Raw genomic sequence first — 60,948 nt, 5'->3', positions numbered from 1 at the left:
GGCAGATGTGATCTCAGAACCGCTGGCAGTCATCTTCGAGAATTCCTGGAGAACAGGCGAAGTCCCGGCAGACTGGAGGAGGGCAAATGTTGTCCCTATTTTCAAAAAGGGGGAAAGAGAGGACCCAAATAATTACCGCCCAGTCAGTCTGACATCAATACCAGGGAAGATTCTGGAGCAGATCATAAAATAAGTCATGTCAGACTAACCTGATCTTATTTTTTGACAGAATTACAAGCCTGGTAGATGAAGGGAACGCAGTGGATGTAGCCTACCTTGATTTCAGCAAGGCATTTGACAAGGTGCCCCATGATATTCTTATAAAGAAGCTGGTAAAATGCAGTCTTGACTTTGCTACCACTCAGTGGATTTGTAACTGGCTGACTGACCGAACCCAAAGGGTGCTCATCAATGGTTCCTCTTCATCCTGGAGAAGAGAGACTAGTGGGGTGCCACAGGGTTCTGTCTTGGGCCCGGTCTTATTCAACATCTTTATCAACGACTTGGATGATGGACTCAAGGGCATCCTGATCAAATTTGCAGATGACACCAAACTGGGAGGGGTGGCTAACACCCCAGAGGACAGGATCACACTTCAAAACGACCTTGACAGATTAGAGAACTGGGCCAAAACAAACAAGATGAATTTTAACAGGGAGAAATGTAAAGTATTGCACTTGGGCAAAAAAATGAGAGGCACAAATACAAGATGGGTGACACCTGGCTTGAGAGCAGTACATTTTATTAGTTTTGACTCAGGTAAGATCCTCTTGAACCTGGTTCTATCTTAGCTAGGTATTAGCTACCCCTCCTAGTTTAGTGTCATCTTCAAATCTGATGAGCATCCCCTTAATTCCTTCACTCAAGTCATATCCAAAGATACTGAGCAACACTGGGCCTCTGGCACCCCATTTGTCCTTTTTTCCTCTTCATCCTTTATTCTACTATCACCAAGTTGGGCACTGTTTTCCTTTAGGAAAAAGACAGAGGCAGGTACTGGCTGAACAGTTCTGCCTTCTCCCTGTCATCCAACAGCATTTCTCTGTCTTCTCCATGCAGAGGGGCTGCCACTTGCTTGCTCTTCCTCTTGCTTCAAACATAGTCGAAGAAACCTTTTTATTATCTGGAACCTCCTTGCAAGCTTGAGCTTGTTCTGAGTTTTAGCCCACCTGACCTTCACCCTGCAAGTGTTGGCTACCTTGACAGATTAGAGAACTGGGCCAAAACAAACAAGATGAATTTTAACAGGGAGAAATGTAAAGTATTGCACTTGGGCAAAAAAAATGAGAGGCACAAATACAAGATGGGTGACACCTGGCTTGAGAGCAGTACATGTGAAAAGGATCTAGGAGTCTTGGTTGACCACAAACTTGACATGAGCCAACAGTGTGACGCGGCAGCTAAAAAAGCCAATGCAATTCTGGGCTGCATCAATAGGAGTATAGCATCTAGATCAAGGGAAGTAATAGTGCCACTGTATTCTGCTCTGGTCAGACCTCACCTGGAGTACTGTGTCCCGTTCTGGGCACCACAGTTCAAGAAGGACACTGACAAACTGGAACGTGTCCAGAGGAGGGCAACCAAAATGGTCAAAGGCCTGGAAACGATGCCTTATGAGGAACGGCTAAGGGAGCTGGGCATGTTTAGCCTGGAGAAGAGGAGGTTAAGGGGTGATATGATAGCCATGTTCAAATATATAAAAGGATGTCACATAGAGGAGGGAGAAAGGTTGTTTTCTGCTGCTCCAGAGAAGCAGACACGAAGCAATGGTTCCAAACTACAAGAAAGAAGATTCCACCTAAACATTAGGAAGAACTTCCTGACAGTAAGAGCTGTTTGACAGTGGAATTTGCTGCCAAGGAGTGTGGTGGAGTCTCCTTCTTTGGAGGTCTTTAAGCAGAGGCTTGACAACCATATGTCAGGAGTGCTCTGATGGTGTTTCCTGCTTGGCAGGGGGTTGGACTCGATGGCCCTTGTGGTCTCTTCCAACTCTATGATTCTATGATTCTATCCATTATATTCTTCCTTCATGATTTGCCCCTTCTTCCATTCCTTACACATGCCTCTTTTAAATCTCAGCTCATCTGCAAGCTCCTTATGCAGTCACACTGTTGTTTTTTAGATGTCTCCCACTTTTCTTTCTTGTAAGAAATGTTTGCAATTGTGCCTTCAGTATCTTACCTTTAAGAAACTCCATCCATCACCGACTCCCTTCTCTTTGAGTTTTCAGATCATGGGATTTCACCCAGTAATTCCTTAATCATTTTGAAATCAGCTTTCAAAATGAAGATTCCACCTAAACATTAGGAAGATTCCACCTAAACATTGTTTTCTGCTGCTCCAGAGAAGCAGACACGAAGCAATGGTTCCAAACTACAAGAAAGAAGATTCCACCTAAACATTAGGAAGAACTTCCTGACAGTAAGAGCTGTTTGACAGTGGAATTTGCTGCCAAGGAATGTGGTGGAGTCTCCTTCTTTGGAGGTCTTTAAGCAGAGGCTTGACAACCATATGTCAGGAGTGCTCTGATGGTGTTTCCTGCTTGGCAGGGGGTTGGACTCGATGGCCCTTGTGGTCTCTTCCAACTCTATGATTCTAGGATTCTATGAATAGAGTGGGACTATGACTTCTCTTGACTGGGACACTAGAGGCTTCTGTTGATGCAGCTTAGAATAGCATTAGCTTTTTTTGCTGCTGCATCACACTGTTTACTCATGTTCAGCTTGTGGTCCATCAAGACCCTAGATCCTTTTCACAGGTACTGCTAGTAAGCCAGGTGTCCCCCATCCTATATTTGGGCATCTGGTTCTTCCTGCCCAAGTGCAGAACCTGACATTTGTCCCTATTGAAATTCGTTCTGTTAGCTTGCACCCAGTTCTCCAATCTGTTAAAGTAATTTTGAATTCTGATTTTGTTTGCTGCAGCATTAGCTACCCCTCCCTTCTTTTTAAGCTCCCCCCCCCCTTGTTGTTGCCATTTCTGTGTAATTCTATCCTTTGGAAGGTGTATGCAAATATGAGGCACAGTGGCGTTTTGTGCCTGCTTGGCAAGGCCAGGCCCCCATTTGCATGGCCCCTGGCTGGGCTGAGTGGAGCTCCACTTCTTCCACAATGGTAAGATTGTCGTTTGCTTTCTGCCCAGGTATTTTAGGGTTGGTGTTCGGGAGAGCTTTCTGCTGGGAATCTGGGTCAGCTAAAAGTGAGTCCAAACGTGTGGCTTGTGGTGACTTATTTTTTAAAATGGCAAACTGATAGAGAAATGTGGTAAACAGAAGATTTTGAAAAATGAGAAAATGAAATCGACACTCCTAGGTGTTTGTTACCAAAGCCTAATAAAAATTGTGGTAACCATCTTTACGCTTCTTGTTTCAGAGAAGCTGTCTTCTTTGGGAATAAAATGTACAATGCAGTTGGGGGTCCTCCTCTGCCCCTCAGTTGTCAGGGGACTGGAACTGGGACTGATTTCATGTCACATCTGTTAAACACTGAGGTCTGGCAGCTGCCACTATAATGGGTGGCGAGTGTGTGGAAGAAGGACGTGCACATTGCAAGGTCTGCCCAGGCTGGGCAGAAATTAAGGCACCTCTTATCATGTGAACTCTTTGTAGAGATGCATTACAGACTGTGGGATTCATATGACTGGGTCAGGCCAATCCACAGTTGCTTCTGTATTGCTTTTTGATGTAGGATTGTTATCCTTTGTTCACTCACATTTTACAGAGCATCCGCACAACGTTGTCATCACGTCATTGCATTCCAGTGTTGTCCTGGGCTTTTTGAGACTTGGTTATTTGGGTTGTCTGTGTGCTTAAAAATGCAGCTCTGACATAAGTGTGTACTGGAACTATTTTGGGAGGGGGGTGTTAAATTCCTGGTTTCTTTCCAATATTTTTTCTTTTTTCCCATTAAAGCAAAACTGGTTTCCTGGTTTCTTTCCAATATTTTCTCTTTTTTCCCATTAAAGCAAAACTGTACGATTTTAGTAGGTGGCATAGAAGGGACAATTAAACACTTGAGTTGCTTAAACTCAAGGCATGCAAAATACTGTAGTCTCTATTGGGCCACCTTCACCCTGCACCAAAAAAAGCACCCTCAATATTCTGTAGCTTTTTAATGTGAGTCCTTATATGCAGCAATCACTACTTAGTTTTTGCATAACTCTATTTTGTTTCCAAACAGTTTGGCTCCATACTACCCAAGGGGATTCTTGATTAACAAATATAAGAGGAAGATTTTAATTTTGTTTTCTCTCTATAATTTCCTTTCCTTCTTTTTGCAGAACATATTTGGGAAGAATAAGACTCCGTGAGCAACCTTTTATTGACTTGTGGCTTATACTCAACTGCAAGCAGAAAAGTGGGCTTAGAATCATAGAGCCATAAAATCGTAGAATGGCAGAGTTGGAGGCATAGGTGTAGCCAGGAATTGTGTTGGGGGCAGAACTGAGCTATCTGCCACATGATTGGTCACTTAGTGACGTATTTTTATTTATTTACTTGATGGCAGGGGGGAGCTCTTACCATCAGAAACTTTTCCCTCACATTTAGTCAGAATCTCCTTTCATGTAATTTGAATCCATTTGTTTGGGTCCCACTCTGGAGCAGCAAAAAGCCCAAGCTTAGTCTATTCAGTATGGCAGTCCTTCAGATATTTGAATAAGGTTATTATATCACTTCTCTTATCCATGCTAAGGAAACCCAGCTCCCTCAACCATTTCCCACAAGGCTTGGTTTCCAGACCCTTGATCATCTTAGTTACCCTCCTCTGCACACCTTACAGCTTGTCAATATCCTTCTTAAACTGTAGTGTTCAGAACTGGGCACAATATTCCAGGTGTGGTCTGACCAAGGAAGAATAGAGTGGGACTATGGTTTTCCTTGCTTTGGACATTATACTTCTATTGTTGCAGCCCAGAATTGCATTAGCATTTTTTGCTGCTGCAATCACACTGATGACTCATGTTAAACCTGTGGTCCACAAAAACCCCTAGATTCTTTTCACATGTACTATAGGCAATCCAGGTGTCCCCCATCTTACATTTGTGCATCTGGTTCTTCCTGCCTAAGTGACATTTGTCCCTATTGAAATTCATTTTATTAGTTTTGACTCAGGTAAGATCCTCTTGAACCTGGTTCTATCTTAGCTAGGTATTAGCTACCCCTCCTAGTTTAGTGTCATCTTCAAATCTGATGAGCATCCCCTTAATTCCTTCACTCAAGTCATATCCAAAGATACTGAGCAACACTGGGCCTCTGGCACCCCATTTGTCCTTTTTTCCTCTTCATCCTTTATTCTACTATCACCAAGTTGGGCACTGTTTTCCTTTAGGAAAAAGACAGAGGCAGGTACTGGCTGAGCAGTTCTGCCTTCTCTCTGTCATCCAACAGCATTTCTCTGTCTTCTCCATGCAGAGGGGCTGCCACTTGCTTGCTCTTCCTCTTGCTTCAAACATAGTCGAAGAAACCTTTTTATTATCTGGAACCTCCTTGCAAGCTTGAGCTTGTTCTGAGTTTTAGCCCACCTGACCTTCACCCTGCAAGTGTTGGCTACCTTGACAGATTAGAGAACTGGGCCAAAACAAACAAGATGAATTTTAACAGGGAGAAATGTAAAGTATTGCACTTGGGCAAAAAAAATGAGAGGCACAAATACAAGATGGGTGACACCTGGCTTGAGAGCAGTACATGTGAAAAGGATCTAGGAGTCTTGGTTGACCACAAACTTGACATGAGCCAACAGTGTGACGCGGCAGCTAAAAAAGCCAATGCAATTCTGGGCTGCATCAATAGGAGTATAGCATCTAGATCAAGGGAAGTAATAGTGCCACTGTATTCTGCTCTGGTCAGACCTCACCTGGAGTACTGTGTCCCGTTCTGGGCACCACAGTTCAAGAAGGACACTGACAAACTGGAACGTGTCCAGAGGAGGGCAACCAAAATGGTCAAAGGCCTGGAAACGATGCCTTATGAGGAACGGCTAAGGGAGCTGGGCATGTTTAGCCTGGAGAAGAGGAGGTTAAGGGGTGATATGATAGCCATGTTCAAATATATAAAAGGATGTCACATAGAGGAGGGAGAAAGGTTGTTTTCTGCTGCTCCAGAGAAGCAGACACGAAGCAATGGTTCCAAACTACAAGAAAGAAGATTCCACCTAAACATTAGGAAGAACTTCCTGACAGTAAGAGCTGTTTGACAGTGGAATTTGCTGCCAAGGAGTGTGGTGGAGTCTCCTTCTTTGGAGGTCTTTAAGCAGAGGCTTGACAACCATATGTCAGGAGTGCTCTGATGGTGTTTCCTGCTTGGCAGGGGGTTGGACTCGATGGCCCTTGTGGTCTCTTCCAACTCTATGATTCTATGATTCTATCCATTATATTCTTCCTTCATGATTTGCCCCTTCTTCCATTCCTTACACATGCCTCTTTTAAATCTCAGCTCATCTGCAAGCTCCTTATGCAGTCACACTGTTGTTTTTTAGATGTCTCCCACTTTTCTTTCTTGTAAGAAATGTTTGCAATTGTGCCTTCAGTATCTTACCTTTAAGAAACTCCATCCATCACCGACTCCCTTCTCTTTGAGTTTTCAGATCATGGGATTTCACCCAGTAATTCCTTAATCATTTTGAAATCAGCTTTCTTAAAGTGCAGTGTATGTGTGTCCAGCTACACTCAGCTTTTCCTTTCCTCTGTCCAGTGGTACCTCCGGTTACATACGCTTCAGGTTACATACGCTTCAGGTTACAGACTCCGCTAACCCAGAAATAGTGCTTCAGGTTAAGAACTTTGCTTCAGGATGTGAACAGAAATCATGCTCCGGCGGCGCGGCAGCAGCAGGAGGCCCCATTAGCTAAGGTGGTGCTTCAGGTGAAGAACAGTTTCAGGTTAAGTACAGACCTCCGGAACGAATTAAGTACTTAACCTGAGGTACCACTGTATAATGAATCCCAAGAGAACCTTTCTCCCAAGGTTCCCACTACTTCCACCTCATTGATCAGTTCTTAGCTGTTAATAAGGTCCAAAATAGTTGACCCCCTTGCTGCTTTTTCCACCTTCTGGGAAATGAAATAGTGACTGGAGGCTTCACTCTTCAGTGTGTGGAATAAGGGTTAAGGTATAATTGTGATAAAGAGATTGGTATTCTTGTCCTCTTTTCCCCCTTCTTCTTTTCTTTTTCTTTTCTCTCTTTTTTCTTCTCTTCTTTTGTTTCTTTGCTATCTTTCTCTCTTAGATCAGCCTGGCTTTTGTTGTATTTTATCTTAAAAACTTTAAATAGAAATTGATTCTTAAGAAAAACACATTGCCCATCCCCAGAGGATTATACAAGGCACAGAGGTTCTTCCATAGACAGTTTGCTGGGAAAAGGAGGAGGGTCCTGAGGGAAGACTAGGTCTAATGCACTGCTACAGAGCGTCTCTAGCAGATACTTGTTCAGTCCTTTTGGGACGCAACTACCCAGGGCCAAGTGGAAGAGGAACAGGGAGACTGCCATCTTAGCTCATGAAGCTTCTGAATGTCTAATTTTGTTCCTGCCCTTCTTAAAAGGTCCAGAGTCCCACCTGTGCCTCCCAAGCGACCAGGTAAGCAGTGGAGTACATTACACAGGGATGCCTGTGTTGCGTTCATCACAAAGAAGTGGGGTGTGTGTGTCCCCTTTTAACTCTCAGCCCCTTAACAAGCTTCAGCTCCCAGAAATCTTTGGGGAAGCCATGGCTGTGTAAAGGGGTATCATAATGCTTTAAACATTTGGTGCAAATGTGACCTTAGAATATAAGGAAGCCTCCAAAACTCCTTTATTGCGGTGTCCTTAAGTCCCTGGGCACAAAGGCCATCAGCCCCTTTGAGCTGAGCTGCCCAGTTATGCTTTCAGTGGTGTTTTCCAAAGCCTTGAGAGACTGAATCTGTTTATTAATATGAAAGTTTTAAATGGTATCTTATGATGCTTGTTGATTTTGTTGCTGATGTCTGTTTTTTTGGGAAACACTTTGCGGGAAGTTTTGATAAAAACATGGCTGAGCCAAAGCCCTTTGTGTGTTTCAGAGAAACAGCTGCAGGGGGTAAGTATTCTGCACAACCAGCCAGCTCCCAGCCCTATCCCTGCCATCTTGACCCCAGAGCCCTCTTGACGTCTGCTCCCTAATGCCAACGTCACCCCTAGATAGTTTCTCTACTTGCTTCCCCCTTTTCCTGGGGGGGGGGGGCGGTTGTGTGTGTGTACTTGCCACCCAGTCATAGCAATGGCAAAGCCCTGTGTTTTTCTACCGCTTTCTACGGATAGCTCTCAATTCTGCCTTGGGAGAGATTGAGAAAAATCTATGGAAACCAGCCCAATGGTTGTATTTCCACTCCCCCTGAATCCTGGGAACTATTGTTTGTTAACGATGCCAGGATTGTAGCTCTATTAGTGTTAAACTACAGTTCCCAAGATTCTCTGAGGGAAAGAAGGCACTTTCAATGCATGCTGCGCACTCTCAGGTGGATGTCCTCTGGACCTGGCTATTTGCTGGCTTCGATTTTGTTCTTAAGGCCCAGAGCGGTTTCTTTTGTGGCTGCTCCCTAGCCTTCCATGACTGCAACACAGCCTGGACATATTCGAGAATGTGAGGGCCTCACCCAGCTTCCTCCTTCTGTTCTTGTAGGTTCCCAGTGATACTCAAGAGGAGGAGGAAGACGATCTGTATACATATGAAATCCCCCCAAGTAAAGGGCAGAGCAAGGAAATGGTTCCAGCGCTTGCAGAGAACATATATCTTGGTAAGTTGGGAAGGGTGGGTAAGACTCTGGAAACAGGACTCTCCAGAGTATGGGGGGGGGGAATGTGATTTAGTTTACATTGATAGGCAAGCCTGCCTATTTTGAACTTTCTGAAATAATATGTGAACCAAAGCACAGCCCTCCTTTGAAGGCGGCACTCTTCTGAATTTTGCAATGCAGTTCTCCAGCCAAGTAATGTGCATAAAAAATGCATATACTGGGGCAAAGTGTCCACAAAATTGCATATACTGGTGGAAATAGCATACAAAAGGGCATATAAGGGGAAATGGCTTTGCAAAAAATGTGTTTATCAGGCAGAATTGCAAACAAAGATGGGGTGGACTAGATGATCCTCGGGTCTACAATTCTATATTAGGAGCAATTAAAAATGAAACATTGCTGGATTTTTATGAGGCCTTTTTTAAAAATTGCAAACTGATGTGGGAATGTGGAGAAATAAACTTAAGAGTGGAAAAATGAGGAAACAGAATTAATTGAGAGATTCCCCCATCCATACTCTGGAGCCATCATCACAACCAGCAAAGTTCCCTGTGCCATTTTGATTAACAAACTGGTTAATTGCAGGTTAAATGACAGCACTGCCAGGTAGGCTTATTCCAAGTTGGAAAACTGTACGCAGAGAGTGCTCATCAGTGAATCCCCATTGAACATGGTCTTAACAGTGTGTCCGTAGGTGACTGTGGAGGCCAATTCTGGATCCACACATCCATTCACAGTGGGGACATAGGTTTTCAGGCGGGAGTTGATCATGGTGAGGGTTTGCCAAGCATGCCTTCCTCTTCACACACCTCTTCCCCTTTCTTCCTGAGTTTGAGCATCTTCAAAGTCCATGACACCTTTGGTAAAGGTTGTTCTCCAACTGGAGCGCTTGCAGGCCAGTGTTTCCCAGTTGTCAGTGTTTATACTATTTTTTTTAAGATTTGCCTTGAGAAAGTCTTTAAACCTCTTTTGTTGACCTTCAGCATTACACTTTCCATTTTTAAGTTCAGAATAGAGTAGTTGCTTTGGAAGATGATAATCAGGCATCCGCGCAACGTGACCAGTCCAACGAAGTTGATGTTGAAGAATCACTGCTTTGACACTGGTGGTCTTTGCTTTCTCCAGTACACTGGCATTAGGATTCTTAACAAATGTGCAAATGACGCACAACTGCTTTGCAGATGGTTGGGGACATGGAGGGGAAGGGCTGAAGGAACTGGATATGGACAGCCTAGAGAAGAGAGAGCTAAGAGGGCACAATGATGTTACAAGTATCTGCCTGTCACACAGAAGAGAGCAAGGACTTCTTCTCTTCTGCCACCCAGAGGGCAGAACTAGATGGGTTTGAGCTGCAGGTGGATTTTGGCTGAACATTAGAAGAACTTTCTTGACAATAAGGATAGGGGACAGTTCAGTTCAGTTCATATCTATAAAGAAGCCTACCTAATTTGAACTTTCCTAAACACTAGGCAGACAGAAACACAGCCATTCGAAATTGCAGTTGTCCAGCCAAGTAACATGTACACAAATACATACACTGGGATTAAGTTTCCATAAAAATGCATATATTTGTGAAAATGATGCAGAAAAATGTATTATATTAGGGGAAATTGCATTGCAAAATGTGCATATTAGGCAAGGGTACATAAAAACATGTGTTTATGAGGAGAAATTTGTACTAAATAGCTAATGAATTTTCATGAGGATCCAAAATAGCAATAATTGCAAACTGATGTGGAAATGTAGAGAACTGAATAGAAGAGTAGAAAACTGAGAAACTGAAAGAAACTGAAATTGGCAGATTTGCCCATCGCTACTTGATAAGAAGATCTGTTTGTCAATGGGATCAGTTACCTAAATGGGTCGAGGTCTCCCTCATTGGAGGTCTTTAAGCAGAAGCTGCACAGGTGTCTGCTGGAGAAGCTCTGTCTCTGGAATACCTGCCTTGAGCAAGGTGACTGCATCACCTGCAAGCCCCCCCCCCCCCCGGGATTCTAGTGGGAAGAGGGTGGGTGGGTGGAGTGAGCCATGTTGACCAGGAAGAGGAAGGGGAGAAGTGAAAGGTGCTTGTGGGGGCGCAAGAGTTATAGCTGGGACTTGTGACCTCCAGTTTCCTCTCAGGTTGTCTCTCTGTCCTTAGATCGCCCGGCCTTGAGGCGCTTCTCCGAGCCACACAACCTCCTCCAGCCCAAGTCCCTTCCGGTGAGTGATGTGTTGCTTGCACAGGCAGGACAGCTGTGCTCTCCAGACAGCCGAGTATCATCTCTCTGGCTAACTTGCAGGGCATTAAAACTGCAGGGAGAAATTGTAGGTTCAGCATTTTTAATCATTTTCCTACTTTTTATAAGTTTTAAGTTAAGAAATGAAATCTTTTGGATTTGGGATGTGTCCTTTTTTTGAAAAGCAAAATTTCTTTTGCACAAGGGCTCAAGACACACAAGGACCTTCTCCAGATTGGTGTTTTTCTGCAGCACCATTGGCCCCCAAAAATAGTGTATTAGTGGTGGATTTATACTGAACCGTCCACACTCCCTTCTGTTTTCTTAGTTGTTCTGTGTTGCTTCCCTGGTAGTACTGCATGGGTGTCCCTCCAGATGGCAATAGAGCCCTATAAATATCAGGATAATACCCCACCGTAAATGCATGGCATGTAAATGCACACAGGGCATGTACTGAGGGGATGCAAAACTGTATGTCTGTCCACTCCAAAACTTTCACAAGCACAAGCAGTGTTGAAAGCGGGATCTTGTCTAGCCCTACCAATCCCACCAGGAGCAGAAATCATCATGAATACAGAATAAAAAGAATGTCTGGAGTGGTCCCCGTTTCAGGGTGAAGCGCAATTCAGTTCTCTTTCATGCCTTGCAGTTCCTGTCCAAGCCTGGAACAGATGCTGACGACTCCAGTGACGGGACATTCAACTTCCTGGCCATAGAAAGAGGTCAGAGGAAGGGGCTGGGCTGAGAAGGGGAGCAGGTGGAAGGGGGGATGATGCCTTCCTGGGGACTGAGGATGTCTGAAGAACCTGCGGGATCAGGCCCATGGCCCATCTAGGCAGAGGGCCTTCTCGGTAGTGGCGCCCACCCTGTGGAACGCCCTCCCATCAGATGTCAAAGAAATAAACAACTATCTGACGTTTAGAAGACATCTGAAGGCAGTTCTGCTTAGGGAAGTTTTTAATGACTGATGTTTTAATGTATTTTTAATCTTTTGTTGGAAGCTGCCCAGAGTGGTTGGGGAAACCCAGCCAGATTAATAAATTATTATTATTATTATTATTATTATTATTATTATTATTATTATGCCATTCCGTTCTCACAATGGTCAGCCAGATGCCCCAAAGGGAAAGCAGCAAGCAGGATCCGAGCACAAGAACACTCTCCTCCCAGGCAGCTGGTATTCAGAAGCATTGCTGTGGAGGCAGGCCAGAGCCACCAGGACTCGTAGTCCATGAATCCACCCAGTCCTCTTTGAAAGCCACCCAAGTTGGCGGCCACCACTGTGTCCTGTGGCAGGCAGTTCCATAGTTTACCTGTGCGTTGTTCATTTTTCTGTCCTGAATCTTCCAACGTTCAGCTTCATTGGATGTTCCTGAGCTCTAGCACCGTGAGAGAGGGATATAAACTCTCTCCACTTTCTTCATGACATGCATAATTTTGTGTACTCCTTTCATGTCACCTCTTGCTCACCTTTTCTCTGAACTTAAAAGTCCAAATTCTGCAACCTGCCCTCAAAGAGAAGTCACTTCATCCCTTGAACATTTTCATTGCCGTTTTCTGAACCTTTTGAACTCTAAATCTCCTTTTTGAGAAGAGGCGACCAGAACTGCGCACTGGACTCCAAGTGTGCTCTGGGGTTGTATAATGACATCAAGCAATTTTATTTTCAATTCCTTTTCTCATGGTCCTTGGCATGGAAATTGCCTTTTTCACAGCTGCTGCACACTGGGTCAACTTCTTCGCTGAGCTATCCAGTACAGCCCTAAGGTCTAGTGATTATTATGGGGTGATTGTCATGTTTGGAAGCTGGCAAGGCAAAGAGTCTCGCTGTATTTTCACCTGACCCTGGAAAAGTCAGGCTGGGCCAGTGGGGGTTGGGGAAAGCTGTGGCACCTTGAGAGACAGACAGGCTCAGAACGTAAAGCACGAAGCAGGTCTGTGCCACTTTCCAGATTAAATATCTGAGTCCAAGGCTCTTCAACAAAGAGGAGGGAGCGCTTAATTTGTTTTATAGTTGTGCATGGACAATGGCAGCATTGTTAGCATCCGTCTGTCTCGAGAGACAATGGAGTGTGCCGGGGGCGGGGGGTGAAATCAAACTGCTTCATTAGCGGCACCAAAATGGCCTGGCTGATGTGGTCCAAAGTAAAGCAGAGCAAGACGTTTGGCACCATCTTAGCTGCAGGAGTTGCTGGAAGGAGGCGTACAAGACGCCATGCAACCCTTTTAGGGACTCCTTCCAGATTTGTGTAGGGTTTAGTCTTTAGCCTTTACTTCTCCAAAAATATCCCACAAGGCAGTGGAGGTTCAGGATCAGAGATTTTCTTCTCCTAGTTGGGTTTCCTTCCCAGGCGGATGAGCCCCACCTGCCCCTCACTTCCCTCTCCAGCACAGGCAGAAACTGCCTTCTTGACTGGTGGACTCCCTGTTGTTCTCATCTGCTCAATCTGCTGGAGCCTCTCTTTGCATGCAGGGGATAGGCAGTCCCTAACTAGCCAAGGGTTTCAGACCCATCAGCTCCCCTCACCTGGTTTAGCCAGCCAGTGGAAGCCATTCCCTGGGGTGTGGCTGCTGTCGCCTGCTGACAGCTTTTAAAAGCCACAGGTGAGATCTGAGTACACGGTAAGGGACCAAAGGCTCACAAACCACCCCAGAAGGAGCATGACGTGCCCCCACCAGAGGCACTGCCCCCGCAAGCACCCCATACACCCCATACATTTAAAACACTTAACATCCCCAAAGAATCCTGGGAACTGTAGTTTGTTAAAGGTGCTGGGAATTGTAGTGCTGGAGGGGTAGGCCACAGTTCCCAGGATTTTTGAGGGGTGAAGTGCTTCAAATGTATGGTGTATATGCAGCCTAAGTCTCCATTGAATTCAATTGGGCTTACTTCTGAGTTAAGCTTCATGGTTAAGCTCGTGCTGTCAGCTTCCTCCAGGGCATTCTCTGGTTAAATGTCACAATGAAGTCACAAGGTAGCCTAGTTTGATTCAGTCTCAACCCAGAATCTGTAATATGGCTTTGACAGCATGGCTCTACTTTACAGGGTTGTTGAACAGAAGCGAACAGTTTACTCCAAAGTGCTATGAAATAAATATTCTTCTCAACCTGAGAGGCGGTGGTCCTCAAATCCTACATGTTGGTTTGCAATTACTGGGTGGTGTGTGGAAAGCACTTTGCTCATGCTCAGAAGTAATGCAGATCCTTTCTTTGCAGCTCTACAAAAAGGGATGATGAAGCAGTCTGTGCCGCCGCCTCTTCCTCTCTCAGCCCGACGGGGGTCTCTGCCAGTCCTGGGTCCCTCTGGTCCCCAAGCGAAAGCTCTCACCAGCAGAGGTAGGTGGAATTGCTAGCCAGCTGTGGCCTCACTGGAATCTGTGACTGAAGGTTGCTTGAGTAAATTCTTACTTCAGTTGACTGGAGACAGGCAGCTAAGGGTCTTTCAGAGTATTAAGTAAAATTCATTCCCAAGTTATACCTGAAGATCCTCTGCCTGCTTGTCTCCTTGTCTCCTAGATTAGACTACCAACCTTCACCCACCTGGTGCTCTCCAGATATTTTAGACTACAACTCCCGTCAGCCTGTCAGTGGTCTTTGGGATGGGAAGGGAAGAAGGCAGGGAGACCTACAGCATACCTTCCAGGTGCCCCAATTTAACTGGGACAACCATGCTTTCCTTCAAGGCGCCCTGGGCTCAACCTTCGTCTCGGAATGCCCTGATTTTGCACCGACTGCGGTGGGGCTGGCGGAAGCGGCTCCTGCAACAGCAGTGGCATTGTGAAGGAGCACTTCCCGGCCTTTGGGAAGAAGGCGTGAGACTCTGGCAGGCTCCTGGAGCCCGCCTGCCTCTTCTCCTAAGTCGCCAAGCGCTTGCCTGGCTTTGGGAAGAGTCAGAGCACGGTGCCTTCTTCCCTAGGCAGTGCTGGCAGCGCTTTGGGAAAGAGGTGCGAGGCCCGTGTCCCAGTTTTTATCAGCAGAATGTTGGATCATTTGCAACAGTAGGTGGAGCCAGAGCCCATGGCAGGCTGAGCCCACTCCTTGTAGCTTGGTCCTCTCATGGGCCTGGGAGACTCTCCACCCCAGGGCTGCCTCTGTGAGTCTAAGAATGGCGCCAGTTGGGTTCACTTTGCATAGGGGCTGCTTGAGGTCCGGTGGGAAAAGTAGGCTAAGGAATGAGATGTTAGTGTGTTGATGCGCACATCCCACTTGCTGAGTAGTGTGGGAACATATGTATTTCACACCACCCCAATTTCTGAGTGTCAAGAGACTCCAGGGGCGCCAGCACTTGCCCAGGGTTCGGCTTCCTTGGAATGAAGGTCACTGGAGACTGAGGTGTCTTTAGGATATATGGCTTCATTTACACATATCTACAACCTGAGACTAAGGAGGAGGGGACTGGGATAGCTCAGTTGGTAGAGCATGAGACTCCTAATCTCAGGGTCATGGGTTCAAGCCCCACGTTGGGGCAAAAGATTCCTGCAGGGGCTGGACTAGATGACCCCCAGGGGTCCCGTCCATCTCTATGATTTTAACCTTATAAAATTCTAAGCTGACAGACGGTGCCACCTCCTGGCAGGCAGGTGGAAGCTGACTGAGGTGGGGGGGGCAGAGCCCAGTGGAGGAGCCTCTGCCAAAGTGACAGCCAAATAGCCCCCCCCCCAGGGCTAAATGGGGTAACATGCTAAGAATGCCTCTGGTGTGGGGAGGGGGAGAGCCGTGGCCCCAGGTGATAGGCGGGGGGAGAGGGATCCCAGGTGTGAGGCAAGTTGCCAGAAAGTGTGTTGGGTTTTTGGCAATTCCAGTGGGAAAACAGGGCACTGCCCCCCCCCACTCAGCCCCAACTGCCTGCCTTCTGACATACAAGGAGGGAGAAGATGGGGACCAAACTAGCATTCCTTGTCTCTGCCTGTCATTGGCTCTGGCGCCACCAGCTGTGGGGCTCCCTGCTTTCTGCCCTACCAATATCAGGGGTACAACACTGAACAATTCCCATTACTGGTCTGGTTGTTAGTGGTGCCTTTGCAGAGTTAGATCTTAATATATATGCAGATATTTTGGTTTGAACTGTGCTTTTTTAAAAAATGAATGAATGAATGGACATGTTTGAAATGTTATTACATGTTTGAAATGTACTGCGGCTGGTATTACTGAACTGCTTAATGGTTATTTTTATGTAATGCTGTTCTTGCTGTTCAATACCTTGCATATTGTAAGCTGTCTTGGTCACAATTTCCTTTGTGGAAGGGCAGCAAATAAAATTGGAGTCCAATTCAGCCAACCTGGTGCCCTCCAGATGTTTTGGAATGCAGGGGCTCATGCTCATTGCTGTTTTTCTAGAAAAAGAGGTGCCAGAGCTCACCATGAACTTTTCCCTTGTTCTCTTAGAATGGCAATGGCGCCCACCTGAGAGGGGCTGGAACTGAGCTCTGCTGAGCTCCTGCTGCCTTTGGGAGGGGGTGAAGAGAATGGGGGCTGGGGGCTTGGGGAAAGAGGCAGAAGAGGAATTGCTGTTGGCTGCTAATTCTTGTCTTCCTTTGCACCACTTTGCAGATCCTTTACCAGCCCTGAAAGATGATGAGGTAACTAAGAACCCACCTGCCATTTAGAACATATGCTGCTTCAGATTACTGTCCCTGGTTAGCACATTTGCAGCAAGGGTAACTTGCAAGTTTCCCTGTGGGCAGCCGGAGACACGACCAAGACCATAGGAAGGACAAGATGGGCCCTCCCTCACCATTCCATGGGCAGAAGCTGACCTGTCTGGCTGCTGAATCTCCAGCACTGAAGAGAAAATAGTTCTCCCAAGGAACCTGAAGGAAGCAGCCTAGATTTAGGGGACCAAGGCAGGCCATGTTGCATACATAGCTCTGTCTTCCAATGGCGGGAGGAGCTGAGGAGGAACTGCCAGGGGGCTGTTGCCACTTCCTTCTCCAGCATCTGCTGCCTGAGGCTGTGGTCTCATTTGGCCTAATGATAAGGCCGGCCCTGGCTGGAGAAGAAGAAATCAGAGGGAAGCAAGTGATCAGCATGTGAGTGATGTTCTCTCTCTCTCTCTCTCTCTCTCTCTCTCCCCACCCCCAGGAGGAGACCCAAGAGGAATCGATCTACGTGGAATGTGAGCCCAGAACAGGTGAAGCCCCTTTCCCCACCAGAAGCCACCACTGTGATGCTTCTAGGAAAGGATTGTAGCTCAGTTCCGGATAGCAGACTTAGCAAGCAGAAGGTCCCGGGTTCATCAACGCCTGCCATCTCTGACTTATGATGGGAAAGACCTTTTGTCCAGGACCTTTGGGGCCTTCTTAAGGGCTGTTCCCAGACTCATCTTGTCCCCCCCCCCCCCCGCCACTGATGGCCTCCTGACAGCAAAACAATCCTCTGTGTTTTAAACCATATTAAGGTAAAAAGGTAAAGGACCCCTGGACAGTTAGGTCCAGTCAAAGGTGACTATGGGGTGTGGTGCTCATCTTGCTTTCAGGCCGAGGGAGCCGGAATTGTCCACAGATAGCTTTCCAGGTCATGTGGCCAGGAGGACCAAACCGCTTCTGGCACAACAGGACACCGTGATGGAAACCAGAGCACACGGAAACTCTGTTTGCCATATTATCTTCCTTTCATTATGTCCTTTAAGCAGCTGCCATTTTAACATTGTCTTTGATCTTCATTGTGATTTTGCTTATTTGTTGCATATTGGACTTTATTGTTGACCCACTAGGGCTTTTTTATTTTGTTAAGGGTGATCATCATCTGAGTGATCCAAACATGTGACAAACGATGGGTGGTCTGCTGTATCTGGAATACGGCAGCTTCACATTGTCCCCAGGGGTGCTAGGTGCCTGTATACAGCAGACGCCAGCTGGGAGCAAAGCCGCCCAAAGAGGGGTGCTGAGCTCCAGCCTGCCACCTTCCTGGTGGCCTGATCCTCTTTTCCCCCTTCCAGCCTCCGTGCCCCGCAAAGTGCTTCCTTGTCCAACCCCAGTGCCTCCTGTCCAGCCTCTGAAGCAAGCCAGGTGAGTGTGTCCTCCTTCCAGAAGAGAAAATCCCAGTATCTGTACATGGGGGTAGCCCACATGGTGCCCTCCAGATATTCAAAGAGTCATAGAATCATAGAGTTGGAAGGGACCCCAAGGGTCATCCAGCCCAGCCCCCTGCAATGCAGGAGTCTCAGCTAAAGCGTCCATGACAGACGGTCATCCAACCTCTGCTCCAGCCCTCATCAGCCACTGCACCATGGCCATTAGTCAGGAAGGATGAGAGTGAAAACATCCATGAACACTGAGATAGGATATTAGTCTCTCTGTCCCTTACTATCTCTTCAGAGGGGCAGCGGTTTTCCAGGGTCCTTGGCAGGTATCCCTCACTTTAGCCCTGCATTCTGGGACTCACTGCACTGAAGAGTCTGAGAGCTGAATGAAGTGGTCTTTCTTTGAGCCAGGGGTCAATTGCTTCAGTACTTGCACCGCACCCCCATTCTCAGTGGTGATGCTCAGCATAAGGGAGGGGCCCCCTGCACTGCCTCCCTGACCACTCCTAGCCCTGCCCTGAACAAGTGCTCAGCAATCCGCATAGTGGGCTGGCCTGTTCTAGACTGGAGGAACCAGTACCTAGGCTGGCTGTGCTCCTGGATCCAGCCTTGTTGCTTGAGACCCAGGTCTTGTGCCAAGGAGCTGCAGCTGGTTCAGCAGCTATGGTCATCCCTAGTCCAAGGTGGTCTGAGAACAGTGTTGCATGCTCTAGAAATTTCCTGTTCCGATTCAGAAGCTGCACAATGTAGCTGCGCTAACTACCCAATGGGTCACTGTTTCTTATTGAGAGGGTGAGAGGCAGAGGGGTCAGTGCAGTGCAAGGACAGCAGTGTAGCCAATCCAGAACTGCCCCCAGCACATTTGCAGGGCATGGACTCCCCAACCCTTCTCCCCTCTCCCCCCGCCCCCCCGTGACAGCGACTCACCTGCCCAGAAGCTCTTGCCTCGCCCTGTGAGCTGCTCCTGCTCAGATTTCTGAAGGCTTCTCTTTACTGTTGCTGCTATTTAAACTGTTAATGGTTTTAACCAGTGTTTTTTTCTGGGAGGACGCAGGGGGATGCATACCGCTAAACATTTTGTGAATCTAAGTTTGGCCTCATTGAGGGGCAGTATTTCAATATGAGTAGGAAAATGAGAATACCCCTAAACATTTTTTTTAGGGGGGGAAAAGCACTGGTTTTAACTACATATTATGATTTGGAATGACATTGTATTTCACTTTGAGGTCACAATGGGATCAAAAACAGCATGTAAGTGCATGAAATAAAGACATAGTTGTTGTTGTTAAGAAGCAGTGCTGTCTTGAACAGAGATTAACTGCTCTCTGAAATTCACCAAGGACCTGGGCACGTTCACAGTTCTTTCCCTTTTCATAATCAAATGCTCAGTCTGAGACCTGGGTTTGCAAATCTAGGGATCAAGGGGTTCTAGATCCTAAAAGTCACAGGGCTAATGTCACACCACAATCCTATTCTCCCCCCCCTCTCTCTCTGATGTTAGGCCAGCAACCACTCCATCAGGACCCCAGAAGGTAGGTGCGGGGGCTGGCAAGGGAGCACTAGAGAGCTTGAGATGAGGGTGATGGCCAGGGGAGGTCTCTGGAACTTTGCATTCATGGGCTTAACTGTTGTTTTGTTTTGCTATGCTAAGGCAGGCCACCACAAACTCAGGATGCAGCAAACCAAACTGCTTAACCTACCCTACAGGGCTGTTGTACTGAGAAAATGGAGGGAGGGAAGAGAGGAACTTGTTCATGAGAAGAAAGGGCAGGATAACTAAAGGGACCTATGGGACCACTTTGTCTCAGATTTTCCTGCTTGGCAATTGCACTCCTCAGAGGAGGCATCACTAAGCGAACCGAGTGTCCTAGAGTTGCACTTAATAAGCACTTGAGGGCTGGCTTTTAGTGTTGCAGCTCCAGCCCTCTGGAGTAAACCATGAACTGAAATTAGACAGGTGCCTAGCGCCTTGATAACATTTTTGTTTAAGGAGGCTTGCCCTGAAGTGCGTGACCCAGACATTTTAGGGAATGAAACCTGTGAATTTTTATAAATGCATTTATTGCTTTTAGTTTAGTGAGTTTGTAATTTTTTTGTATGGTGGTTTATAAATCAGGCCTGTGAGGAGGAAGAGGATGTCCGGGAGCAGGGGTGCATGGAGTTAGCCCTATGCAGTTGCTGGGCAACAGGTAGAGATACCTAGGTTATGGGAACAGGAAGTGAAAACTCTGTGCGCTCGTTTTCTTTCCAGGCCTTTGCGGGAAACCTGTGCAAAGGTAAGTGCCACACCCTGAAGCCTCTGCATCAGCCTTTGCCAACCTGGCCCCTCCAGATGTTGGATTACAGCTCCCACCAGCATAGCCTCCAACATGTGGAGTCCCCAAACTCGGGTGCACGAGATCATGGAGCCCAAAGGATGTGCTTTTTTCAGGACTGTGCTTTTTTCAGGACCGTGCTGCACAAGATTGTAGCCCTGAAAAGAAGTGTGTTTCTGGGGCAAGATCTCGGTGCAAAATTGTGTGAGATCATGGTGACCTGGGGGATGGGATGTCCTGGTTTTTCTGGGACACTTGCGGGGTGAATGCACCAGCCCCAGCCATGTGATGCTGAGGATTGGGGGCTTATTCTAGTGGCTATCTTTGGGATCCCCTCCTAGTCTGTGGTTTCATATCTGTAAGATAAAATTCTGTAAAAACAGAGATTGCTAAAATGATCAAAGAAGTCTCTTTTTGAGTTAATGACTTTAGCCAAGTGTGTTGAGTATCTCTTTGCACGGCTGCCATGGAATTTTGAAGGGATCTGGCCCCGCCTTGAATTTTTTTTTGCAGGGGGGCTTGGTGCCCCTGCTCAGCTGTACATGAAGATTGGACCAGGGATCATCTTCATGCAGAGCAGATTCCCGATCCCCAAGCGACAGCTGTGCCCTGATCTTGATTGCTCATGCGATGTGTGTGTCATTCATGCACTGATGTGGCACAGGGAATATTTGCCTATGTAATACATACCTCAGAAACCCTGAAATGTTCTATCTATTTCAGGTGTGTGTCTGAAGAGTGGATCTGTGACAGAGGTGAGCAAGGAGATCTTGCCTGAGGATTCTTTGGCTGCCCTGTCCTCTTGCTTATAGAGCAGCAGTTAAAGTTTAACCTCCCTAATCCCATGGGGCTAAGCATAACAACTGGGGGGGGGGGGCACTGCTGTAGCTAACACAGGATTGTTACCAACAGCAAAGAGTCCTGCAGTATCTTAAGGATAATGCATTTACTATGACATAAGGGTTTGTGTTCTAGAAGAGTGATGCCGCCTCTTTTGCCTCCCATGCCTCATTATCAGGGCACATATGAATTTATTTAGTATTGCCGTGGGTGTGGGGTTTTGAGTTTACTTTATTGCTGCAATGTGCCCAAGAGTGGTATTATGGGTGGGCAAATCTGTCCATTCATTCCACCGTGGGTTTTTTCAGTTTGTGATTATTATTTTTAAGTCCACATTAAAAATTGTCGTCATTTTAGTGCCCTTTCCTCCTAATACACACATTTAAAAGCAGTTCCCCCCAATATAAACTTTGTATGTTGTTTTCAAAAACTTATGCATTAATATGCACAATTGACCCTGCGGATGCATTTTTGTACACATTGTTTGATTGAGAAATGCACTGCAAAATTTTGAGAAGTGCAAATTTAGATAGTTTCTGATTAAAATGCAAGCAAAACCACATTTCTCCCCACCCTCCCACTGAACCCCTCTGTGGTACGTGTGTGTGTGTGTGTGTGTGTGTGTGTGTGTGATCTCAACCAGTGCTCATAAAACTTTACTGTTTGTTGAGTTTTGCTTTGCTCCTTTTTTTTGCAGTTGGACTTTAAAAACACACGGGAGGGAGCCTTTCACCTTTGCTTGACATGCCATTTGTTTAATTTGCCCTTGTTCTCTGCTCCTCTGACTAGAACAAAGAGCACTTTTAACATATGGTTTCCAGGTGTTCTCCCATCCAGGTACCTGACAGGGCACGTTTTCTGTAGCTGCAGCAGTAATCTTGCCACCTCCCCAGAGAAATCTGAAATGGTACCTGTGGGCAGAGGTCTTCAGTGATGGTGGAAAGACATGGGTCCGAATGGAACTGCCACTTTCGTCTGTGCCCCTACCATTCCCTGTGACTGTGCTTGCCTTATCATCTGTTACATTCCCTTAGGATTTTTGCATGCAAAACAAGGCCTGGTATGCAGGGAGCTGTGACCGACATACGGCTGAGGCTGCCCTCCTCCGGTTTAATAAGGTAAAGGTGAAGTTGCTTTCCTGAAGTTGCCCTGCAGCACCATCATAATGCAGCTGCTGTTCAAGGAAGAGGCTCTTCCAATCCCTTTGCCTTCTGGAGCCACGAAGTCTCCATGGTGCTCACCAGCTGAATTAGCTGCAGCTAAGTAACTCGGAGGTCCAGCAGCTGCGGCTGAATGGGATTTCTGAGTGTCATGAGACCAGAAGAGAGAGAGACCCTGCAGGGAGCCAGTTTGGGAGGCAGGTTTGGGGGCTCCATTTTAAAGGCGTCAGTGTAGCACGATGGACAGATCATCTGATACTGGGCACAATCAACCAATACATTTTCTTGCTTAACCCCACTGGCTGGCAGGAGCTGGGCAAAGATAGGACATCCCTTGGGCACGCACCGCCTCTGGGCATTCTGCTCCCTGGAGCAGCTGCCTCAGCCTACCTCATGGGTGGACTGGCCTTGGGTCAGAGCACACCTGAAGTAGTGTGTCCAGTTCTGGGCACCATGTTTCAAGAAGGGCCCCTTTTGGGGGGCACAGCACAAGCCTTGTATCCCAAAGGCCCCAGGGTCACCCCCCACTGGCATCTTCAGGGAGAGCTGGAATCCTGTGGAGACACTGCCAGTCAGTGTTGGCAGTACAAGGTTGGCTGCATCAGCGCTCTGCATGAGGAAGCTTCCTATGCTCCAGAGGACATTGACCAGCTGGAGCGTCCGGGGGGGGGGGGGGGCAGCCAGGATGGTGAGAGTTGGGAAACCAGGCCTATAAGGAATGATAGAAAGAGCTGGATATGTTTAGCCTGGAGAAAAATGAGAAGGAAGAAGAGGAGACATTGCAGCATAGTCCTCAGAATGGCAGTGCTCTCTCCTTCTGAGGGGGTAAATAAAGATATTGAGGCAAAGGGCCTGTTAAGAATTTTACTAGTTGCAGCAAGAATCTCCATAGCCCAAACCTGACAGATTTTACAAGGTATAGGACTAATGTTTCAAGACTGTATGGAGAATGGCACTTGTGGAGATAATTATTTATTTATTATATTTATATAACACCTTTCCTTCCAAGAAGCTGAAGTTGTTGTATACGCTTCTCCTCCTCCCCATTTCTTCTTCACAGCAACACTGTGAGGTAGGTTAGGCTAAACGGTGGCGACTGACTCCAAGGTCACCCAGTGAGCTTCATGGCTGAGTGGGAATTTGAACCCTGATCTCCCAGGTCCTAGTCTGACACTGTGACCATTGCACCACACTGTCTCTCACACTGGTTTTACCTTTTGTTAAAACTAAGGTCATGTGTGTCTTGTCTCCTTTGGTTGATGGAGACCATGATGATTTGGTATACAAGATTTGGTTGAAGGAATGATAAGATTGTATAGTAAAACAGGATTGAAGATTGTACAATAGAATATGAATAATAGCTACTGGATTTTAAAGAGAGGAGGAGGAAATGGGGGTTTAAATTTTCTCTTTGTGTTGAATTTATTGTATACATGCAATGCAAAATCAACAAAAAAAATGGGGGGGGGGAGGTTATCCCAAGGGCTAAAAAGGAGGAGATGGACAGGCTTCTCTTCTGCTGCTCCACAAGGGAGAACTAGAGTCAAGGGAAGTAACAGAAAGCAGGTGTCGGCTGCACATGATGAGACACTTGCCCTATTAAGCAGTGAAACTGACACTTAAATTATGGGCTGGGGGAAGAAAGCCTATTCCGATTCCAAGATCCAGATTTTCACCTGCATTTGACGTCTCCTTCCTTAACTTGAATGTCTCCACCCTCTTTTTTCACAAAAGGACAGTGCCTACCTGGTGAGGCAGAGTTCACGACATGGCTGGAACCAGCCATTCACTTTGGCTGTGCTCTTCAAGAAGCACGTCTACAACATCCCCATCCGCTACTTAGAGAGCAGTCATCAATACACGCTTGGCAAGGATGGCAGGAGCCATGAAGAGGCGAGTGCTCTCTTTCTATGTTGGGAGGGCCGTGGCGCAGCCGTAGAGCAGGCAGAAGGTCGCAAGTTCCATCTCTAGCATCTGCAGGAAAGGCTGAGAGAACCTCTCTCTGCAATACTGGAGCTCCGCTGGCAATCAGCTTAGTCAATGCTCAGCAGGTCCACGGAGTCCTGTCACCTGTATTTCTCATGTTTTTCATTTCAGGGGGATTACTGGTATGTGGAAGAATGTTCCAACTGTGCTTACTCTCCTTTTATGACAAAGAGATGCTGGTTGCAGGCCACTTTAATCTTGCTTCAGCTGTTGCTCCTTCTTCTCTTGCCCCTCCTGCCTCCCTGCCTCAGTGTGGGCTCCCACGGACAGGTATCCCCAAACTCGGCCCTCCAGATGCTTGGGGACTATAACTCCCACCATCCCTAGCTAACAGGACCAGTGCTCAGGGATGCTGGAGGGCCGAGTTTGGGGATGCCTGTCCTAGGAGAAGGAGTCAAATTAGTTAAATGTACACTGAAATGTGAACTGAGCTGTTTTTCTCTCCCATCCCCAGCCGGAGGGCACCTGATGTAGGCCCACCTTGCAGAAGCCAAGGAGGTCCAGGTCTCCTCAGTGTCTGGATAAGCACCTGGTAACCCCCTGCCCACCCCCCCAAGTTCCATGATGGAAAAAACAAATGCACCCGTCTCCCTCTCAGCTCCCACCCACACTATGCATGTTAAAGCACTGCTGTACCACCTTAAGAGCCACGGCTTTCCCCAAAGAATTCTGGGAGCTGTAGTGGTTGAGGACCCCCTAATAATTCCCAGCACCCTTGGCAAACTACTGTTCCCAGGATTCTTTGAGGGAAAGCCATGACTCTTAAAGTGGCCTAGGTGTGTGTTCAGTATATAGGGTGAATGTGACCTCAGTCAGCAGAGCTCTGCCACCTCATGACTTGAGGGAAACTGGACTAAAAAAGCTAGTCCCTTGAGGTACAGAAAGAAGCTGACCTGCTCCCTGTTCTGCTCTTTTCCCTGCCAGCTCTTTGACAGCGTTTCCAGCATCATCCAAAGCTACAGCGAGCGCCCCTTGGTGCTGGTTGATGGCAGCACTTCTGCCAAGGAACAGACTTGCTTGCTGTTTCCAGTGAAGCCATGACTTTGGGGCCTGGGGAGTAGGACCAGCTACGGGGGAAGATGGGACGTACTCCCTGACCTCAGGCATGAACGGCTTCATTTGCCTAGCTGGACCGACACAAGGCCAAAGGATCAGCGTGGCACCCTGGCATTCTGCAAAAGGTTCTTGTGAATCATTCTTCAATATTCCTTAATAGCCTTCTTCTGGCAAACAGCAGTGCATCTGCAAATATATTCCACTGGTACTGAAACGGCAAAGCAAGGGAACTTGTGGGCTGGTGGGATGGAAGGGAGAGTTTAGCAGGGATTCCCACCTAAGGCACCAGTCCTGCGGTTGGTTTGTTTTATTTGTTACAAAATTGAAATGTTGCACCCAGTTAATAACACTGTTGCACAGCACTCCAATCTCTGAGCAATGTGAGATTCCAGGGGTTCCGGGTGCTCCTCCAGGGCTTGGTTCCCTCGGAATGAGGGGCAGCGGAGACTGTGGCATCTTTAGGATATGTGGCCTATGTACACATATGTGCCTACGATGAGCCTACGATGGAGGGGCTCACAGCATTAACACCCCAAGAGGGTCTTGCTTCTCCCAAAGGCACAGCCTCGGATTCAAGCAAAAACCAGGCATGGCCCTGTCTCTCAGCTGCCCAGCCTGCAGCCTCCTGCTTCCAGCTCCCCTCTCACACACCTCAACTCTGGCCCTTTGTCTTTCTTCTTCTTCTTTGGCGATCGATCCCTTGTAGCCGAGTAAGATTGTCTTCCATAAACACAGTTTTAACAATGAGGCCCTAAGTGACTGTGGAGGCCAATTCTGGATCCACACGTCCTTCCACAGTGGGGACATTAGTTTCCGGGGGGAGTTGATCACGGTGTGGATTTGTTAAGCGTGCCTTCCTCTTAGCACATTTCTCCCTTGCGTCCTGAGTTCGAGTGTCTTCAAAGCCCATGACACCTTTGGTAAAGGCTGTTCTCCAACTGCAGCGCTCGCAGGCCAGTGTTTCCCAGTTGTCAGTGTTTATACTACATTTTTTAGATTTGCCTTGAGACAGTCTTTAAACCTCTTTTGTTGACCACCAGCATTACACTTTCCATTTTTAAGTTCGGAATAGAGTAGTTGTTTTGAAAGAAAATCATCAGGCATCCGCACAACATGACCAGTCCAACGAAGCTGATGTTGAAGTATCATTGCTTCAACACTGGTGATCTTTGCTTCTTCCAGTCCACTGGCATTAGTTCACCTGTCTTCCCAAGTGATGTGTTAAATTTTTCGGAGACACCGTTGATGGAATCTTTCGAGGAGCTGGAGATGGCGTTTATCAGTGGCCCATGTTTCACAAGCGTACAGTAATGTTGGTAGTACAATAGCTTTGTAAACAAGCATTTTGGTTTCCCTGTGAATGTCCTGGTCCTCAAACACTCTGCACTTCAATCAGGAGTAAGCCACACTGGCAGAGCTCAGGCAATGCTGGATTTCGGCATTTTGTCTTTCTAATTAATAGACAATTGAGGAATGGGGACCCACTTCCTTTGTTACACTGACGACCCATACTTAGGGGGCCACTACCAAGAAATTTGTCAGGCCGTTCCAACAAATTAGTCGTTGTTGAATCCAGGAATTGGAAGGGACTCAGGCATATTCAGACCCACCAGCCCCAGCCCGAAACACAAAACACTACATTCTTAACTCAAAGGTGGGTAGCTTTCAGGCTTGTTGGATCTACTTTGTCTTTTCCTAAATTTGCAAGAACTGCCAATATCAGCTGACACAAAAATCCACTCCTGGCAGGCTTTCGCCTTCATTTTAGTAGCCTAATTTATCTGGGGGGAAATGTAAGTTTCCTTTTGCAATTGTTAAAATATTGGGAGTCATAAAGCCTTTCTGATCTACTACAAATCACCTTGAAATCTGCCAGTAGACCCCTGTCTCCTTTCTGCTCACCCCAATTCTAGAAAATCTTGGTATCCGTATATAGTATTGATATACAGTTTTGTTTTAATGTATGTTAAAATCTTTTACATCGCAAAGCACAGGCTTTTATTTTGAAAACATTATTCCAATTTCCCTAGCTGCTCATCCTCAGAAGAAAAATGAATTACGGTAACAGAGTAACTCAACTCATCTGTTTCTGTATTTTCTAATAACTACAAGGATTTTATTCTGCATGAAATTGATGCAAGGCCCAGCATGACTTGCAAATTACAGCCCATCCAGTAGAAAAGCATTTTCCCCTCCTATTCAGCACAAAGAAGCATCGGGAGAATAGCTTCCAGGAACATGTAGAGAATGCCCACGAGAACCAGCCAAATCAGTACAAAACTATATAGCTGTACTGATTGCCTCATAATATATTGCCTTCTAGTTTGTAGTGATTTTTCTAAAGTGATAATGCTTATTCTCATCTTGGTTCACTTTGTCAGTAGGGTGGGTTTGTTCCGTTTGTTGTTTTCTGTATGACCTGTCATGTGAACTCAATAAAACATTATAAAGAGGAAGGTGGCCAGGTGCCCTCCTTCACAGAGGATGGTCCTCTAATTTAAGCCTTCCTGTATTTGAAGGCCTGCCCAGTCCAAGTCCAGTTTAAAGAAAAGGAACACTAAGAAGGGTGAGCGCTGGAGCTCTGTGGTGGAGCAACTGTCTTGCATGCAGAAGGACAATGCAATTATCAAAGGTGCAGGAGTCCTGGTCTCTTCTGCATCTGGCCAGACTACATGCCTGTTCTGTGACATTTTGATGGGTCCTAATAAAGGTTTGGCCTGTTGTGCATTTGGGAGGGTTTTTTCTTTGCAGAGCTCAACAAGCATTTTTTAAAAAAATTGGAAATGTCGGTCTACTGGCAACTCACTGAATGACCCGAAGGTGTCCTCAGTTTTCACTAGATCTTGCCTCTCCAATAAGGGACAGCAAACAAAACCCCAGAGGGCCGGAACGTGTTTTCTTCGTCAGGACAAGATGTTACATTTTCTGACTCGTGATTTGACATATTTAGGCAGTCCTCCAACCAAGTGCAGCTCCTCAGCAGCAAGAGGCACCAAGACAGGGCCTGGATCCTACAACAAATCCAGTCACCAACTTTGTGCCCATATCTATTCAAGGAACACTTTTACAGGACCTTATAGTGTCTGCAGCAGCAGCATCAAAAGGTTCAGTTCACTTGAGCCGCCTGTCACACAGTCTTAATCTAGTCTACCCTGCAGGGACGCTGTGAGGATGAAATGTGGGTGCGGCGAGGCCTCAGGGTACAGCACCTTGAAGTATTCAGACTGCTATAGCACAACAAAACTGGGAGAGCACAGCAAGAGAAAGGCATGGAAAGTTTTGGGATTTCAGCAGGATGTTACAGCACAGGCACTGAATGGAAACGAAGCTGTATGAAAACCACAAAACCTTTACAAGCGCAAAAAGTACTGAAAGTAGAACTGTGTGTGACCACCCCAAAAACACCCTGAATGTGCAATGTGGAGGGGCTGCATTTATTTTATTTTAATTTTATTTATTTATTAAGTTTGTACACTGCCCTTCATCTGAAGATCTCAGGGCGGTTCACAGCATAAATATACAATATAAAAACCACCAAATATATCATAAAAACAAGAACAGAACAAACTAATTACCACCCTCTCCCCCACCCCTCCCACAATCACATTTAAAAGGATACAGGAGGTTAATCAAAGACCTGGTTGTAGGGAAACATTTTTGCCCGGTGTCTAAAGACCCACAATGAAGGCGCCCAGCGTGCCTCCCTGGGGAGAGCATTCCACAAACAGGGAGCCACTGCAGAAAAGGCCCGTTCTCATGTTGCCACCATCCAGACCTCTTGCTGAGGAGGCACACGAAAAAGGGCCTCACATAGTGTTTGCAGGGTCCAGGTAGGTTTGTATGGAGAGTGGCGGTCCTTGAGTTATTACTGAGCGGTTTAAGACTTTCTAGGTCAAAACGAGCACTTTACCGTGGGCCCAGAAACTATTTGGCAGCCAGTGCCATCAGGTCAGGACTGGCATAATCTGCTCAAACTGTCTTGCCCCAGTGAGCAACCTGGCCACCAAATTCTGCACCAGCTGAAGCTTCTGAACCGTCTTCAGAGGCAGCCCCACGTGTAACGTGTTGCAGTAATCTAACCCAGAGGCTACTAGAGCAAAGACAAGAGAAGTAAAGCTGTTTCTCTCTGTTCAGATAGGGGCGGAGCTGGTCCACCAGCTGAAGCTAATGGAAGGCCCTCTGGGCCGCTGAGGCCACCTGAGCCTAAAGCTTCTCCACATTTGCTATTTGCCTTTCTTCCGGCTTCATAGCCTTTCTTCCCTCCCCCCACCCTGTCCATACAGTTATTGAGGCATCTGATCAAGGTCTGTATTTTAAAATGAGCTTAAAGATATATTTGCAAATGTTTGTATGTTTCATGCCAGGCAGAAACCAGCTGGCTAAGTACTTTGGCGGTTGTTTATCTTCCTGCTCTCCTGAACAAGGCCCCCCCCCCCTGATTTATAGCAGTAGCAGGAGACAAGTTTCTCAAAGTTGTAAAAGGGAATTACAGGCTGGGAGCAAATGTTACACTGACCCTACATATTCACAATCAAGCTGCAAAAACACTAATTAAGACTTGGTAAATAGTAAGATTTATTGTTTAACAAAAAATAATACCATGTGCCTCTCATCAGACTCTAGCCATATTTTCCTAAAGTTTAAGGTATACTGAGAGAAGTTAAAGGGCAATAAATTTTGGGAAGAGCTAATGGGAAAAGTAGCTGGCTGGGAATGGGGGGGGGTGTCTAAACTGAAGAGGCTTCTTTTGAAGCTGTTTTTTACTGAGTTCCTTTTTACTTTGCAAAGGCCTTTTCTTCTAAAAAGCTATCTATGTTATGTATGAGATTTGTTGGCTTAATATAATTAGGCAAAGGATTTAGAAAGTAAGAAATGTTAGATTCTTATGTTAGATTCTTATTTCATTGATGGTGTGTGAGAATGTGAACCCAAGATCTCTGTTTAGATAGAATTTAATACCATGAGCCATTTGTTTTAGCCATTTGTTTTGGAATGCAGGGGCAACAGGGGCAAAAGGTGATCTGGTAATTAAGGTGCCTTGTCGAGGCAAATGTAAGATATATGGCTACTTGTCTGCCATTTATGGATAGAAGGAAATATAGCTCTTTGTCTCCCATAAAAGGTAATAGGAAATGGGTGTATCTTTTATGATTGGTTCTAGCAAACAGCCAATAGGAATTTCAACCAGGCTGATTGGACAGAGGCAGCCAAAGGAGGAGCAAGGGGGCTGGGCTGAGGAAATATAAGTGCTGGCCATCAGGGCTGGAAGGGGCAGAGCTTTGGTAACCATATACCACTGTGCCTATCATTTATTTGTCTGACAAATAAATTATTATTTTAATTTCTCTATTGCTGCGTTGAATATTTCATTCCAGCTAAGCGTTAACCATAAGCAGGGTGCTACATTATGGGTGACCATTGGTGTCTGCACCTTAGTCAATGGTAACAAATTTTCTCTCTCCATTACTTACTGTGTAAATGAAAATTATGCTCAGAGAGATATTTTATTTGTCAACATCGCTTGGTTGTCCTCGGACAATTCTATTGGCAGGTAACCAGGGTTTTTGTTTCTAAATATGTACCAAGATATATTACAAGGTGTGTTAATAAGCTTGACCATTAGGAAGTAAAGAGATCTGAGCAGCTGCTGCTGAGCCCATGGTCAGTTTGTTTGAGAGAGGTATCCGCTCCACTTTTCTTGAGTTTTCTGCGAAATGTGTCAAATGTGCATACTTGGTTGCTTTTGTGACACAGTTCACATATAAATGCACATGCGCTGTTTGTTTGCTCATTCATTCTTTTACTCATTCATCCATTTAGTGAGTTGTTCAATGAGTCAAAACAAAAAAAATTCCTTCCAGTAGCACCTTAAAGACCAACTAAGTCAGTTCTTGGTATGAGCTTTCGTGTGCATGCACACTTCTTCAGATACACTGAAACAGAAGTTTCCAGACCCTTCTATATAGTGAGAAGGTGGGGAGGGGTATTACTCAGAAGGGTGGTAGGAATGGGTGATTGGCAGATAGCTGTGATGAGCCTGTTGACGACTCTTAATGACTGCAATAGGTCTTACAGGAGGAAGCAAGGGGTGAAAAGGTGAAAAATGGCTTTGTCATGTATAATGAGATAAGAATCCAAGGTCTTTGTTCAGGCCAGGTTTCTCCATGGTTTTAAGTTTGGTGATAAGTTGTAATTCAGCAGCTTCTCTTTCCAGTCTATTTCTGAAATTCCTTTGTAGTAAAACAGCTACTTTGAGATCTTGTATAGAATGTCCTGGGAGACTGAAGTGTTCTCCTACTGGTTTCTCTGTCTTGTGATTCCTGATGTCCGATTTATGTCCGTTTATTCTTTGGCGTAAGGTCTGGCCTGTTTGTCCAATATAGAGAGCTGAAGGACACTGTTGGCATTTTATGGCATACACAATGTTAGACGATGAGCAATTAAATAGTCCCGAAATGGTATGTGTGATGTTGTTGGGGCCAGTAATGGTGTTGTCCGGGTGTATGTGGCAGCAAAGTTGGCATCTGGGTTTATTGCAGGCTCTGGTGCCAGTGTCCGTGTTAGGTCTGGTTGTAGTATTATTGTGGGTTAGGAGTTGTTTAAGACTGGGTGGCTGTCTGTAGGCAATGAAAGGTCTTCCTCCCAGAGCTTGAGAAAGAGAACTGTCATTGTCCAGGAGAGGTTGTAGATCTCTGATGATGCGTTGTACTGTTTTAACTTGGGAGCTGTATGTGATGACTAGAGGTGTTCTGTTATACAAGATCTCAAAGTAGCTGTTTTACTACAAAGGAATTTCAGAAATAGACTGGAAAGAGAAGCTGCTGAATTACAACTTATCACCAAACTTAAAACCATGGAGAAACCTGGCCTGAACAAAGACCTTGGATTCTTATCTCATTATACATGACAAAGCCATTTTTCACCTTTTCACCCCTTGCTTCCTCCTGTAAGACCTATTGCAGTCATTAAGAGTCGTCAACAGGCTCATCACAGCTATCTGCCAATCACCCATTCCTACCACCCTTCTGAGTAATACCCCTCCCCACCTTCTCTCTATATAGAAGGGTCTGGAAACTTCTGTTTCAGTGTATCTGAAGAAGTGTGCATGCACACGAAAGCTCATACCAAGAACTGACTTAGTTGGTCTTTAAGGTGCTACTGGAAGGAATTTTTTTTGTTTTGACTATGGCAGACCAACACGGCTACCTATCTGTAACTTGTTCAATGAGTGTGCATGATCAAAGGCTGAATAATTTTTGGAATCAGCCTTAGAGCCCATTTGGCTCTAAAAAGCGCACTGACAAAGGACAAGAGCAAAGGCTACCTGTGCCATCCTTACACATAGCTCTTTTGTTTCTTGGCAGCCCGAACAAACCCCAGGCAGGGATCTCGATGCCAGATCACCTGATGCTGAACCATCATGTTGCCTTGGCAGCAAGGGGAAGGCAGCTTGAGAAGGGACTTGGGCAGGGAAAGGTTTGGCCAGGGTGGAGGTCGGACTGAATCATCGCCTCATTTGAGCTCCCCCTCCGCCTGCCACCTTCTTACTGCATCCCGTGATGACATGGTTGTTGTTTATTTCTATGGGAGGGAATACCCTAGATCAGGCTTGTCCAGCTTCCAAGAGACTGTGATCTATTCCCACAATAAAAAAAAACTGGTGGTGATCTACCCACTGGATTGACCCTATACTCCCAAATAAGGGGCAACAAGGTGAGTTTGGTAGGTCAGTCTGGATGATGTCCTGAGTCCCTTCCAGCTCTTGGGATCCTGTATCTGTGGGGGTAGAATGTGTAAGAGCAAGTTTTCCAGACCAGTTCCTTCTCTGGGCAATGGCTTTGGCTGACTAGTTAAGCACCATGAAGTTGCTGTGTGCATAGAACAGAAGAGTGGGCCTCCCCACACCCCAGACAGCTCACCTAGCAGCTAGGTAGGAGAACAATGGCCATGGCTGTGTGTGAATGAGCTGGGAAGAGGCTGGAAGATGGAGACACAGAGACATGCCTGCTTTGTGCTGGATCCAAAGCTGTGACTAATGGAGAAGCAAGATCATTTGGTGTGTTAATGCTGTGAGCCCCTCCATCCTATGCTCAGGGTGTGTGGGTGTGTGTGTGTGTGTGTGTGCATAAAACCAGATATCCTAAAGACTCCACAGTCTCCACTGACCTTCATTCCAAGGAAGCCGAACCCTGGGCAAGTGCTGGCGCCCCTGGAGTCTCTTGACACTCAGATATTGGGATGGTGTGTAACACATAATTTCCCACGCTACAGTAAATACAGTAAATAAATGTAAGCAGTCGGGGACTACAGTTCGATTCCTTTGCAATATGTATAGCTGCAAATTTAGAAACAATTTCCATACTTCAAATAGAAAGACAGTGGTACCTTGGTTTTCAAACAGCTTAGTTCCCAAACAACTCGGAATCCGAACGCTGCAAACCCGGAAGTAGGTGTTCTGGTTTTTGAAATTTGCCTCGGAAGCCAAACATGCTGTTGAGCTTCCGTTTTCACTGTTGCGCAGCTCATTTGAGTCCCCCCCCCCCATCATAATAAAGGCTTTTTTCATTCTGTTTGTTTCCTTGAGCAGCTAATTTAAGCCCCGCCCCCATCATAACTAAAGCCTTCCGTTTCTGATTGCAGTGTTCTGAGGTGATATTTGGTGCTTTTGTTTTTGCTATTTTTTGTGTTTTTGTTTGTATGGCTTTTTCATTTTTATGACTGTGGCTTGTTTTTCGTTTCATGGTTGATTGGTTGATTGACTGTGGAAATCAATAAAAGCCCCCCATCCAAACAATGACTATCATCATGCAGGTAAGAAAAAAAAATTAATTTTAATTTTTCTCTTCTACAATACTGTCTTATTTATAATTTTTATCTTCTACAATACTGTCTTATTTATGTTCTTATTTACAGAACATTGATTATTGCTTTCATTTTAGGGATCAATGGTCTAGTTAGATAGTAAAATTCATGTTAAATTGCTGTTTTAGGGGTTGTTTTTAAAAGTCTGGAACGGATTAATCCATTTTCCATTACTTTCTATGGGAAATGTGTGCTTTGGTTTTGGAACAGACTTCCAGAAAAGTTTAAGTTTGAGAACCAAGGTACCACTGTACAATACAGCTCACCACAGTGAGAAAGAATGCGACCAGGTGAGTCATGTGCCAACTCAGTGTGTTGTTGATGGGCAACATAAAGGGTTTATGCTCTTTGGTTCTTGTGGTTCCTAAACTTTAAGATGGACTTGGACTGGGAATCCCTGCAAACAGAGGGCAGCTTCAAACAGAGGACTGTCCTCTGCAGAGTAGGATTCCAAGCCACTCTCCTGCTGGGGGAAGGAAAAGAGGAATGGGAAACTGCCTTCCACGAACTTCCTTAAGTTCATTTACCTTAGGATCCAAGGGAACCAATGACTGGATTTGCTCTTCACCCATGCCATCAGTAAATAACATAAACGTCTGTGGCAAAGGTAACAGTTTGCATTTGAGCTAGTAAGTATTCCTTGCTGCAATTAGCTGTGTTTTCCTACCCTCCAGCCACCTGCTAGCCTAAATGAAATATATTTAAAGTTTACAATTGTTGGAGTGCTCCAGAATTCTTCACCAGGGCAGAACAGGAGTGGAAAGGAACTGGCTGGGCTGCTACACAGGCTTGGAAGGGACCCATAGGTATTATGCAGAATCACCTTTCTGAATCCTATAACAATATTAACACAGCTGAAGGTTAATTTCAAGGTAAAAGCATTAGAGGCCAAACTGGGTAGCTTGGGGAATGTGTTGATTAGATTTGCAGGTCAAGCAACAGAATGATAAAGACAGATCCCCTTCAGTGAGCTCAGGGCTCCTCAGATCACCTGTTCAGTCAGCATTCATCATCAGTTGCTTCCACAACACTCTGCAGTGGTCACACTATGTCTTTATCGAGTATTCTCGTTTGTTTATGACAATCATCCTGAATTTCTACAGATTTGCTTGCAGGGTCTTTACACATCTTCCTGTTAATTATTTGTTCCCCATTGTAAGCATAAAACGTTCTTTTTTTAAATCTGCTTTAACTCAGCAAAGCTTAACTTCTGGCATGAACTGGAATCCCCCCTCCTCTTGACCCAGCAAAATGTCTGGAGGCACCTTCAATGGTCTCAGAGAAGCGGAGCTGGGGATAAAGGCCAAGTATTGAAACGACTCCTGTTCCTGAGCTCACATTTTCCCTGAGGAGTGTTATTGCCTTTGGAAGGACGGGGATCTGATAATTTCAAACACTAAACATTGTACTGTTTGTCAAGACTGCACAGACTGTACTTTTCGCATTTCACTGCCTATTTAACCCCATTGTTTACAGCTCCCTGCTCTACCATACACAGGTGTGTCTATGGTTGCTGCAGAAAACTGCTAAGTTTATGCTTTTCAAATCTGGTGAAAATAATTCTAGTCCATGAATGTTTGTGCCATGCATTCTGTCTTTAAAGTGTCACAAGATTCATCATGGCTTTTAATGTTTATCGGTGGGCCGTTCCTCCTGGGCCATGTACAGAAAGTGGTGTTGGGGGATGAGTGTTCAGACCCCTGGGCTCTCACTTGTGGGGTGCCTCAGGGTTCTGTCCTCTCCCCCATGCTTTTCAACATTTACATGCAGCCGCTGGGAGAGATCATCAGGGGGTTTGGGCTGGGTGTTCATCAGTATGCAGATGACACCCAGCTCTACCTCTCCTTTAAATCAGAAGCAGTGAAGGCAGTGAAGGTCCTGTATGAGTGCCTGGAGGCAGTTGGAGGATGGATGGCGGCTAACGGATTGAAGTTGAATCCTGACAAGACAGAAGTACTGTTTTGGGGGGGACAGGGGGCAAAATGTCTTGAAGCAGCCCTACAGAGTAGCTGGTGTGGGGCCCACTGGCCAGCGCTGCTTCCATGCCTTGCCCCTTTCCTGAACCTTTGATCGCTTTGCCACCCACAAACTTACCTACCTTTGATCTCTTTCCGGCTGAAAAGAGGCCCAAACAAATGATTCACACAGCTGGCTATCAAAATGAAAAAGAAAAGAGAGAGGGGGGGGGGGAGAGAGAGACTGCATGTACAGGGTCATAAGAGTTCCTGTGTGAAAAACAGCAGCACACAGGAATGAGATAAGGCCTAATGCAATGCCTATCTGGCCTGCCTGCCGAGAAAGCACAATAAGTTGGTGCTCACAGGCATGTGCTAATTTTGCAAGCGCCTTACAGTATTTGTTACACACCAAGGAGCAATCATGTCTTATAGTATGGCAGCAGCTCTGGAACACCCTGCCTGCTCCAGATAATATTGGGTTGGAACCTTTGTGGCATTGTTTTAGGTGCCTGCTAAAATAAATTGTTTAGGCAAGCCTGACTAGACATGCAATTTTATGATCTATATTTGTTCTTAAGCTCTGTAGATTTTATCTCCGTTTTGATCATTTTAATAGGTCTACTTATTGTTAAAGTCTGTTGATTTTATCAATGCTTTCCTTATGAATAAACCACTTAGAGCTTTATTGATATTTTGATTAAACAGGCTATAATTCTTTTAAAAAATGAATAAATACAAATTTTATCAATGCCTGGTTTCTAGAAAATGAACCATCAAATGGCAGCTCATCATCTGATCAGTGAGCACAGGGAAACTGGTCTAGGACGAACATTATTTTTGGAACACAAACATTTGTCAAATTGCTTTAGCTGAAAAGTTGTCAGGAAGAGTGAAGGCTGTGAAAGGTGAAAAAAAATCTCTTTGACACTGTTTGGTTTTACAGTGGTACCTCGGGTTACATACATACATTATAGGAAGCTGCTGAAGAACGCCCTGGGGCCAAAAGGTGTTGGGCTGTTGATAAAAATCCCTCAGCATCTTGAAATGTGGCCTCATTTTTGTGTGATCTGTAGCTGGGGGGGGGGGACACACAGGAATTGGGGCTTCTGCCTTCCGTGGTAGAGGTGGTACACTTTCCTTGTGCACAGAGACACAGCGCTTGGTAAAGCTTTACCTGTTGAATTTCTGCTTATCCTAGAGCTCCTAACAGCACAGGACAGCAACACTATTCCCTTGAAAATGCTGCACTTTGAAGGCTGGTGCATGGAGGCATGCTGGGGCGATACAGTAGGAAGGGGAGGGCCCTCCGGACATGTTCAGAGGCTCTCTCATCCAGATGGTGGAACATGAATGGCAGCCGCAGCCTGACAAGGAAGCTGCTCACTGAGCAGAGGCAGGCCTGGGCAGCTTGTAACTGACCGCCATGTGGGGAGGCCCACCAGGGATCTAAGCAACCACCTGTTTCTTTGCTGACTGCAAAAACAGGGCAGCGCGGTGGAGGCTTCTTAATGTGCAGCTGCCTTTGGTCCCCCCCCCCCCCCCCGTCACAAGGAGGCCCAGCACGAGGGTGAAGACTGGCCTGCAACATGAATCTGGAGGCTGGACACCAAACGGCTCTGCATCTGACGCAGGTGTCGGTTTCACGGCCTCCCCGCTCACACCTCCCGGATCTGTCCTCTGAGCTGCTGGTGCTCCTGGAACGAGAGGGTACAGTAGCAGACGTCACTGTGCCAAGGCTGGCAGATTCCTGGACACGTGCCTTTGTCCTCTCTCCAGGAACTCAGCCTGAACTCTTTTCGCCCTGAGCAGCTTGTACCGTAAGTGGATCCCAGGAATGAAGATGTGGAGCACAGGAAAGGGTGTGTGTGTGTGTGTGTTTGACTGCAGAAAGGTGCTTGGCAGAGTTTGCCCAGCAAGTAAGGTACTAACACCCAATGCAGAATATAGCTTCCTCCCACTTCCAGAGTATATGTACATATGAAATGCCAGTGTTACCGTCCACACAGGCATTATCCAATAACTTTGCAAGAGCTTGGAGGCTGTAATCAGATTTGCATGTGTGTTGTTTTCCCTTTAGAGCCCCCGCAGACGCTCTCTTTGATCAGAGCAGTAGCGCTGAAGGGGTGCATGCTTAACCCTTTCCAGAGTTTGTGGGCACAAGGCACACGTAATTTATGGATTTAGTAAGTGTTAGAATTTAATCAAGGTTTGGGGAGTTAAACTGCCAGCCCTGAACTCCCAGATCCAGCAGGGATTCAAGGTTGAAATAACAGAGGCCAGCTTCCTCACAAGGTGGGCACCTGATGATGGCCAGGTTCTTAACCTAACAAAAGATGAGCCATCAGAACATTCAGTGCTGGACGGCAAGGGGAGTGAACCCCTCTTCCAGCTGTGTGTTGGTGGGCAGAGACAAAAAGGGGTTAGGATTTCAGTTGTGGATGGTGTAGGCTGGGGATAAATCCTTTTCAGTCTGTAAATGGTGACAAGGAAGAAGAAGAGGGGCAAAGAGCACCACATGGGCCAACTGTGACAGAAAGAGAGAGAGAGAGAGAGAGAGAGAGAGAGAGAGAGAGAGAGAGAGAGAGAGAGACATATCGCACATGGCTGAATTCACGCCTGCTGTGTCTTAGGGAGAAACCAGAGACCCTTTTGGAATGTGAATGCTCTGAACTGTCTGCATTTAGATGCAGGTTGTTTATGAGTGTAAATAAACCATATATAACAAAGACACCACTGTCTCCACTAGGCCTCATTTCCAAAGGAAACACAGACCCTGGGTAAAGCGCGCCTGCAGCCCCTGGAATCTTGTGGAGATTGGGGAGGCGTGTAACACTATTTTAATGATCTAAATGCTTCTTAATATCTACATGAAGCTGCTGGGAAATGTCACCAGGCGATTTGCCATGAATATGCGTATGACTCTCTAGCTCTCTGTCCCAACTGAATCAGGAGAGGCGGTTCAGGTGCTAAATCAGTGCCTGGAGGTGGTAGTGAGCTGGAAGTGGGCCAAGAAACTTAAACTAAATGTAGACATGGTGTGTTTCGAATTCTTGGGTCCCAGAGGTAGGATGGCAGCCTGCTCTTGATGAGGGCATAGCCTGGGATTACTCCTGGATCCCACATGGTCACCGGAGGCTCGGATTTGCCTCTGCAGCTAGCAGTGCCTATTTCCAGCTACGACTGGTTCGCCAGCTTTGGACTCTCTTAGAAAGAGATGACGTAGCCACAGTACTCCAGACTGTAGTTACTTGCAGATTAGAAGACTGCCTGTGCTCTGTGTGAGATTGTCCTTGAAAACTGGTGTGGAAGGCAGCAGCCAGGTTTTGGTGGGGACAGCTGCTCAAACACATTTAAAACATGTTCTACAGCAGCTGCATTGGGGGGCTCTTAGTTTCCAAGCCCAATTCACGGGGCTCATTTTAGTCTTTAAAATCCTAAATGACTTAGAAAGTAAAGTCATGGATTCAGAATATATGCAAGTTAACCAGTTAGTCATTTCTCACAAAGCTCATGTCCTTTCAACTTCAAACTGGGCAAGGTGAACAAAATAGCAAAAAGACAGGAACTTGCAGGAAATAAACAATGAAGCAAAGGAATAAAGTTGTTATGACACTTATCCAGGAAACCTCCCCCCCATCACCATAAGTTAATATTAGCCCAAAATAGTACTTAAACCCCAGATTTGTAATTGTTGGGTAGCTCATAAGCTCCAACAGGACCCCCTTTTTGTCGTACACTCTCAAGAATCAGTTTCATGCTGCACTGGACCAAGAAGGGGCCAAGAAGCAGGTGAACCTTCCTGGAGGACAGGCTATTGGAGGGGAGAGATTACTCTCAGCATGGAAGGCACACATCCCTGACTTGGATTCCATTTACTTCAGGACAGGTATACCACCCCACTCCCTCTTTAGTGTGGGTCTGTGGCAAGTTGCTGTGCCTACTCTTCAGGCTTTGGGGCAGTTAGGAATTTGTTTACTCTTAAAATCAAGGTATGCATGATTTGCTGGCCACATAACTGTGATACTGTCTGAAGCAGCACCTGTCATTTTCATTTCAAGCAATAAACCAATCTTTTTTTAGTTCCTGATGTGTGTAACTTCTCTACAATGGTACCTTGGGTTAAGTACTTAATTCATTCCGGAGGTCCGTTCTTATCCTGAAACTGTTCTTAACCTGAAGCACCACTTTAGCTAATGGGGCCTCCTGCTGCCACTGCACGATTCCTCTTCTCATCCTGAAGCAAAGTTCTTAACCCGAGGTACTATTTCTGGATTAGCTGAGTCTGTAACCTGAAGCGTCTGTAACCTGAAGCGTATGTAACCCGAGGTACCACTGTATTGGGCATAAGGTTAAAGGCTGAAACACTTGGAAACAAGTTCTATTGAGTTCCATGGGATTTGCTCACAACACAAGTAAGTGCACATTGGATTACAGTCCTAGAGTCACAAAGCAAAAGTCACATCCCCTGGAGGCAATGAAAGATTTTTACATAACAGGTCCTTTTCTTGTGCACCAGACCGCACCAGATGCCTTGAAACAGCTGCTGAGCCTAAATCAAATGCTCCATGAGCTTGTCTGCACAGGAGAGGAGGGAGGTTGCTGGGCTGATAGAACAGACGCCTACATTAAATAGGGCCCGAAGTCTGGAATGTGGGGGCTTTCCCTCCCACTGAACATCACCTATGGCGTTGCTGTGTGCAATTTGTTGGCTATGACTCAGCAGAAAATAGGTTGAAACCTTTCTCTTTTTCTCCCTCCCTCTCTCTGTGTACAGGGAGGAATTTTCAATCATGATGACTCAGACTCTGTGCTTTCAATCTCTATCCACTTTCTTCGTTTTCACACAGTTCATAATTCTATTACCTCTGTCACATTCCACCTCTTAGTTCTCTTTTGTCTGAGCTAAAGAGCCCCAAATAATTCAAGCACAATGAAGGGGCTTCTTCTTCTTCTTCTTTGGTGATCCCTCGTAGCCGAGTAAGATTGTCTTCCATAAACACGGTTTTAACAATGAGTCCATAAGTGACCATGGAGGCCAATTCTGGATCCACACGTCCTTCCACAGTGGGCACCCTAAAGACCACAGAAAGCTTTTTGCACCAGTCTTGCTTATTAGGAAAGGTGCTCCTTGGAAATCACAGACGGAAGAAGTCTGTGAACCTGGGATTCGGCTGGCGCCCCCCTACTCACGGGGAGACCTGGTATCGGGAATCCGGAGCGACGTGGGGTGAGAGGCGCGGTGCTTTGAATCGACCACTTATTTCACGGAGCGAAGCCGCATTGCTGCTGTCAAAGAGCGCTGACTTTTTTCCTGTGGACAATTGGATTTTAAACAACAACCCGTGAGTAGAACGGGAAATTGAACTTTTAAATAATTTAATTTGGCACCGAACAGGGAAGGTTCAAACAGGAAGTCCACCTTCCCTTTCTGTAAATAGACTGAAGCAAAGTAGTTGTTAACTAAGGTTTTGGAAGGTCTTACGTAAAGGATTAAAACTCCACTGATTGAAACTATTAATTTTGGCCAAGTGAACTTGCAGGAGAAGGTGAAAAATTAAAAATCGAAGCATCACGTCTCTGAACCTGGGAACGGTTTGCAAAAAGTCCATTGACGGTAAACAGGACAAATTTGACAGCTAGCTTTAAAAGAAAGACATTGTTTCTATTGTTCGCTTCTGCACTTAAAAAGAAGAAAAGGTAACTGGAAACTGTTACTAATTTACTTTTGGAATTGTGCTGGAAAGGATTGATACAAATGGAGACTGTCTTCCTCTAGAGGGAGTTTTGGGACATTGTTACAAGAGTGCAGCTGGGAAATTGGCCTTAAGATAAAGACTGTGAGAAACTAGTTCTGACCTTGAACATCTTAAGAATGTCGGCAAAGGAAGAAGTAGCGTCTGTACTGAATAGGACAATCTATCTGTTGGGAAAGCTGCATAAACAGATAGATGCCATGGCTACTAATATTGATATTTTGGGAACAAAAGTGGGCATCAGCATAGAAGTCGACAAGAACCCGGCACAGGAATCTTTCTTAACTGAACAAATTGATGAATTAGAGAAAGAGAAAGTTGCTGTTGTTGAGTACAAAGCAAAACAAGGGGGAGCCTTAACCCTAAAGAGGCAAGTGGAGGATTACAACTTGAGGCCTTATATGACTGTAATTAGGAGAAGCCAGTTTTTTAAGATGGGTGCCTGGCCTGATCTGGAAAAGGAAAGGTGGAGAGATCCCCTTATGCAGGGATCAAATGACTTTTGGAATATGAATTTGAGCGAGGCGGAAATTGGAGCTTTGGGGGCCTTTGGACTTGGAAGAATTGTGAAACAAGATTCAGAATACTTTATGGGCTCTAGCTTTAACTATGGAAATCTGGCAGACCTGTCAAGAAAGAATATAAGCATCGTTGGGTTGGAGCTCCCCCGAGATCTGTTTTTTAGCACCAAAGATTATCAAGAAGATCGGCAGAAGGGAAGTGAAGAAGAGTTAAGAGCCTTGGATATAAGATCTCCAGGTTGATGGACGCTGGGAGGTTGATGGAACTGATGGCAGGGGCCGAGACCGGGGAGGGGAGACGGTGAAAGAAAATTGGGAATTTAAAGTGTATATATGAAGATTTTTTAAAAAAGTTAATAAGAGATGGAAAAATTGTGGAATGAAATTTTTATGACCCTAGGGGTAATGTCTTAAGAGATTAAGTTCAAATATATTAGTTTTAATGAGAAATAAGATTAAACAAAGTAAAAATGGATGATTAATTGGTGAAAGAAGAGAATGTTAAATTGCAGTATATTAAGATAAATTATTAGGATAAAAACAAAGATGAAGGATTTGCTGAAATACCTAACTGAACCAGAATACAAAGAGGGGAGGTATGAGGAGGTCAAGGAAATAAGCTAAAGAAAGAAAGTTATGTAAAGGTTTGATTTGTTCTCTTTTTTTATTGTATGCATTTTTTTTCTTTTTTGTCTGTTTTCCTTTTTTATCTTTTTTCTTTGATGGGACTTGTTTTTATGTATTGTTTTGCTTTCTTTTTTGGTTTAATTGGGTGTTTTTCTGTTGTTATTTTTTTTATTATTCATGTAACCTTTAAAATTTTAATAAAAATATATTTAAAAAAAATATTAGGAAAGGTGCTCCAATCCCTTGATCATTTCCTGTGCGTTGTTTGCTCTCAAGGTCCTTTCTAAGATGCAGGGGTCAAAACGGTACCCAGTGTTCCAAAAGGGGGGGGCTGCACCTTGTAATAACCTTGTAGCAACATTATCAGCTCAAGCCCAGCAGCCAGCTTTCTTCTTAAGCAAAGCCATATGTGCCCTTGCATTCATTATTATAATAATATTTTCTTATTTGTATCCCACATTTCCCCCAGACTGGGAAACAAGGTGGCTTTTAGATGAATATGCAACAATGCAGCTAAATTAGAGAAAGCTAAAAACATAAGAATATAATAATTTAAAAGTAATTCAACAATAATAGATCCTTTTAATATATTCTTTTAATTCTATTAAAAATAAAAATAATACCAAGAATAAAATCATCACAGCATTAAAAAGGTGTTGAAATAAAAAGGTCTTCATCTGCTGGCAGAAGGAACAAGGAGGGAGCCAGTCTAACTTCTCTAGGAAGGGAGTTCCAAAGTTTGGGAGCAGCCACCAAGAAGGCCCTCTCCCTCTTACCTGTGAGGGTGGAGGCCTGAGAGAATGGTCTCCTCTGACCTCAGAGCCTGGGCAGGTTCATATGAGAAACTATGGTCTTCCAAATAGCCTGGACCTAAGCCACACAAGGCTTTGTTGGTCTGTGTCCAGAACCAGACCATTAGACACTGGAGCTGTTATAACATGGCAGCCCTATTTATTCCTATTTAATTGCTTGTGACAGCAGACTGACAGTGTGTAGTATCTCTGGGTCATCTAGAAATATAGTTGGCCCTCTGGCCCTTTGGGGAAAGCCCATAGCCCTGCGGCAGAGCACATGCTCTGTATCCAAAAAGGCTCCACGTTCCATCCCTGCATGTCCAGGTAGAATGAGAAAGGATTCCAGCCTGAGATCCGGGAGAACTGTGACCACCAGTGTCACCAATCTTGAACTAGATGGATTAATGGTTTGACACAGTAGAACACATCTTCTTGTGTTTCTGTGTGTCAACACATGTGACCTGAAACCAGGTTGAGAAGGAAGAATGGCCGCAGGCCTGGTACAGTTTTGATCACATGCAAAAGTTTGTGCCACTGATATGAGGGGCTGGTTTACATCATAGAAGCCCTCCCCTCATGCTCTTCCTGAAACAGGGTTGCCATACAGTGGTACCTCGGGTTACATACGCTTCAAGTTACATACGCTTCAGGTTACAGACTCCGCTAACCCAGAAATATTACCTCGGTTAAGAACTTTGCTTCAGGATGAGAACAGAAATCGCATGGCAGCAGGAGGCCCCATTAGCTAAAGTGGTGCTTCAGGTTAAGAACAGTTTCAGGTTAAGAACGGACCTGCAGAATGAATTAAGTTCTTAACCTGAGGTACCACTGTAATTCAAAAAGTGAAAATTCAGAACAAAAGTTGTTGAGTTGTTGAGATTTTTTGGCGGAGTTTTTTTTTGTGTGTGTGTGTAATATCTCAAAAAATATAGTTTTTAGTTTTTACCATTTTTGTAGGGAAATCGTCAAAAAAAAACCCCTACGCTTCTCATATGGGCTGCCATACACATGAGATTCCCTGGATATTTTAGCCACTTTTCGTTAATTCCGCCCGGATGCCATTTTCGACAGATGAATCCCAGCTGTGTCAGGGAAATTCCAGACGTATGGCAACCTAAAGGCATTTCTTCTTAGTCCTGGATTCTTTGTTATCCGGCAGTGTCTGCACTGCAGCATTTCCACCATCTTCTCCATACTGTTGCATTGCTATTTTAGAACCTCTTTCCAGGGCTGAAGGAGAATTTCCTTGCTCCACCTGCCCCGTTTCCACGGGACTGACTCACCACCGCCACCGCTTAAGAGGCCTCATGAGGCACAGGGACATCGCTGCTGCTGCACCGTGGGGGTTGAGGAAGGCCGCTCCCTCCTGTAGGCCCACTTCACCAGGCCTAGGGGGCGGGGCCCACACCCGCCACCGCTACAGCTTTAAGGACACTGGTGCTGCTGCAGCAAATGTTTAAAATGTTTTTATATGTTTTAAAGTGTTTTAAAGGGGTTTTTACTTTTTACTTTGTTTGTACCACCGTGAACGGTGGTTTTATTGATGTATTTCTATTTTGTTCCATTTTATTTTGGTTTGGGGTTGGATATTGAGTGGGGTGGGGATTGGTTTTGTTTGGTATAATTGTTTTTGGTTTGGTTTGTTTCTCTATTTTGTAAATGGAGGTTGGTATGAGGCTTGGGATTGCTACCGTGGTGGGGCGAGGGAGGTATGGCAGTGGGGGCAGATGTCATAGGCGAAGGGGATCGAGATATGGATATGCTCGTACCCCTTCCAATCTGCGCCCCATCCCGAGGGACGAGGGTAGGGTGAGCAAGGATTACTCACCTCCGTCACTGGTGTTGTGCAATGCCAGGTCCATAGGCAATTTCTTCATCTCGCAGGGGGTCAAGCAGGCCACACGCTGGATCTGATCTTTGGCGTCGGTATAGATGTGATCATGTCTCCTTCGATGAAGGTGCCATGGTCTGATCACTACGCTCTGAAAGCCAGGATTGATTTTCCACCCCCACCCTGCTTAGGTGGCGAGCCAATTTGGGCTCGCCCGCAGAGGCTGATGGACCCTGATAGATTCCGTCAGGCCTTGCGGGACCTTGCTCCCCCTGGCGACTCATTGACTCAGCTTGTTGAGGGCTGGAATATCCAGCTCCTGGCAGCCATCGATGAGATCGCACCTAAGCGCCCTCTGCGACCCCACAGAAACTGGGCTCCCTGGTTTACCGAGGAGCTTCGGAAAATGAAGCGGGACCTCAGACGGCTAGAGCAAGTATGGCGGGGTGCCCGTGACGGAGCCTCAAGAAAATCTTATTGGGTTTTTATGAAAACCTACGAGATGGCAGTGAAGGCCGCTAAGAAGTCCTACTTCTCGGCCTCCATTGCCTCCGCTAGCTCTCGCTCAGCGCAATTATTTAGTATAATTAGGTCTTTAACATCCTGTAATGGTTGTGTGGGGTTACTTGTGCGTAAATTGCCTTCGGTTTAGTTAGATTGCTTGCCCAACCATGCTTAGGGTCAGAGCTCGCCCTCCGTGACCTGCTAGTCACTTGCAGAATCTGTCAGTGGGCGTTTCTTGAACCTCTTCCAGCATAAAAGCTGTTTGACGCCAAGTCTCCTCCTATGTTCCCTGCGCGGAACGCGTCTGCGCAAGTAAGGGGAAGGCAGGGGCGTGCCAGCGCTCTCTCCACTAGATTTGGGTGAAGGGTCTCGGAGCCCTGTCACCAATTCCTCCATCTCCCTCTCTTCTCTATTGGTGTTACGCTGAATTCCTTCCCCCCTGCTGGTCCCCTCTCCGGCATCACTCTGGAGCCCTGCCTCCACCTCTTGCTCTGATGTCAGTTCCCTGACATCCACCTCCCTCCCAGGACCCCCTCCACCCCCGGCCTGACCCTGTGACGTGACCTTGTCCCCTTCTTCAGCCGACAATGCAGGGAACCCCCGAAAGGAGCTGCTGTCGTCGTCTGAGGACTCAAACCCCGCTTCCCACCCGCTCCGATTTCTCACGGGAGGGGCTTCCCAGTCTGATTCCTCCTCTCCTGATGATTCTCCTCCTTCCTCTTGGGAAGCTGGAAAACCCACGAAATCCTCCTCCTCATCATCGGTGGTGGCAAATTGCTCCTCCCAGAATCTCTCCAGGGGTTTGATCTTCCTCGGATACCTGTTGTGGAACTCTTCCACCAGATATCCATCATCTATTTCCCCCGCGGGAACCCACGTGTTTTCTGACTCGGGTTCCCCCTCCCAAGCTACTAGGTACTCCACCTGCCGCCCCCGCCAGCGCGAATCCAGGATCTCCATTACCTGGTGGTGGTGTTCCCTCTCTTCCAGTTGTGGGTGTGTGAGGCCTTCTCCTCCTTCCCCCCGGACCCTCCGCTCCCCTCTGTACGGTGAGAGCAGTGACCTATGAAATACCGGGTCGATTTATATGCTGTCTGGCAACTTGAGCCGGAATGCCACCGGGTTCACTTGGTGTGTCACCTCAAATGGTCCCAGCCGTTTTGGCCTCAGTTTCTTACACCCGCCCTTGAAGGGTAAGCCTTGTGTGGATAACCACACCCGGTCCCCCACCCTAATGGTCTCCCCTTCACGGCGGTGTTTGTCTGCTTGTCTCTTGTACGCCTCCTTGGCCCTTTCCAGATTCATCTTAAGCTGCTGGTGCAGGGCTTCCATTTCTTCCACGAACTGCTCTGCGGCGGGCACGCTCCCCCCTTCCTCCCCCCTCCCAGGAAAGGCCCTGGGGTGACACCCATAATTAGCCAAGAACGGGCTCATCCCCGTGGACACATGCTCCGCATTGTTATATGCAAACTCTGCCAGTGCTAGCTTTTCTACCCAATCGTTCTGTCTCTTGTTGACGTAACAGCGTAGATATTGCTGTAAAATGCTGTTCGCCCTCTCTGCTTGCCCGTTAGTTTCCGGGTGCCTCGCCGTCGAGAATCCCACCTCCACCTACAATAAGTTCATAAGCCTCCTCCAAAACCTCGAGGTAAATTGTTTCCCTCGATCAGAGATAACCCTTGAAGGAGCCCCATGCAACCTGAAGATGTGATTCACGAACAACTGGGCGGTTTCCTCTGCTGTCACTGCATGAGAGCACGCTATAAAATGGCACATTTTGGTTAGCAGATCTACTACTACCATGACTGCTGTCTTCCCTCTGGATTTGGGTAAATCTGTCATGAAATCGATAGACACCACCTCCCAGGGTCTTCCTGGTGTGGGTAAGGGTTCCAGTAGCCCTGCCGGGGCTGCCCTCTCTCCCTTGGCCCTTTGGCAGCGGTCACACCCCCGTACATACTCTCGTACATCTTCTCTCACCCTTGGCCACCAAAACTCCCTGGTGACCAGTAACATAGTCTTGTGTTGTCCAAAGTGCCCTGCTGTTGGGTTGTCGTGAAGCTGTTTGAGCACCCTTTCCCGCAAAGCCTCCCCAGGCACATACATTGCTCCCTTGTAATACAGCAGTCCTTCCCTTTCCTCAAAGCCTCCCCGGTCTCCCCCAGTTCCCCTGAGTTCCCTGATTCTGGTTTGGGCGAATTCGTCCTGGCGAATCAGCTCGGTTAGTTCTCGTTTCCCAACCAACACTCCCCCACAAACCCATCGTTCCTCAGGGAACACGTGTCGAGCTTCCGGCGGTCCTTCTCCTTCCGTGTACTCCGGCTTCCGGGAAAGCACGTCTGCCCTCACGTTCTCTTCTCCCAGCACGTACTTGATCTCAAAGAAGAACTTGGAGAACTCCTGTGCCCATCGAATCTGTCTCTGGTTGAGGACTCGAGCTGTTCTCCAATATTCCAAGTTCTTGTGATCAGTGCAAACCTGAATCTTGTGCTGAGCCCCTATTAGGAGATGTCTCCACTGCCGAAATGCTGCATAAATAGCTAACAGTTCGCGATCATACACCGTGTAGTTCTGTTCCGATTTATTCAGCTTCCTTGAGAAGAAGGCGCACGGCCTCCAGGTGTGCAGTGTATCTGAAGAAGTGTGCATGCACACGGAAGCTCATACCAAGAACTGACTTAGTTGGTCTTTAAGGTGCTACTGGAAGGAATTTGTTTTGTTTTGGCCTCCAGGTGTGTTGGCTCCGTCCCGGCTGCAGCAACACCGCTCCTATCGCTCTGTCTGATGCGTCGGTCTCCAGCCTCATCGGTTTCTGCAGATCCATGTGGAGGAGCTGTTCCTCTGAGGCGAACGCCTTCTTTAGCCTTTCAAAGGATCGTTGGGCACTTTCCATCCAGACAAACTTCTTTTTGCTACTGAGACAATCCGTGATGGGTGCGGTCAAGTGGGCGAAGTTCTTGATGAACTTCCGGTAGAAGCTGCTGAACCCGAGGAACCTCTGCACATCCTTCCGGGTTTTGGGGGCCTTCCATTCCAGCACTGCCTGCACCTTGCCGGGGTCCATGGCTAGGCCTCTGTCCGACAACCTGTATCCCAGAAATTCCACTTCTCTGGCGTGAAATTGGCACTTTTCCAGCTTGACCCACAACTGATGCTCTTGTAGCCTCTTCAGCACTTCCCTGACGTCCTGGACATGCTGTTTTTCATTGTCCGAATAGATCAGGACGTCGTCCAGAAATGCTACGCAGTTTTTGTACAGCAGGGGGCCCAGCACATGGTGCATGAAGCTTTGAAAACAGGCTGAGCCCGACTGTAATCCAAATGGCATGACTAGGTACTCAAAGGCCCCTAGGGGGGTGAACATGGTGGTTTTCCATTCGTCCCCCTCCCTCATTCTAATCAGATTGTATGCTCCCCGGAGGTCCAGCTTGGTAAAGATCTTACCCTTCCTTACCCTAGTTAGAATATCATCAATTCTGGGCATTGGGAAGGTCACGGGTTCCAATACGAGGTTCAATCTCCTATAGTCCACGACCAGCCTAAGCTGATCCATGTTTTTCTTATCCACAAAAAACACAGGGCTGCCCCCCACTGCCTTAGATTCCCTTATGAACCCCCTCTTTAGGTTCTTGTCAATAAAGTCTCGCAACTCCTGCATCTCCCGGTCCGACATGGCATACAGCTTACCCACTGGCAGCTGTGCCCCAGGGAGTAGGTTGATTTGGCAGTCAAAGGGCCTATGTGGTGGCAGCCTGTCCGCTTCCCTCTCGCTGAAGACCTCCTGTAAGTCCGCGTACTGTGGCGGCACCTCTGCCCTCTGCTTCAGTGTAGTTGCTGCCACTCTGGCCAACCTCACCCTGGGCTTCTCCCCCCCTAGACAGTGTTCCAAAGAGTGCGCTGACCCGAAGGTAACTGTCCGTTGATGCCAAGCTACCACTGGATCATGTAGCACCAGCCAGCTCATGCCCAGTATTATCGGGGGTCCCGCCAGAGTGGCCACATGAAAGGCAATGGTTTCTGTGTGCCTGGACACCCTCATTCTCATTGGTGGAGTTTGATGTGTCACTTCCCCTCCCAGCAGCTCCCTGCCATCTATCGTGGTAACTTGGAGTGGGAAATCAAGTGGCAGCAGGTGGAGTTGGTGCTCCAGTGCAAACTCCTTACTAAAAAAATTACAGGAGCTGCCTGAGTCCAGCATTGCCTTTACCTTGACTGGGTGTCCATTTGGGAGTTCTAGCACCACCTCTATCGCAATAGAAGCCTTGGGTGGGTCTGGTTGGGGCACTTCTGCTAGTTGTTCGCTTGGCTGCTGCGCCCCCCTGTGGGCAGTCAAGCGCTGGCGTTTCCCTGCACCTTTTCCTCCGCCCCCTCCTCCTCGCTTCCAGCAGCTCCCACCATCCCTTGCCAAGCCTTTCTTTGTGGACAGACCCTGGCAAAGTGTCCTGGCCGTTGGCAGAGGAAACACTTCTTGGTGCTTTTCCCAGCCTTCCCCTCCCTTTTGACTCCTTGGTTGGTGCTTGAAACCTCGCGCGCTCGCGCTCCATCGATTTCCATTGGCACCACGTCATCGGAAGGCTGCTTTGGCATCTCAGGAATGCGGTAGTCGGGGCAACGCTCTCCTCTCCCTTCCCGCCTTTCCAAAGCGCGCGCTTCCTGGCGAGCGCCTATCGCAAGTGCAGCTTTGGTCAGTTCATCCATAGACTGTGGGCGGGGCGCGCGGGAGAGCTCGTCTTTAACAGTTGGGGACAACCCCTCCTCAAACAGCATCCGTATGGGCGGGCTATCTAGATCGCATTCGAGCCGGTGTATTAGCATCGCAAAGCGGGACCAGTAGTCTCTAACGGAAAGATCCCCCTGCTTGCATCTCATCAGCTCCCTCTGGGTTACACTCTCCCCCAATTGGCTTGAATACATTGCGTCCATCGCCTGAAAAAACTTCCGGACGTCCCTCATGGCGGGGTTCTGCGCGGCCATTAGGGGTCTAACCCATTCCCTCGCGCCGCCCTCAAGGTGCCCCACGATATACGCCACCCTCGCTGCCTCGTCAGCAAAGTCATCATGCTGCAGCTCCAAAGCGTACTCTATTTCTGTTCGGAATCCATTATATTCCTGGGGCTTCCCCCCAAATTTGTGTACCAGTCCGGGCACCTTCTTTGCCACTGGGATGGGTCTAACCTGCGCGTCCTGGGTGCGCCTCTCATCCAGCCGCGCCGTCAGCAGGGCTACGTGCCGTTCCAGCTCCTGGTTCCTCTTCACCAGGTCCTGCACCCCCGCAGCTTGCTCCGCTGCCCCGGTGTCTCCAGTCTGGCTCATGTTTCCCCTGCTTGCGCACAAGTAACAGCAGTGACTGACAGATTGCTGTAATGGTTGTGTGGGGTTACTTGTGCGTAAATTGCCTTCGGTTTAGTTAGATTGCTTGCCCAACCATGCTTAGGGTCAGAGCTCGCCCTCCGTGACCTGTTAGTCACTTGCAGAATCCGTCAGTGGGCGTTTCTTGAACCTCTTCCAGCATAAAAGCTGTTTGACGCCAAGTCTCCTCCTATGTTCCCTGCGTGGAACGCGTCTGCGCAAGTAAGGGGAAGGCAGGGGCGTGCCAGCGCTCTCTCCACTAGATTTGGGTGAAGGGTCTCGGAGCCCTGTCACCAATTCCTCCATCTCCCTCTCTTCTCTATTGGTGTTACGCTGAATTCCTTCCCCCCTGCTGGTCCCCTCTCCGGCATCGCTCTGGAGCCCTGCCTCCGCCTCTCGCTCTGATGTCAGTTCCCTGACACGTCCCTTGAAGGACAGCCAAATTTAAATAACAATTTGACACACAGCTGTGAGGCATTTGCGAGCTTTTTTGCGGAGAAGGTCCTGTTGCTCCGCCATGACCTCCCTGCCAGTTTGGATACAATAAAGGAACTAGAGGCCCCTCGACTGTCCTCGGGTCCAGTATTGGACCACTTTGACCGGATATCCTCAGCCGATGTGGACAGACTCCTCCGAGCTAGAAAGCCCACCACCTGTCCTCTTGACCCGTGCCCGTCTTGGCTGATTAGAGCGTGTCCAGACGAGGTGCGGGCCCCCCCGGGGGATATCATCAATTTGTCCCTTGGCACCGGGATATTCCCAGGGGAACTGAAAGAGGCAGTGGTGCATCCGCTCTTAAAGAAAACATCATTAGAACCCTTAGATCTATCCAATTACCGCCCAGTTTCGAATCTTCCATTCCTGGGTAAGGTGATTGAGCGGTTGCTGAACAGCTTGATAGGTTTCTGGATGAAACATCGGCTCTGGATCCATTCCAGTCCGGCTTCCGCACTGGTCATGGGACCGAGACGGCTCTGGTCGCCCTAACAGATGATCTCCGCAGGTAGCTGGATCGAGGCGGGTCGGGGCTGCTGATTCTTCTAGACCTGTCAGCAGCCTTCGACATGGTCGATCACGAACTCCTGGACCACCGCCTTGCCGACATGGGGATCCAGGGCACAGCCCTTCAATGGCTGCGCTCGTTTCTCTCTGGTCGGGAACAGAGGGTGGCGCTTGGGGGGGAATTGTCATCGCGCCACTCCTTGGTGTGTGGAGTGCCTCAGGGTGCGATTCTCTCCCCGATGCTTTTTAACATCTTTATGCGCCCCCTTGCCCAGCTTGTCCGGAGTTTGGGGCTGGGTTGCCATCAGTATGCCGATGACACCCAACTCTATCTGTTGATGGATGGCCATCCTGACTCGGCCCCAGACACACTGACCAGATGTCTGGAAGCTGTGGCTGGATGGTTACGTGGGAGCCGGTTGAAGTTAAATCCTTCGAAGACAGAGGTCCTCTGGCTGGGACGGGGCGATATGGGATTGAGGGGGCAACTCCCATCTCTTGCGGGGGTGAAATTAGTGCCAGCATCGTCCGTTAAGAGTTTGGGTGTAATCTTCGATACCTCCCTCTCTATGGAGGCGCAGATTACAGCTATAACAAAGGCAGCATTTTTTCATCTCCGCCAGGCTAAGCAGTTGGCTCCTTATCTCTCTCGCCCTGACCTAGCCACTGTGATCCACGCGACGGTCACCTCCAGACTGGATTATTGTAACTCGCTGTACGTGGGGCTACCCTTGAGACTGACCCAGAAACTCCAGCGGGTGCAGAATGCCGCGGTGAGACTCCTTATGGGGTCTTCGCTGCAAGATCACATTCATCCGGTACTATACCAGCTGCACTGGCTCCCGATGGAGTACAGGATCAGGTTTAAGGTGCTGGTTTTAACCTTTAAAGCCCTATACGGCCTAGGACCCTCGTACCTACGGGACCGCCTCTCCTGGTATGTCCCACAGAGGAACTTACGGTCTGCAAATAAAAACATCTTGAAGATCCCAGGCCACAGAGAGGTTAGGCTGGCCTCAACTAGAGCCAGGGCCTTTTCGGCTGCGGCTCCAATCTGGTGGAACGCTCTGTCACAAGAGACTAGGGCCCTGCGGGACTTGACATCTTTCCGCAGGGCCTGCAAGACAGAGCTGTTCCACCAGGCCTTTGGTCAGGGCGCAGCCTGACCCCCCTCCTCTGGCAATCTGCACAGAATTTTGCTTATTGGTTGCCATCAATTTGATTTTAATTAATTTTTATAATGAAATGTTTTTAGAATCGTTGGATTATTTTGATTGTTGTTAGCCGCCCTGAGCCCAGCTTCAGCTGGGGAGGGCGGGATATAAATAAAAATTATTATTATTATTATTATTATTATTATTATTATTATGGCTGCTGCCAGACTGCAATTGTCCCTTTGCAGTGGCCTGCAAGGGGAAAGCCTCCCTGTCTTATTATACTGAGCAGGCAAGAAGGGCCAGTCAGAGGGAGACAAAGGCATTAACTGCAAGGGGCAGAAAAGAATCACTGGAATGGAAACTGTCACACATGTTCTTTGGGGAGGTGAGGGTCCTGTTTGTGCAACCTCTGCCCTGTGGTTAATCAGAAGTCCAGTTTATTCAGCAAATTCTCCTCTGGTACAACTCTAGTTGTACCAGACACGTTCCAGATAGCCATGTTCAAATATATAAAAGGATGTCACATAGAGGAGGGAGAAAGGTTGTTTTCTGCTGCTCCAGAGAAGCGGACACGGAGCAATGGTTCCAAACTACAAGAAGGAAGATTCCACCTAAACATTAGGAAGAACTTCCTGACAGTAAGAGCTGTTTGACAGTGGAATTTGCTGCCAAGGAGTGTGGTGGAGTCTCCTTCTTTGGAGGTCTTTAAGCAGAGGCTTGACAACCATATGTCAGGAGTGCTCTGATGGTGCTTCCTGCTTGGCAGGGGGTTGGACTCGATGGCCCTTGTGGTCTCTTCCAACTCTATGATTCTATGATTCTATGATTCTAGTTAGTTGGGCCCACTGAGGAGAGAGCTGCATGTTACTTTTGCAGAGGTTTGCAACACAATGTTGCAGTGTATCCTTACTTTGGTCAGCTTCAAGCTTCTTTTTGAGGTCCTACAGACATTACATGGAATTAAGGCAACTGGAGCAGAGGGAAGCAAAATGACTGGGGATGTACACAACTGGGTGGGTGAACTACCATGATGTATTTTTGCTTTGTAGGCACAACACAAAGTGCTGGGAAGGCAATGTTTCTCAAAGTTTTTGAACAGAGGTGTGAGGGCTTCTAAACATCAAAACTGTTAATATTTTACTGGAGAGACACATTTACTGGAGAGACACAATTGCAAACCATAAATGTAGGTTTGCACAATTGAAGTTGATTATATAAAAATCCCAGATTTTATTGCAATTAGAAGAATACACTAAAATGTGGGATAAACAACTGATTGATAGGAAGATGTATCACTTCCTTGGGGCAAAAATTTCATTTCCCCCTATGTTAAGCACCATGTACTTGGGCTATATAAATAAAAATAGCACCCAGCTCTTATACTTTCCAGTCTATCTTTGAAGGAAAAAGTGGTGGTGAAAAATATCAGCATCAGTATGTGGGAGCTGAGCTCCTAGGAATAAAATAACTGCCAGGCTGTTAAACGCATACCAGCATACCAGCAAATTCAGGTTGCGGGGGGGGGGGGGAGAGAGAACATTGAAACAATTTGCATTTAAAGGTGAATTTACCTAATTTGCATTCTCTGAAACAATATGAGAACCAAGGCTAGATCTAGACACATTAAAAAAGTGTTTCAGGGAAACGCATTGTAAACCTCAAAGTGGGAAAACACGTTGGCAAACGGCAGAACTCCACAGCACCATCTTGTGCCCCAGTGTTAAAGATATATACTGTAAAATGCTTTTTCTTTATTAATGTAGCTGAGTCCCCAAGCAGAGCCATCCTTTTGCAATGCAACTCTCCAGCCAAGTAATCTGTACATGGATATACTGGGGTAAATTGTCCGTCCCCCCCCCCCCCGGCATATATTAGTGAAAATAATATAGAAAAAATCATTAAAACAACACAACAATGTCTGAAGTTTCAGTCCTGTGTGGAGACAGGCTGCGCTTCCAGACTGCTTCTACTTTCGGGAAGGATTCAGTCACTGTCAAATTCCAGAAGCAAAATTATTGTTTTGCAACAAACCAGGTTCCCCAAAAGATTGGACTTTCCTCAGTAAGGATCAGGAAAGTGGGGAAAATAAGTCTGGCTTTGGTGCAGCATCTAACCTCCTCACAAACAAATCAGGATGAATGCTCAGTAAACAGTTTGGCTGGAAGTGCCCGGCATTACCAAGGAGAAGAGTCGGTGGAATAAGATTGGAAAAAATTTAAAGCTTATCTTCAAAAATATTGTAAAATTAAGGATTGTTAGAAAGATGTTGGAAAAAGAAAATTATGTGGTTTTGGCAGAAATGACATAAAGGATTAAGTAAAAATGAATTGATGAAAGAGAGAATGTAAAATTACAGTATATTAAGACAAATTATTAAGATAAAAACAAGGTTGGAAGGATTTGCTGAAATAACAATTTGAATTAGAATACAAAAATGGGAGGTGTGAGGAGGTCAAGGAAATAAGTAAAGGAAAGAAAGCTATGTAAAGGTTCGATTTGTTCTTTTTTATTTTTAATTGATTGTATTTTTTCTGTCTTTTTTATTTTTCTTTTTTCTCTTTTTTCTTTTTGTAACCTTTAAAATTTTGAATAAATATTATTATTATTTTTTAAAAAGGAAGTGCCCGGCATTATTAACTCAGGAGAAGAAGTAACAAAACACTTGTGATCCATATGTATTGTGCAAGGCCTCATTCAGAACAGCAATTATACCTCTTTGCCCAGATAATTTGTGGAGCAGTAAAAGTGATAGCAAGAAGGAGGGATGGGGAGGGGGCAAATATTCCTAGGAACTTTCTGGGATAGATTGGGCTGAATTCCAAGTCTTAATACCACCTTGTTCTGGCTTTTATTGTGCTGCAAAGAAAACTGGTCAGCAAAATTAGGACTTTCTCCCCTCTCTCTAATGTGATTTATTTTAGTTTTGAATAGGATTAACCGCAGCCCATCTGCAAGAGATTAGAATGATCTGCACTGTCAACAGAAGAGAGAACTCACTGCAACCCCCTCTTTCCCCACCTCGGCTGACGGCCTCCTTCCTTTTAGCCCTGCTTCCATAGGCACACTCCGAGAGGTCTTTCAAATCCTCAGTTACCATGGCAACAGAGATGTTCCGAAGCCTGAGGCTGCTGGCAATGAGGAAGGCAAGCTGGAACCCGGTGCTGGGTAGCCAGGCTAGCCTTGGACATGAGAGAGCTGCTCCCCCAAGGGGACCTATGATTTGGAAAATGTAAAAGGTGGGACAATCAGCTAGATGCCCCCTTGGCCTCATCTCGCAGACTCTTCTTATACCACTTAGTTGTGGCATAAGAACTTAAGAAGAGCCTGTGGGATCAGGCCAAGGGGGCATCTAGCCCAGCATCCTGTTCTCACAGGGCCAACCAGATGCCTCAGCAGCAAACGTACAAGCAGGACCTGAGCTCAATGTCCCACCTGTCCCACAATTTCCATCAACTCATATTCAGAAGTGGAGGTAGAACATGCGACTTATCCAACCTCATATAACCCACATGCTTAAGTCGAATTAATGCATGAAGGGGTTAAGACCATAGAGTAAGCTGTCCTGCCAGGCTTAGCTCCCCTTGGGAGCAACAAGGGAATCAGGCCTATTGTTCTCTTCCAGTCTACCAGAGACACTCAACCTGTGAAAAGCTTTTGGGCTGGTTGGTGCAAGCCAGTAATACCAATAATTTAGGAACCTTCACCACTGTCATGACTGTTAAAATAGTATGTGCTTTAAATATGTGCTGTGGAGATGACTTGGGAGCTAACATTTTGAGTAGAGGCAACTGCAGTGCATGCAGAAGGTCCCAGGTTCAATGCCTGGCACAGACTCCCCGTCTGAAATCCTGGAGAGCTGCAGCCAGTCAGCGCAGACAGTATTGAGCTAGATGGACCCAGGGTCTGACTATAAGAGTTTCCTGTGTTACCATAAAAAGGTAAAGGTAAAGGGACCCCTGACCATTAGGTCCAGTCGTGGCCGACTCTGGGGTTGTGGTGCTCATCTTGCTTTATTGGCCGAGGGAGCCAGCATACAGCTTCCAGGTCATGTGGCCAGCATGACCAAGCCGCTTTTGGCGAACCAGAGCCGCGCACGGAAACGTCGTTTATCTTCCTGCCGGAGCGGTACCTATTTATCTACTTGCACTTTGACGTGCTTTCGAACTGCTAGGTGGGCAGGAGCAGGGACCAAGCAACGGGAACTCACCCCGTCGTGGGGATTCGAACCGCCAACCTTCTGATCAGCAAGCCCAAGAGGCTCGGTGGTTTAGACCACAGTGCCACTAAAATAGGAAAATAATGGGTAGCCTCCATTAATGGCTAATAAGAATGAATTTGATGAGAAAAGAAATTAATTTTTAAAAGAAATTACAGGGTAGCTTTAGACACATCTTTTGCCTGTTACCATCTTACACTCACAAAACTTCTTGATGGGTAGAAGTGTACCATGACATTATCCAGTGGGAAGATTTATGTGAAACAGACACTGAAATACACATTTCTGTATCTCGGTTCTGGAGGTGCTCTTGAATATGATCAGAGGGGACCGGTTGGTGGAAGGGATTCAGGTCGGAGTGAAACAATACAAACTTAAAGCTTTTGCAGATGACCTAGTTTTGACCCTGCAGGAGCCAGAATCTAGTACGAAAAGAGTATTACAATTGATTCAGGACTTTGGTCGGGTGGCGGGATTTAAATTAAACAAACAGAAAACCAAGGTGCTGGGAAAAAATTTGACAGACATAGAGTCAGAACGGTTTCAGAGAGAAACAGAATTAACTATGGTTAAAAAGGTAAAGTACCTAGGGGTAAACATAACAGCAAAAAACCTGAGTCTATTCAAGGATAACTATGAAAAATGTTGGTCTGAAATTAAGAGAGACTTGGATAGTTGGACAAAATTGAAGCTTTCTTTGTTAGGCCGAATTGCTGCTATTAAGATGAATGTATTGCCAAAAATGTTGTTTTTGTTTCAAACATTACAGATTGTGGATAAAACGGAGTGCTTCCGGAAGTGGCAGAAAGATATATCTAAATTTGTCTGGCAGGGCAAAAAGCCCAGAATTAAGTTTAAGATATTAACAGATGCGAAAGAAAGAGGGGGCTTTGCCCTGCCAGACTTAAAGCTGTACTATGAAGCCGCAGCTTTCTGCTGGCTAAAAGATTGGCTACTTCTCGAAGACACTGACGTACTGGACCTGGAAGGTTTTAACAATGCTTTTGGTTGGCATGCATACTTATGGTATGACAAAGTTAAGATCAACAAGGCCTTTAAGAACCATATTGTCAGGAAAGCAGTGTTTAATGTCTGGACAAAATATAAAGACTTATTGGAAAATAAAACTCCAAGGTGGCTTTCACCTCTGGAGGCTAAGGCCCGAAAAAGACCCAATATGGAGGCCAAATGGCCAAAATATTGGGAAATATTAGAAAAAGATGGAGACAATTGGAAATTGCAGAGTTTGGAGAAAATGAAGGATAAGGTGCGAGACTGGTTACATTATGCTCAGATTAAAGAAGTTTTTAAAAATGACAAAAAGTTAGGGTTCCAGGTGGAGAAATCGAAGTTAGAAACGGAATTGTTAGAACCAAAGACCAAGGTACTATCTAGAATGTATAACTTGCTGCTAAAATGGAATACACAAGACGAAATGGTTAAATCGGCTATGATAAAATGGGCACAGGACATTGGGCATAACATTATGTTTGAGGACTGGGAAAGGTTGTGGACCACTGGGCTGAACTTCACCGCATGTAATGCTCTGAAGGAAAATGTAATGAAAATGATATATAGATGGTACATGACCCCAGTTAAACTTGCCAAAATATACCATTCGTCTGATAATAAATGTTGGAAATGCAGAGAAAATGAAGGAACATTCTTTCACCTCTGGTGGACATGCCCTAAGGTGAAGGCCTTCTGGGAAATGATATATAATGAGCTGAAAAAGGTATTTAAGTATACCTTCACAAAGAAACCAGAGGCCCTCCTTCTGGGTATTGTCGGCCAGAAGGTGTTAAAGAAGGATCGAACATTTTTTATGTATGCAACAACGGCAGCAAGGATTCTCATCGCAAAAAACTGGAAAACTCAAGATCTACCCACACTGGAAGAGTGGCAGATGCAGCTGATGGACTATATGCAACTGGCCGAGATGACCGGCAGAATCTGTGATCTGGGAGAAGAGAAGATGGAGGAAGACTGGGAGAAATTCAAGATGTATCTACAAAAACATTGTAATTTGGTTGAATGTTAAGAAGGATGCTAGATTATAAAAAACTGGCCACCACTAAACTAGATTTAAATTTGATGATAAGTGAGACTAAAGAAAATATAAAAATTTTTTTGGAAGAAGTGCTAGATTATATTTGAATGAGTGGACATGAGATTGTAAACAAGTTGATAATTTGTTTGGAAAAAATTTTTAACGATGTAAATGGGAGCGGGAGACGTGAGGGAGTCCAAAGAAGTGATGAAATTGTTGTAATAGAAGTAAGATCGTTTATTATGTGTGCATTTATATTTAAAAACCTTAATAAATATTTATTTTTAAAAAAAAAATGAAATACACATTTCTGTGATGTGACACTTTCTCATTTTCTGAATCGTTAAGTTCTTGCACTTCCACAATAGTTTTCTTTTCTTTTTCTTTTTTCACAAAAGGAAGTCTTCAAGAAAATTCACCATCATTTTAGTGGTTTTTAGATTAATATATGCCTTTTTTGCAAAGCAATTTCCCGTAATACAATTTATTTTTGTATATTTTCACTAATACATGCACTTTTATGCATACTTTACTGCAGTATATGCATTTTTTTACATAAGTTGGCTGGGGAGCTACACTGCAAAATTCTGAGGTTATACCAGAATGACTTATTGTTCTCATATTGTTTCGGATATTGCAAATTATGTAGATTTGCCTTTAAATGTGAGCTGGATCAAATTTCTTCTATCTGCTCAAGAAATGTTGCAGAGCAGCAGTGGTACTAAGGTTTGTCACGTGAGCCGAGCAACAGATTCAGAATGTCTACTGGAGAGCCTGGCCTGAGCTGGCTGTCTCCTTCCCTCCTTGCTCTGCCTTTTCCAACCATACTGTGTTAGGAGACAGTGCCTAGGCCAACGTCCAGTGGCAAGTGTCACTGCCAGAATGACACCTCAAGACACCTGAAGGCAGACCTGCATTGGGAAGTTTTTTATGTGTGGTGTTATGTTATGTTTTATATGTGTTAGAAGCTGCACAGAGTGGC

The 60,948-nt window shown here is 46.3% G+C and overlaps 1 protein-coding gene across 2 annotated transcripts; it reads left to right on the top strand.

The window, feature by feature from the left end:
- The first annotated feature begins 2,641 nt into the window (after positions 1-2,641).
- LOC309347638 (SH2 domain-containing protein 6-like) lies at positions 2,642-28,069 on the top strand. 2 transcript variants are annotated; one of them, XM_081872340.1, is made up of 17 exons: positions 2,642-3,113; positions 4,279-4,304; positions 7,537-7,571; positions 8,032-8,048; positions 8,631-8,745; positions 10,886-10,947; positions 11,614-11,686; positions 14,181-14,300; positions 16,515-16,543; positions 17,046-17,094; positions 17,902-17,971; positions 19,487-19,517; positions 20,237-20,261; positions 21,024-21,055; positions 22,175-22,258; positions 24,035-24,193; positions 25,211-28,069. In XM_081872340.1, exons 1-17 carry the CDS (start codon positions 3,069-3,071, stop codon positions 25,325-25,327), a joined length of 1,089 nt encoding a protein of 362 aa, XP_081728466.1. In that variant the 5' UTR covers positions 2,642-3,068; the 3' UTR covers positions 25,328-28,069. The 2 variants fall into 2 exon arrangements, with proteins under 2 accessions (XP_081728466.1, XP_081728465.1); XM_081872339.1 differs by lacking the exons at positions 20,237-20,261; positions 21,024-21,055; positions 25,211-28,069 and having other exon boundaries at positions 22,175-22,264; positions 24,035-24,460.
- The last annotated feature ends 32,879 nt before the right edge of the window (positions 28,070-60,948 follow it).

Source organism: Podarcis erhardii (assembly GCF_964252035.2).
Source record: "Podarcis erhardii genome assembly, chromosome: 7".
Classification (NCBI taxonomy): Eukaryota; Metazoa; Chordata; class Lepidosauria; order Squamata; family Lacertidae; genus Podarcis; species Podarcis erhardii.
This window is presented reverse-complemented; position numbering and strand designations above follow the sequence as displayed.

What these genes read in the sequence shown, in the direction of transcription:
- LOC309347638 (XM_081872340.1), top strand. Translation starts at nt 3,069, where the DNA reads ATGGCCCCTGGCTGGGCTGAGTGGAGCTCCACTTCTTCCACAATG. An exon ending in GGAATGTGAGCCCAGAACAG is followed by an intron (nt 17,095 to 17,901) that starts GTGAAGCCCCTT and finishes TCCCCCTTCCAG; the next exon opens with CCTCCGTGCCCCGCAAAGTG. An exon ending in CTCCATCAGGACCCCAGAAG is followed by an intron (nt 19,518 to 20,236) that starts GTAGGTGCGGGG and finishes TTTTCTTTCCAG; the next exon opens with GCCTTTGCGGGAAACCTGTG.